Source organism: Aedes aegypti, chromosome 1, assembly GCF_002204515.2.
Source record: "Aedes aegypti strain LVP_AGWG chromosome 1, AaegL5.0 Primary Assembly, whole genome shotgun sequence".
Taxonomy (NCBI): Eukaryota; Metazoa; Arthropoda; class Insecta; order Diptera; family Culicidae; genus Aedes; species Aedes aegypti.
The window spans coordinates 53,053,447-53,125,535 of NC_035107.1; the positions used below are offsets into that span (position 1 = coordinate 53,053,447).

Below are 72,089 nucleotides of genomic sequence, written 5' to 3' on the forward strand. Positions count from 1 at the left end.
TTTAGCGCTACACGCTTAAGTTTAGGCCAAAAACACATGTTTACTCAATTTTCTAATGTTTTCCGATGATTTAAATCCAAAAAACATTTTTTCTATGTTTCTTTAGATTTTGTCACACCCCTTGCCTTAAACTCAAATTTTGGATGTATTTTGTTTTCCGTGTCCCTTCCGAAATGTCAGATAGCAACAACCCCAGTGTTAAAACTAAAAGCCCTGTGGTGTTTTTGTCGACTAAGCGAACGTCAAACATGATTAAAAGTGTCAAGGTTCATTTATGGACCAAATTTTCAAATTAAAGTTTAAACATGATATAACCGTTATTTGAGTGGGAAAAATTGCTAAAGTAGTTCAAGTTACATGCTCTTTCGTGTTATTAAGTAAAAATAAGATTTCATTAATAATTAGGACCCAATTCTACGTCATTTCGTCTGATTGATGTTGATGAGCAGGCTCTGTTCCAATGAGGACGTAATGCCAATGAGAAGAATAGGCTTGTACTGACAGTGCATTTGTCAATGCACCAAAGGTTGTTTGCTTCGTGGCACAGATAGATCGGGTGATATGTAGGTATACCTATCGATGGTACTTATAGCTTTCTCAGAGGTTCGTTGTTCACACAAGGGTTGAAAGATCATCAATTTGCACATCGTAATTGAGTGAGTGCAATGTAGGCAAAAGGGTGATTTCACCGTGTTTGAATTACATCATAGTCGGGAAACGATGCGCCACACTGAGGTTATCATTCATTCAAGTGCACTTTGCGCCTCGAATAGAATGACCTAAATATCATCTAATCATGGAGGTATCGACCTTACAGATTTGGTTTCGGTATTTGAATGATAAGAGGCTCTTATGGTAATTTACCTACTGATTAGATATTGATTAGCTGAATCAATATACAATTTACTTCATTCAAATCTGACAGGTTTAATTTGCGGCAGTGTAAGAGATTATTTGTTGAAATCTGACATTTAAGGCATTTTTGAAGGATCCTCTCCTCACTAGCTGATCTGTCGCTTAAATTATTCCTGTCAGCCTTGTTCTTGAGCAGTTGAATGACTTCCTTAGTTTCGCTTATTACGAATGGGACTTACTGGTTTACGCCGTTCACACCCCTTGGTTAAGGTGAAACAGTTTTGAATCAACTTCTAAGATTGCACTAAAACATCGAAGGCACAAATCTCGCAAAGAAAGCATCCAACAACCGTGCACTTTTTATGTTGGCTTTGTGCACTAGCAGAAAGCTTAAAATAAGAGGATCAGAAACGTTTGCCAACTATTTCTCCAGTTTTGTGCCTTTGAAATCGTGAGTAGGGGCACAAGTCAGCCATTGTGCCGGCCATCTTTGGATTCTGAGATGTTTCACCTTAAAACTCAAATTTTAAGTACATTTCGTTTTCCGTGTCCTTTCAGAAATGTCAGATAGGAACAACCCCAGTGTTAAAACTAAAAGTTCTGTTGCATTTTGATTGCAAAGTGAACGTCAAACACGATCAAAAGTTTCAAGGTTCATATTTGGACACATTTTCCAAATTAAAGTTTAAATGTGTTATAGCCGTTATTTGAGCTGAAAAAAATGTTAAAGTAGTTGCAAGAACATGCTCTTTCGTAATATTAAATAAAAACAAGAATTCATTAAACATTTTAGGATCCAATTGTCTTAAAGCTCATTTCCTGTGCTCCCAGCACCATTCAGGTGTTTGTCAAAGTGCTGCTTCCACCTCACGTTCGTTAATCAAGTTGTTCTTTTTGTCCTAGACAAAAAGATGCGTTTTTTTTTTCAAAGTGAGATCATCAGAGTACGCAACAATCGAGGGATGTTTTTTGATTCTTAAAGAACAAAACCTCTGATCATATTTTGCTTAAGTATATTAACTAGATTAGTACAAACAATATGACAAATTATCTTATATGGCGCAGTAATGTTAGAATAAACAGCAGTTATCATAAATCACCTACAAAAAATAAATAAAAATAACGCCTGTGAGTGCTAAATTCACTTTCGTAAAATTTTTCGCATTTTTTTTATGGGCCACACTGTATAATTTCAGAAGTATTATTGCACATATTGCATTGTGATAAACTCTCGGTGATAAAAATATGCACAACAGAATATTGTCTCACCCAATTTTATATAGATTGAATAGCACCGTAATACCGTGAATCGCAAGTCAGTCCCATCTGTAAAACACAGGCAAACAGACGGTACACTGACAAAGTTTCCATCGGTCACTCATTCAACGATCAGTTCACATTCGCGCACGCATCGTTTTTCTTCGTATTTAACGATTAACACTAATGCCTTCTGCAGGCCTTCTTGCCTAAAACACGATTTCGTGCTAATTGATCACCAGATGGTGATAGTGTGAAACACGCGACGGATTTAAATGGATTTTGTCCTGGAAAATACGCCTGTCGGTCTAGTTGGCATTGAGAAGAAATGAGCTGAGAAGCTTATAAACCCGTTTTCCTTACAGAAAATCTGGAAATTAAAGAAATTTTGAAAATTTTTATTTCCTAATGAAAATTTCACAAATTATTATTTTCTTAGATACCATTCTGACATAAAGATGGCCAAAACTTGGTTTATTTATTTGTCACACGGTGCGGAAATCTGCATTATATTATGACTGATATGCGGTAACTTTTAATTACAAAGTTTGACGAAGAAAAAAAATGGATTTAAATGAGACGAGTCACTCCTGGCTGAAAAGTAAGGTTATGTTTCGAATCTCGGACGCTCTACCTTCTATGGAAACATTTTACACGAAATGTTTCAATATTTACCCGCTAAAATTTCGCAATTTAGTGATCCGTTTTAACCCCACTACCGGCAGCTTCATTTTTTACCGACAAAATATATTCAATTCGTGATAACTTTTTTGTTTCTCGATATTTTTGCACAATTTTTTCACCAGTTCTCAAAAAAGTTTCAGAATCTGTGTCGATATTGATCATTGATCATCAGGATCCGGAGATATCTCGAAATTCCTTGGGGAACCGACCCCTAGCCATAACCCACGTAAACATTTCAGGCTACAGAATTTTTATCGTATTCGGATATTCACGCTTCGAAACAGTAAATTAATGCAAGTATGTTGTGAAAAAATGAAGCAATTTGGTGCAGCCGTTTTTGAGTAACGAGCATTTATGTGTCTGGAACCACGCTGGCCAAATAAAGATCTTGAAAACTTCAAAAAACATCGTATCGTAATATTCAGATAGCTCCAATAATACTTAACCGATAGGAATGATTTTTCAGAGTAGCTCAGCTCAGCTTCATGAAAAAGCCACACATTTAGATTTATTTCAAATATTTCAAGTTGTGGAAGACACCCATCAAAAGTTAAGCTTGATAACGCTGAGGAATGATACATTTTATATGTCCTTTGACTAGCTAAACTTCTCTGAGGCCTTGAGTGTCCGTAATATGAATCAAAACGTTATATGAAATATCAAAACTAATTGTGTTTTCAGTATTTTGATGACGAAATTAAACATTTAGCATTATTGATAAAAATGGAGAGTAAGTCTTAAAGTAGCAGATACCATAATTTATTCAATAGTACACCAAAAGTTTGTTACAGTGGGATTCCGTTTTTGGCAACAAAGTTGAAATTTTCAGTTGCCAAAAACGGAACCGTGCCAAAATCGGAACCCATATTTCAAATTTTATTTTTCAAATATTGGTTTTGAAAGCATCATTACAATGTTAATACATCATTTTTATGGAATCACAAGGCGTTGAGACTTCGAAAAGGTTCACTTCGAAGCATTTTCCCGGAGGGTTATACTATGCTATGAATCTATAGCTCCGTAATATTAAATCCGGCAAACGATTTTCTGGTCGCGTTTTCACGCCTCAACGTCTCCATTTTTTTTTAGAAGCTTAATGCATAATTTTTGTATAAGAGGGCCTTGTAAAACCAATAATCGCATAAGTGACTTTTATTGAAGAACTGGACATTTTCTTAAAACTATGAGAGTAAACGAAAAAAAATGTTTTCTTTTGAAGACGTATTTGCGAATCAGAAGCGCTGGGTATTGCAAAACGGCATAACCTTTTTTTTCTAATTAAATGAACATTTAAAATCAGTTTAACTTTTGGACTTTAGCGTAAAATTTGAAAAATTCGGTGAGTTCAGAATTGTTCCTTCAATTTATGTTTCTAATAAAGTGAAGCATTTTATAATGAATGGTTGACATTATCAAAAGGGCAAACATAAACATGAGAAGATGCATAAATGTCTTGTAATTGTGTAGAATTGAAGGTGAAGATGAATCGAAGCCAAAGTTCACATTTTCAAGAGCACGGATCTGGAGAAGCAAACATCCGTTTGAGCTGAAAACCTAATCGAATGCTTACCACCAGCTAGTGATCAATCGATTAAGTTTTCAGCTTAAACGGATGTTTGGTTCTTCAGATCCGTTCTCTTGAAAATTTGAAGTTTGGCTTCGATTCATCTTCACCTTAATTTTTACTTGAAATAATTTTTAATTCAGCTAGATATATGTTTTACACCTGCCTTATGAAATCAATTGAAATTTACAGGATCCTGTTATTAACCTCAAGAACCTTATAGGAATCTTCAGGTTCTCATAAGAAATCTACAAAAAAAACCGCTTGAGCTCTGAAGCATCTTGCCAAGCATTCGTAGGATCTCGCAGAGTGTTCTCAGGATCTTGCTAAGGATTTTGCTATGAGTTAACATCTTGGAATTCCGCTGCGATGTTGCCGAAAATTCTCAAGTCTCCGATGAAGAAATTTAAAAGTTTATTATTATTAGGCTACCACTAGCACACCTCAAATTCCTCTGGGAACCTTTTCAAAATCCTCAAGCTTTCGCCGAAAATATTAAAAATACTACTAGAAATTCACATTATCCCGCTTAAAATTTACAGGACGCCGTAGAGTTTATTAGGAATCACCAGATTTTGGACATAATCCTCCATAACCAATTATACACTCTAAAGATCCCTCAAGAAGCTCTCAGTGTCCACTTGGAATCTGCAGATATCCTCATGAATTCGTTAAAATTTCTGAAAAGTCCCACAAGAACGAAGAATCCCTTAAGGATTCTCCAGGGTACAGTTAGGAAACTCATAGACTCAGCTCGTGATGATGTTGAGACCCGTATCCTTGATTAACAATCTTGTACAGAATTCTGGATAGTCTCTTAACAAATTTAACGCCTTATAGAGTCTATAGAAAAGAGAGAACGTAGCTTTAAATAGTTGACGCAGAAAGATCAATATACACACCAATACCACAGACAATAAGTAAAAACACTCTCAGTCGTATTTATCGCACGCTTCAATGGTATTATTGAAAATAAATTGTAGTTTGGACTGTATTCGCATTTGTCATATCATTTAATGAAATTTAAAAAAAGTTAAGATATACGACATTTTGCTGTACACATTTGTATCTATTATTGCGGTGTGTTTTTACATACGCAATGTATGTAAATCCATAATAATAAAGACAGCGAGTCAAAATTTATGATTGTAACTCTGTGTGAGTCATAGATTTTTCGTTGCTCTTATGTCGGTGCTGGTGCTTTGTTCGAACAAGCTGTTCCAAATATACAGAACAGTGTTTTTTTTATTGTATCACCTACTGGCAGACTCAAGTGGGCTGGTCACTTAATATGAATGCCTATGAAAAGAGGTTGGTCTTAAGTTGAGATACTGGTGGAGATTATTGGTGTCATGAAACGTTGCCTATGTATGACCAATGACCATTCTGAAGTAAATAAGCGCGTACGCGAGTCCTTAGTAGTTGGTGAGATTTGAGGAAACATCGACGAAAATGGAGATCTGGAATGTAATCGGTGTGGAGTTGACATGCTTTTCAAGTGACTAAAGCAACAGACACGATAATATTTACAAAAATTTACAAATTTGAATGGTATTGAAAAATGTTGCCAAAAACGGATCCATTTTGTTGCCAAAATCGGAGCATGCCAAAAACGGAATCCCGCTGTATTTTGGACTCCATATCTGTCTAGATCTGACTATAGAGAGTGCTTCGTGAGGCCCAAGCGGGACAGTTCGGTTTTGCGTCGTCCGATAGATTTTGCTCACGGTTTCGCGCGTGTTTTCGTCGCTGGAGATTTTTTTTTTCCTGTTTTGGAGCGTCTTGCTGGGAAGTGCTTCGTGAAGCCCAATAGAAGTAATAAACCATAGAAGAGGAGTGTCGCTGGCGTCGCTGTAGGAATATCTTTTGCTGGCGGAGATAGGCGGGGCTATAAATGTCAATGCGAAAATGTAGGCAGTTTGACTCTTATGTACCCAACATGTTTCTGAGCGAGAACAAAGGGAACACCAGCGACATTATTCTTCTATGGTTTATTATTTCTATTTGAAGCCCATGCAGGACAGTTCGGTTTAGCGTCGTCCGATAGATTTTGCTCACGGTTTCGCGCGTGTTTTCGTCGCCGGAGATTTTTTTTCCTGTTTCGTACACGGAGAAATATTTTTACCTAATTTTTGAGTTTACTTTACCCAAAATTAAGTATATCGATTATAGTTTCAACCCAAAATCTCTCGGTTTTCTCTTTCTCCCACATGAATGTTGTCAAAAATAGAGAGAGCTGCATCTACCCAATGGGGGTACTTTGGCCCAATAAGCCAAATTTGGGTAAATGCAACTTTTCTTATGTTTGGGTGGAAAGAACTCAATTTTGCGTTAAATCAACCCAAAATTGAGTATATTTTTCTAATGGAATTAAAGCCAAACTACCTAGTGGGGACCTTGGAAATTTAGCCAAATTTGAGTTATTGGGCTCAACTACGGAATTGCGTTGAAACAACCCAAAATTGAGTTGAATTCCGTCTCCGTGTAGTGTCTTATTGGGTAGTGCTTCGTGAAGCACAAGCAGGACGGTTCGATTTTGTGTCGTCAGATAGGTTTTGCTCACGGTTTCGCGCGTGGTTTCGTCGCCGAAGATTTTTTTCTGTTTTGGAGCGTCTGGCTGGGTAGGTATTTGGGAAAGCACAAGCAAGACGGTTTGTTTTCGGGACGCCAAGAAGTTTTGCTGTCAGTGTCAGTTTTGTGTTCAGTCGAGGATGGATTACCAATTGGTGAGTTCGTTTCATGCTTGTGATAACACATTTTTTCTTGAAAGCGTAACTTTTAAGTAATATTAAAACAAACTTTGTATGGTTCGTCACTATAAGTGTCGGCATTATGCTTTTTTCTTATACAATTTCAATATACATATATTTTTCTCTTTTTGACATTATTAAAAATTATCCTTTGAATTGTTCGACATTGTGAATGTTGACGTATTTTTTAAAACTTCTACCATATCGAGACAAAATGCACAGTAATGATCATATGTAATTTTCAAACAAACTATGTATAGTTCGTCACTACAAGTGTCGGCATTATTCCTGTTTCATATAATTTAAAATATATACATGTCATTTTAAGTTTTCGTCATTATAGATGTTGACGTATTTTTAAACGCTTCTCGAGACCAAAAACTTCTCGAGACAAAAAATACAAAACTAGCTTTAAATATATATAATGTATATTTCCCCTTGTCCATGGATCGCATCATCGACCAGAGGTGACACCCAGATCTTTTCCTCCCTCACTAATAAACACCCTTCCCGTGGTGATTGTGGAGATGCAGAGGTATTCTCGGTCTCTAGAAGCAACAATCATTACACCCTAACATTCCTTCCCCATCCCAACTGACTGTAAGGACTTGGCCGGCGCCGTTATTGATCAATAATATTAGATCTGTTAAAATTTGTTGAGATTGTAGTGTCGCACCCGTAGGTAGAATATACGGGAATCGTCGGTGGTAGTATTTAGAGGTATGTTATGTTGTGCTTAGTGGAAATGAATTGTAGATACCTGGATGAAATAAAAGGAACAGCAGTTGCTAGTTGAGTTATCAGTCAGTAGTTGTCTGCAGAGGAATGGACTAGCTTGTTTTCTTTGTGCTCAATAAGCTATCTTGGAATTGGAATTGTCTTTGTGTACTTCCAATAAAATTGCACTTCGAGAGTAAGCGGAAACTCCCATCCCTTATTCATTTGGATCGTAGTGCAATTCTTACCTACTCCGATTAATCACGGAGTAGCAACCATTGACATGTACAGTCAGTCTTATTTTTTTCTTATGCTATGCTATGCATATCTGTCTAGATCTGACTAGATTATTATTTGAAAAATTCTGCAAAAATTAAAACTTTATGTTTGATCCCATAACACATCTCTTTGTCACGAAAAAGTTTGGTGTGATATAATTTGTGTACCATCCCATAATAAAAAAGAATGTTTTTGTCAATCATCAAAAATGAAGAAAAAAGAACTGTGTGTGTGTGTGTAATCCAACTAACACCCACTGTCCGGCAGTGATATTATGGAAAAAAATCTTCCTGCAATGCTTTTTGGTGCTCTTGCAGGAAGCTTTAGTCCAGGAGTTAGAAGGTGATAGCACTATTGCAGATCCAGTGACCCATTTCAGAATGGCTGGAGAGACACGTCCATTCAGAAGTCACTTTCACTAACAATATGCCCCGCATGTGTGCATTACCGTTATCAAATGGATAATGATAATACAAACACACTTCCAAATCCAAAGAAATGCTCTTTGGAACTGGCACGTATTTAGTTTATTTTGGTAACAATAAAGATCGGAACAATCTCACCAAATTTATCCAAGATGCCTACGTCGCTGTCTACCCAACAATTCGAAGCACTTTCTTCACCTTTCCACCTAGTATACAGACACTCGGTCATCACTAAACCACACGTCCAAACGGTATTATTGTGCAACTATTTCTCGGAAAACAACGAGAAAAACATCAATCTTGTGTATCACGATTGTCTCAGAGCATTAAACACTGTGAAACATGCTTCGGATCCGGGTGGCATAGTACCATCCAAACCACCTACCGCAATCGCAAAACTATAACTTGAAAATCATTCTTACACCAACACAAGACACTACCGATCACTGAAAACTTAACTGATTGACCATCTTCACACGCTGTTATCAAACACAATGCAGCACTTTACTTCTTAAATGTGTGTCGCGTGGCATAGCACCATCAGCCATTTTGCTCTTTTCAAAAAAAAAAAAAAAAAAAAAAAAAAAAAAAAAAAAAAAAAAAAAAAAAAAAAAAAAAAAAAAAAAAAAAAAATGAAGAAAAAAAGAACTGTGATAATATTCTAACATTCAATAAACATTATGTAAAGAGTGAATTAATTATTTCTATTCAACGAAGTCCTTTCAACTGATTTGAATGCTGGATTCATTGCTTGAAAATGTGAAAATTTTACTATTTTTCATATACAACGAATACATACAAGGACATTTCATTTACACCCCCCCCCTTTCCATGGACTTTTTCATACCTCTACAAGCTTTAAGTTGAACACGTGGTAAATGGACAGCCCACTGTTGCGTAAAACTTTCTCAGGCTGTGGTAGAAATATTTTAGGTTTTACCAGTCAGAAGCATGAATTGCGCCTATCGTCATACAATGTTGAGCAGCTGAAGTCAAAGACTTCAGACGTGAAGAGTAACAACTGTTGTATAATCTTTTTAGAGACGCAGGCAAATGAAAAAAAAAAGTTTTGTATTGTCCAAAAGCCTTTTCATTTATAATATAATTTCTCGGACTGAACATTTCTTTGAGTTTCCTGGATAGATGGTATCATAGTGTTTGCAACACAGTATACAACTGCAAGTAATTCTCTATTATTAACTCTTAAGTGCATATTCTGTATCATTATCTCTCCAATGGAACACTTGGAAGTTGAGAATCAGGCCATGTTCCAATGAAGATGTAATACGAATAATACTTGTCAACGAGCAAAAAGCTCCTCACTATAACGTGCAAGAGCTTACATATTCTACGTTCACTCATTCAATCACCAAGAGCTGTTAACCGAACCGGCGCTATCGCTTTGCATTTCCTGCCGCAAACACGACATTTAGCGAAAGCAATGGAATTAACCGTTCTAGAGGAAAATCAACCTCAACACTGAACTTGCTGTTCTTGCGGAGGCAACTCCACCACGGTCACTTTCCACCGTGAATTTGATTATTAATGCAGACGCCGCATAAGATACACGCCATGAGCCATGATCTATATTTTAATATTTCGAAACCCTGTGGCCTTGACGAATGGAGAAGCTTTCTGTATCAGTAAATCCACTTATAGTAACCATAACAGTAAAGCTGTAGTAAACAGTGACGTCCCTCGATGGCGCACCGGATGGATCATCGAAAGCTAAACGTAGCCGCGCTTGATTGACGATCGCAGCAGGCGACACTGGCATTGAACCTATGCCCGGGCAAAACGAAATAACGCTAGAGATACCACCAGGGATTTATAAAAATAGGTACTTGTTAAAGAAAAACTTTACGAAAAGTTCAATAGAGTAAGGTGGGACAAAATCTCGACCTTAGTGGAATAATCAATATTTCCAGAAAAACTATAACAGTTGGAAAGCAACAAATACAACACAAAGGATCTTTGACATATGGACAACAATTTTTCCGAGCAAACTTGTGTCAAAATATTAACTCATTTTTAGTTATAACACTTTAGAAATTGATTGTCTTAAACAAACTTTTGCCCTACCGGCTTTTTGTATACAAGAAGTTTTGTCATCAAAATAGTGATCAAGTCTCTGAAAAGAGACCTGCTATCGGCCCTGAAAACGTGATATATTGTACGGCACCTGGCCTAAGATCAATCCCCCCAGATGATCTGCTTGAAATAATTGATCAGTCGGAAGCGCTTCCTCCACTGTCACAGGTTGACATACGGCGTTCAAAACAATCACCCACCTCGCAACACGTGTGCGCTTGGGCTCGGGAAATTGGCTTCACCGAAAGTGCTAAGGGCAAATCGAATTACATCGATTATTATTAACAATAATAGGTAATTATTAGCAGCCAGGGCGCGCGCGATCGCTTCGCTGAAAACGACACAACGAGCGTTTGTGATTGTGGTGAAGCTTGTGAATGAGTTCGCTAATGGCTGGGCGTAGAAATGCGTGTACGGTGTGGTAAAATTGCGTGGAATTCGGTCTGTAGAGCGGAATGCAAGTACGTTTGTGCGGATTCGTACTGGTAGCCTAGTGCCGCTCAATGGTACTTGGAAATGGTGGTTATGGAGAGGATGCATACATGAACAACCCAGTTATGAGTAGGAAGTAGTGATTAAGGTGACCATAATTGCATAGATAACATCATTTCGAGCATATTATCAGACAAGGATATGGAAGCAATAGATCTTATCTTTATCATGTATTTGTTTATCCCAGCTGACGCTCAATCTCCATTTATTCTGAAGAAGTATCTGGAAAAAACACAAAACTATCCGTAGTTAACAACCTACGGTACCGACGCTCTCGTCGGTATAATTTTGAGCGAGTGATGAAGCCTGGTGTTGCCACAGTATTTCAAACAAACGTTACCGGGAGGGGGTTTGCTTGTCGAAGACTGCTGAAGTGTAATAAAATATGGTCTCAGCACTGCGTCGACCATCTGAATGGCATACAGGGCACAGGCAAGGAGGTTCAAGGAATCGGGAGATATGACTACATCGAAATGTTGTACACTAGCTTACACTTCTATGAGGGAACTTAAGGATCCCAACTAAAAAAGTTTAGCGTAAATGAATAAATATGACACCCACGATGCTATCAAGCTGTGAACAAAAACCGGGATATCAAGGTTCCCAAGTATACAATTTGACAAAAGAAACTTCACGAAAAATGTCTGAATTTTTCTACAATATTCATAGTAACCCTTAAATATCGTTTTGCCGACGTCCTCAGTGAGTTATTAGGAGATTTTTGGTTGATTACAGGTAAGATCTTAGAAATATTTCTTCCATAATCATTGAATTCTTTACAAGATGTTTGAAGGATTCCTTCTGTGATCATTATTGAAATCGTTTTGAGTTTTCCAGCGGTATGGAGAAGATCGCCATGATTTATATGTTTTAAAAATGCCTTATACGTATTGCAAATTATTAGCAGATTAGTGTGAAAACTATCAATGAACTCATTGGAAAAAAACACATGGAGGGTTGTCCATAAGGCGCGGTAAATGGCTGGGCATGGCGTACCATTGGTACCTCGCGTACCTGCAGGAATACAATAGACCCCTTTGTGCGGTCCTTAGCCTCTTGCCTAGCAACTCCTATCCCTACCTCCTCGTGGTACTGGCCGGGGTACGAGTAACTTTGGGGAAGATCGGGTAACCAACCCGCGGTGGGAACTTTGGTCGTATGCTGACAGGGAAGGGAGGGTTTACATTTGCTTTTGCAAACCTGGAGCGTCTGTGCTCCATGTTAGGAGCGGCTCACAACAGCGCAAGTTCCCCATGTCAGGGGCGGCTGATCATCGTCCGAGTGCCAGAGAAGGACTGAAACTGCGCACTATGGCCCTCCGAACATTTAGGGGAAATGGTCCTCCGGAAATCTGGGGGGTTGGTGTCAGGCCCTGCAAGCCAACCGTAAAAACACATCAGCACAGGAACGTCAACGAGAGAATACGGACCGGAACAATCGGCAAAGACCACAGCGACGAAAATGGACTAGCGATTGGAAACTCGGTACGTGGAACTGCAAATCTCTCAACTTCATTGGAAGTACTCGCATACTCTCCGATGTACTGAAGACCCGCGGTTTCGACATCGTAGCGCTGCAGGAGGTGTGCTGGACAGGAGCATTGGTGCGAACGTTTAGAGGTAATCATACCATCTACCAGAGCTGCAGCAACACACGCGAGCTGGGAACAGCTTTCATAGTGACGGGTGATATGCAAAGGCGCGTGATCGGGTGGTGGTCGATCAATGAACGAATGTGCAAGTTAAGAATCAAAGGCCGATTCTTTAACCTCAGCATAATCAACGTGCATAGCCCACACTCCGGAAGCACTGATGATGACTAGGACGCATTTTACGCGCAGCTCGAACGCGAGTACGACCGCTGCCCAAGCCACGACGTCAAGATCATCATAGGAGATTTGAACGCTCAGGTTGGCCAGGAGGAGGAGATCAGACCGACGATTGGAATTTTCAGCGCCCACCGGCTGACGAACGAGAATGGCCTACGACTGAAAGATTTTGCCGCCTCCAAGAATATGGCCATTCGTAGCACCTATTTCCAGCACAGCCTCCCTATCGGTACACCTGGAGATCCCCTCAGCAGATAGAATCGCAAATCGACCACGTTTTGATCGATGGACGGTACTTCTCCGACATAACCGACGTCAGAACCTATCGTGGCGCTAACATTGACTCCGACCACTACCTGGTGATGGTGAAACTGCGCCCAAAACTATCCGTCATCAATGATGTACGGTACCGACGCCCGCCCCGGTACAATCTCGAGCGGCTGAAACAACCGGATGTCGCCAATGCGTACGCGCAGCATCTTGAGGCAGCGTTGCCGGATGAGGGCGAGCTCGATAGGGCCCCTCTTGAGGACTGCTGGAGGACAGTCAAAGCAGCCATTAACGACGCTGCCGAAAGCGTTGTCGGATATGTGGAACGGAGCTCAAGAAATGATTGGTTCGACGAGGAGTGCCAGGAGGTTTTAGAGGAGAAGAATGCAGCGCGGGCTGCGATGCTGCAGCATGGTACGCGGCAAAACGTGGAACGATACAGACTGAAGCGGAAACAGCAAACCCGCCTATTCCGGGACAAAAAGCGCCGCCTGGAAGAGGTGGAATGCCAAGAGATGGAGTTTCTGTACCGTTCTCAAGAATCGCGGAAGTTCTATCAGAAGCTCAACACATCCCGCAAAGGCTTCGTGCCGCGAGCTGAGATGTGCTGCGATAAGAATGGGAGCATCTTGATGGACGGACGCGAGGTGATCGAAAGATGGAAGCAGCACTACGATGAACACCTTAATGGCGCAGAGAACACAGGCACAGAAGGTCAGGACAACGAAGGCGATGACTACGTCAGCACAGCGGACAGCGGAAACCAACCAGCTCCCACGATGGGGGAAGTTAAGGATGCCATTCAACAGCTCAAGAACAACAAGGCCGCTGGCAAGGATGGTATCGGAGCCGAACTCATGAAGATGGGCCCAGACAGGTTGGCCGCTTATCTGCATCGTCTGATAGTCAGAATTTGGGAAACGGAACAGCTACCGGAGGAGTGGAAGCAAGGCGTTATATGCCCTATCTACAAGAAGGGCAACAAACTGGAGTGTGAAAATAATCGTGCAATCACCATCCTAAACACTGCCTACAAAGTGCTATTCCAGATTCTCTTCCGTCGTCTATCACCTATAGCAAACGAGTTCGTGGGAAGTTATCAAGCAGGTTTCATCGACGGCCGCACGACAACGGACCAGATCTTTTCCGTGCGGCAAATCCTCCAGAAATGCCGTGAGTACCAGGTCCCTACGCACCATTTGTTCATCGATTTCAAGGCGGCATACGATAGTATCGACCGCGTAGAGCTATGGAAAATTATGGACGAGAACAGCTTTCCCGGGAAGCTCACAAGATTGATCAGAGCAACGATGGACGGTGTGAACTGCGTGAAGATCTCGGGCGAACACTCCAGTTCGTTCGAGTTCCGGCGGGGACTACGACAGGGCGATGGACTTTCGTGCCTGTTGTTCAATATTGCGCTTGAAGGTGTTATGCGGAGAGCCGGACTTAACAGTCGAGGCACGATTTTAACGAGATCCGGACAGTTTGTTTGCTTCGCGGACGACATGGATATTATTGGGAGAAAATTTGAAACGATGGCAGATTTGTTCACCCGCCTAAAACGCGAAGCAACAAGAGTCGGGCTAATGGTGAATGCGTCGAAAACAAAGTACATGCTGGTTGGCGGAACTGAGTGCGACAGGACCCGCCTAGGAAGCAGTGTTACGATAGACGGAGATACCTTCGAGGTGGTGGACGAGTTCGTCTACCTCGGATCCTTGTTGATGGCTGACAACAATGCTAGTCTGGAAATACGAAGGCGCATCATCAGCGGAAGTCGTGCCTACTATGGGCTCCAGAAGAAACTGCGGTCAAGAAAGATTCACCCCCGCACCAAATGTACTATGTACAAAACGCTCATAAGACCGGTAGTCCTCTATGGGCATGAGGCGTGGACTACGCTCGAGGAGGATTTGCAAGCTCTTGGGGTTTTCGAACGCCGAGTGCTGAGGACGATCTTCGGCGGCGTACAGGAGAACGGCGTGTGGCGGCGAAGGATGAACCACGAGCTCGCTCAACTCTACGGCGAACCCAGTATCGTGAAGGTAGCTAAAGCTGGAAGAATACGCTGGGCAGGGCATGTTGCAAGAATGCCGGACAACAACCCTGTAAAGATGATGTTCGCTACGAATCCGGTCGGAACAAGAAGGCGTGGAGCTCAGCGAGCTAGGTGGATTGACCAGGTGCACCAGGACCTGGAGAGCGTGGGTCACAGTCGAGGATGGAGAGAAGCGGCCATGAACCGAGTGAATTGGCGAATTATTGTTGGCGAGGCTTTATCAAGATAATTGATGTAAAGCCAAATAAGTAAGTAAGTAGGGTTGTCCATAAACCATGTGGTCGTTTTTTTTAACTTTTTAGACATCCCTATCCCCTCATGACTCTGCGTGGTTTATGCCAATACTCCACTCCCTTTGACCATGAATGAAAAAGGAATGATAGTTCCAATGATCTTCACCACATTCCACTCGTTCAATTTATCAGATATCAATTTATTTGATGAACATGAGAATATCGTTTTATCCTTTCATTAATTTATAGTTTAACATTAGAGATTTTTCTGAGGATTTTTCGAATAATTCTTCATGAAATAGGTCCTGAAATACTTCAAGCAAATCTTCCAAAACGTTTTCAGAAATTTATTCAAGATTTACCTAATTGATTCCAAGTTTTGTTATAGCGTTGGTTTCGATTTCCACAAAAAATATTTCGAAACTCTGAGATACTTTCTGAATCATTGGTGACATCTAACAGAAGATTTAAAGAAATTCCCAAGTAACATTTGTGGTTGAATAACAATTTATTCAGCTGAAGTATGCTTGAGAGTGATTTATTCAAATCTAATTCAACAAAAATGTTTGTTGGGTTGTAACTGCGACAAGTAAAAAGTTTTCTAGTATTTCTGAATTATTGGTGGAAGCTTATGACTTCAAAGAGATTATCAAACAAAATGAGACCGCTGCAGGAATGCCAAATCCTATTTTTTTCAGAACTGTTAATTAGTGAAAATTTTAAAGACTATCATAATAATATACATATGCTAGCCAATATGGAAATAGAATAATTGGGTCAAATGGAACAATGTGAACATGCCTGAATTTGTTTTTGTTAATGTCAATCACTTTTAGTAGAATATATGTATCAAGAAAAAATGAATTTGTGTAATATGAGAAATCTATGGATAATTTCTTAATAACACAGCGTAACAAAAATTACACTTTTGCGTGTCTCAAGTAATCTATGACATTTGGTCGAATGATATTTAGTCGCATGACGTTTGGTCGAATGACATTTAGTCGAAAGTGCATTTAGTTGAATGGACATTTCGTCTAATGGACATTTGGTCGAAAATAATTTAATTGCTTTATTATTTTATTTGGTTCAAAGGATTTGTGGTCTAAAATTTAGTCGACAACCCAGTAATTTAATCATTAAGAAGGGGAACCATGTATGGTTGGTACTCTTACTGGAGGTTGCATGTGCTAGGACGACATGATAGAAGGCAAGAAGTCTGCCTTGGTGTACTGATATTTCTTGATCAATCTCCAAGCCTTCAATATGCGACGACCGATATTTTGATATCCCAGTTGATCACACCCCGACTCTGCCATATAATCGATTGACCCCTTGCGTTCTTGACGTTACTTGCTATCATTTTTATCACTCAGGTTTCTTCTGCAAGTCGGATGAATCACAACGAGTTGATCTTAGTGGAAGCAAGTCAACTTTTGTCACCTAAGTCGACTAGTCTCACGTCTCACGATACACAGGATAAACACAATTCTCCTGTATGGTTGTAGGACATTTCCCAGAAAGTCAAACCCCAGAACGACATTCCCCAGAATGACGTTCTCCAGAAACCCATTCCCCAGAATGGGACATTTCCCAGACACCCATTCCCCAGAATGGGACATTCCCCAGAAAACCATTCCCCGGAATAGGACATTCCCCAGAATGGGTTTTATACGTTTGTAAAGTGTGGAAAAAAATTGGTAGTTTAGTTTTTTTTTGTCGTTAAGAAATGTACCTACTGAATTGATTCGAATTCTTAGAAGCTTCGAATTCCGGACACAGACGTCAATTCACCCAAATTATTATTTTGTCAAATTCATTATTATGGATCTCAAGCGAATAAAATCGGAATTGAGTTAAAAAATCTTTTGAACGGCGAGTGTTTGCTTCCTTTTTCTCAGGCAAACCATCTAAGCTGCCGTCCATAAATCACTTGGTCTTCTATGGAAAGGGGGGGGGGGGGGGTGTGGCATACAAATTTCTAAATGTTTGTACGGTCAAAAATTCACGAAAGGGGAAAGAGGTGGTTTTGTGGCTAAGTGGTTCATCGGCAGACCCAACCAAATTCTTAGGAGGAAAATGCTGTTTAAAAATTTTTTTAACTGTGTCTTAATTAATTTCATTATTGTGCTACTGTCGTTTCCCTGAATATCATTTCCCTGAATGCCACCTCGCCGAATGATCCGTTTCCCCGAATAGTGGTGCAGTTCAAACAGGTGCAAGAATAATCTTTAAGGACTGGGTGCTGAACTAGAATGAATGATTAACAATTAAAAGAAGAAGATAATATAGATTTGAACGTCATCCTCGACTAAATATATCTTGCCAAAAATGCCAATGATAGTGAAACTCGAAAGAACCGCCAATCAAGTGAAGAAGGGTGCATATTAGATGACCGGTTCGTTACCACCTCGAAACACAAAAGTTATCAGGGTTCTGAATTTTCGTATCAATGATGCGAAATCTACGATTTTTCGCACGTAAGGAGAATGCTTTTTTCGCTTCCTCGCGTGAACATCTTTTATCGCTCACACTAATTTTCCCTGGAGCTACGATGGTGGATAACCGAAAATCACTCCACTCTGTGGATAATTTGTTTTTCACTCCATCATATTTTCGCTCACCAACTGCTCCGGAGAATTATCACTATGTGGATAAACAAAAACTAGTGCCGGCGACGGGATTCGAACCTAGAACATTGCTAAAAACAACCGCGATGCGTGCACGCTAACCATGCTACCACACCAACTTGACGAAAGCAGTGGTTAATTTGGTGCATAAAAGCAACTGCTGCTCGTGGCGATGGATACAGGAAAAATTCTCCATGGATCGGAGAAAGAGAAAACGAACTTCTCACAGCTGCGGAAATGTGCAATTATCTATTTTCGCTTTGTTTTGTGGACGGATAAAATCGCAAGGCAGCTGATCGCTGAAAATTGCTGTGAGGGATAAATCCATTATCGTGAGAGTGAGTGAGAATTCGGAAGCCTGAAAGTTATACTTGTTTTTTAATTATGAATCGTGGTTTACGGCTAACCAGCCGATTGAAAGTTTAACAACTACCGAAAAGCTAAACATTACATATAATTTGCAATTGGATTAGATGGACAAATTGATGTGAAGATTTGTGAAAAAGTTACACGTCTTCTCAGTGAGAATCGAACTCACGACTCCCCGATCTCTAGTTGGGGCGCGTTACCACTACGCCATGAGAGGACTCATGAACGCAGAAGTTGACCTGAATTCGATTTCAGCTCAATAATAACGTAGTCCTCTTTCGCAAAGTGCACCTCTTTCGGAAACATTAGATGCCCATCCCAGTATCGTGAAGGTAGCTAAAGATCGTGAAGGAGCTAAAGATGGGCATCTAATTCTTCCGAAAGAGGTGCACTTTGCGAAAGAGGACCACGTGATTATTGAGCTGAAATCGAATTCAGGTTAAATTCTGCGTTCATGAGTCCTCTCAAGGCGTAGTGGTTACGCGCCTCAACTAGAGATCGGGAAGTCGTGAGTTCGATTCTCACTGAGAAGACGTGTAACTATTTCGCAAATCTTCACATCAATCCAATTGCAAATTATATGTAATGTTTAGGCGTTCGGGGAAACGACATTTGGGAAACCGAAATTCGCGGAAAAGTAGCTCAATCGTTTTAGCTGTTCCTGCATATGCCATACTGTGTTTTATGATCAAACTTGATCCAAGCTATTGATTTTTTGTTTTCATAGTTATTCTTCCTTCTTTTAAAATTGGCTGTTCTTTCTAATTGTACTTTCGAAGGGAGATTGGTGTAGTGTAATATGTCACAAAGTAAATTAATGGAATTTGATTTTCGGCTTCTATGGCATATTTTCCCTTCTTCGCCAAGCGTGACAAGCCTTACAAAATTTTAAAAGGACTCATACAAAAAACGTGACCAAGGGGGGGGGGGAGGTGGTCTAAAAAGTCGAAATTTAGCGTGACATAATTTGTGTACCATCCCTATGATTATTTTCGATTGAATTAATTTTCAACTTATTATCAATCGAATTCGTCGACTCCGTTATGAAAGCCACATCTCGCGTTGAGTATCATACAGGCGTATCTGCAGTAATCGATTTCTCTACGTCGATTTTGTCTTTGCACGAAATTCAATCGATTTTCGAAACATTTTACGATTCAGTACGATGAAAGATGACGAGTACTTTCTGCTGAGTCAAAAATAGTAGTCGAAAACAGTCGCCCGGCTAAGTAATTAGCTAAAAAGAAAAGCGATGAAGAGAAATCGATCACTGCAGTTACACCCTTATGATATTGAACGCGAGTTTGCCCAAAAAATGTAATTTCGATGGCAGTCACAATCACAATAATAATTCATCATGAGTAAGAAAACATATCCTATTTACAGACTTTTGATGCACTTCATCAAAATCGTTTCCTCAAAACCATGGTCATCAAGATGATCAAATTATTCTATGGCCAACTGTATCAGGTCTGGACTCCACATTCCAAATTCTTATCCACAGTTCCGCTGTAAAACTTGATAGGTAATGAAGATCCCGAGTAGTCACTTTAGAATTTGTCTTTGGATGAAGATCAGCAGTTATAAATAAAGAACGATCACATTTTGAAAGAATAATAAATTCAATAGATTGTGTTTCAACGTTGAGCAATAAATAGACACAATTAGTTCTGAACTTCTGCAAATTTGGGTAAAATAAAACGTCCCATCTTCCAATCCAAAAATGACTGAAGAATACAAAAAATTTCAAGAATAATTTATCCTATATAGACACTAGCACATATACTAACCGCGTTGTAAAGCGTAGGTTATAATTATCATGTAGATAACATAAATATATAACGCATTAATCGTGACAATAGAAGATTGCAACGATTTTTGTCTAAATTGTTATTGACTCCTGATGAAAAGTATGTTTGCCCAGAATAAACTTAAGATCATCCGTTGTGCAAAAAGTCTAGTTCCGTTTTAAATCTGTTGAACCGAAAGATTTTTCGATCAACCATTGCTAAATAATCTTTTGACGAAATGTTCTAGTCATTCGACCAAATGTCCTAAAGCCGCCCACTCTAATGTCGAGTAAGCTACCAAAACTCCATTAAATATGTTTGTAGAGAATTATAAAGACATCTTTCTAGAAGCTGCATGAGAAATCTTGATGTAATACTGTAGACATGCCTCCAAGAATTCCTTCTGTATTTCTGCGTTAATATTTATTTAGAAATTTAGAATTTTTTTGTGGATCATCGGAAATTAATGATAATTGAAACCGGACAATGGGACAAAAGATTTTTTTAAATAATCAATGGTTACCTATTTGTAAATACTAAGCAATTCTGGGAAACTATTTTGACAAAATTAGTATTACCATCAATTGAGGTAAATCACCATGCAAAGTATAATATGAAAACTTATTGGCATTTCTCGGTGAAAACGGGCGATAGCAGCCTAATTATCGTTACACGTTTCGGCCTACTACTCTTTGGTCATTTTCAGGCGTATCGAACGGGCAGGATTATTTTCCCGAAAGGATTAAGGTTTAGCCAGCTCGACACGTCTGAAAATGATCGAAGAGTAGTAGGTCGAAACGCTGAACGATAATGCAGACGCTATCGCCATTTTTCATCAGACAACCCCCCAACATGGGGGGAGATGTTCCCACACACTTAATTCAGAATGCCGAATCTCGGCTAATTTTAACCGAGATCCGCACAGCCGAGAAGTCGGCAAATAAATTACCTGGGATCTCAGCAAACAAAAGCCGAGTATCAGTAAACCGTGCTTCGTTGCTAAGCAGCCGGACAATTTGTTAGCTGAGTCTCGGTTAAAATCGGGAAACCGAGATTCGCACAGCCGAGCTCGTGAAAAAAAATCTAAGTGTGCACGTGCGGCTTTTCGTGGTCATTTACCTAAACCACCCTCCCCGCTCTCAATGACCACATGGTTTATGGACGGCCCGTAAGTTGGACACTTGATTGGTTAATATTAGAATATTATGATTTTTGCAATCATTTTACAATATTATAGTATTGGACAAAACATTTGCAACTTTTTCGATTTTCCATACAAAATGGTCATCTTTAGTAAGTTAGATCTTAGTTAATTATGAACCGATTCGAATGCAATTCTCACAGAACGTCAGACATGATCACAATATATTTTTGAATTATTTTTCCAATCACGAGTTCAAAAGTAATAACAATTTCATTAAAGTGTAATTTTCGTCGAAAAATTTAAAATTATTTATCTGGAAATCTAATAGCCCTACAGAAAAACTGTTCTCAGCAAACTTGTACGTCTTTGTTGAAGATATCATAAAGCTATTCCTTCAATTTGTTTAGTTATGTCAAGTATAAAGAATGGTCAAGAATTTCACTTTAGATAAACCGTTATTGTTTTTAAGCTCGTGGATGAAAAAATCACTCAAAAATGTTGTTAAAATTCAAGTTATTTCTGAAGCACTGTGAAGTATTCATTTAAATCGGTCCATAAATTACTCAGATCGACCATATTGTATGGAAAATCGAAAACGTTGCAGATGTTTTGTCCAATACTGTACTTCTAAGATTTTTGGTTGATTTCTCATTGGATTTCCGACGAGATCCGGTGTAATCTTGTCAAGTTTTGAAAAAATCTTATCTGAATTTTTCAATTTAGATTCTTCATGTCGCCTTGCAAGACCTTTAGCAGATTCCTCTAGATTTTTTTCACTAATATGGGAGCATCCATAAATTACGTCACGAGAATGTAACCAGTTCCAATCCTGCTCTCTTCCATGTCGCATTTTTTGTATGCAGACATCAAAAATAATGTAGAGTAAGGTGGGGCAAAGTTCGAGTGAATCAAAACTAGCTTTTTTGGGTTTCCAATTCAATTCAAAATTAAAAAAATAACAATTTGATACATGTTGTGGTGGTACGAAAGCTTTTCATTGCAAAAATTATAGTAATTGATTGAGCTTTAGAAAAGTTAAGCCTATTTACTATTTTTTTTGATACAAAAATTGTAGTTTAAGATCTAAATTCCATCGCATCGAACAAAATAAAATTAAAGGTTAATAGATTTTTCCAATAAGAACGTTACTAAGCTTATCGTAAAGATATTTTGAAGTATACTAATTTTTGCGAAGATGTTCGAAAATCGTTTTAAGCTCATAGTGGGACGAAAGCTTGAATCAGCAGGGAAAAGTTTGAGTCATCCATCATCTTACGCAGAACGTTGCCAACTGTCAAAAACGCACATTCTTTCCAGCTATTTAGTTCACATCTAATCAGATATCACTGAATCAACAATTTCACGGCACAATGCTCGGTTCTTGGCCGCATTTCTCTATCCTTGGTTCTACCCCACACTCGCCAAATCGTTTGCACTTGGTTTGTCATATCCAGTGAATGAAATTATCATGGAAATGATATGATAGAGGATGTTTTTCAAGCAATCCGAGAAATTGTTGCCACATTTATCAGCGAGAATCAGATTTTGTTAACTGCTATACCGTGCAAGATCGAAATCCGTACACCTGAGAAATTAATGTAAATCCGCCCACTTCATACAAAACGCTTACTATTTGTATGAAGTGTGCGGATTTTGAGCCTATACGAATATTAGTCCCCCACTGTAATTATCGATCATCGGACTAATGACATCTCAGTATTGATCGTGTATTTTTTACTGATTCAACTTTATCGGATCTGAACTCATCGCGGTAATTATCACAAGACAAATAACAAAGTTAGCCGCTGCTGACGGGATTCGAACTCCTGCCATGGAAATGTTAAAACTAAAGAATCCGCTAGTGCGTAGACATGCAATCTTTGAGAGTTTGAAATGTTATAAAAGCTCAAGAATGAAGTACTGAACTCATTTTTGAGATCTGTATGATTTCCAACAAGCTCAATTTATCAATCATAACACCATTGGGGCCCAGATAGCCGTAGTGGTAAACGCGCAGCTATTCAGCAAGACCAAGCTGAGGGTCGTGGGTTCGAATCCCACCGGTCGAGGATCTTTTCGGGTTGGAAATTTTCTCGACTTCCCTGGGCATAGAGTATCATCGTATCTGCCACACGATATACGCATGCAAAAATGGGCAATCGGCATAGAAAGCTCTCAGTTAATAACTGTGGAAGTGCTCATAAGAACACTAAGCTGAGAAGCAGGCTCAGTCCCAGTTGGGATGTGACGCCAGAAAGAAGAAGAACACCATTTAATACTAAAAACCTTCTTATTTCTACGAAAATGTCCTTAATTTAGGTGTATTATGAATATAGCAATATGTGAATTCCAGGTTCAAAACAATTGAATAAAAAACAAATAAGTGTACGTGGTTTTACCTACAGCAAATTCGATTATTTGCAATAATTGGTCATATTCACTAATCACTTGACTGTTTTGCACTGCGACAGATGTCTTTCTTTTAAATATTGCTGGAATTACCTCGCATTTCGCTGAATTGGAAATGTTAGTGAATATAAAAAAGCCCAAACTTATTATGTTAACCGAAACTCATTTGACTTCAGATATTGGAATAGATGAATACAGCATAAGAAATTATAAAATGTTATGTTGCTTCTCTGTATCTAGGCACACAGGTGGTGTGATAATGTATATTCATGAATCGATAAAATATCATGTTGTTGACAATTCAACTTGTGGACTAAATTGGTTCGTTGCCATAGAAGTAGTCAAAGGGCTTAGAGTTGGCGTATACGGCTTGTTATATCGTTCACCAAGTGGCAATGAACAACAGTTTCTAGCACATTTGGAACAAAACTGGCTTGAGAAAGTACTTGATGACAAAGGAATGAATATCAATTGGCAACAAAGCAGCGATAGTAGAAACCTACGCAGTATAATGGAGTTTTTTGATTTAGACCAAAAAGTCAAGAGCACAACTAGATGTACTTTAAGATCACAGACCATTATTGATTTAGTTTTTTGTAACGATGATAGGCTGAAAGTTGTTACGGCACATGACAGTAAAATCTCAGACCATGAAACAATTGAAATTAATTTCGACGGATTTTCACAACCATTAGAGAATTATATCACAATTAAATGTTGGAAGAAGTATTCTAAAAGTGCATTTCTTTCACTGCTGAGAAATAGTATGTCAAGAAACAGTGAAAGGCAATTAGATGAAAAAGCTGATGTGTTGAGTACTGTGTTGAAAGAGAACATAAACAGGCTTGTGTTTGTAAGGAATATAAAATGCAATAGCAGAAAAAAATGGTACACAGCTGAATTAAAAATATTACAAGAAGCAAGAGATGACGCGTACAAGAAAGCTAGTGCTAGTTGGGACGAAGCTGATTGGCAGCGATACAAAGTTTTACGGAATGAATATTCATATTCTATAAGAACAGCAAAAGCAGAATTCACGCAGAAAAAAATTGAACAAAATAGAGGAAATAGCAAACAACTTTGGAGAACATTGAAATCATTGTATAAGAGTAAAGAGAAACCAGCAAGTCGAATAAGCTTTAATGGTGTCGATGTTGATGAAGATCAAGTTATTTGTGAAAAGTTTAACAGTTATTTCGTTGACAGTGTTCAACAAATTAATGAGAGCATAGAAAATGTTTCCGACTGCTTTGGGAACAATGAATGCCAAGGAACACACAGCTGGAACGTTTTTAATAGAGTCTCGTATGACGCATTGAAAAAAGCTATTGCAAAAATTAGTAGTTCATCAGGTATCGATAATGTAAATTTACAAGTTCTTAAGGATTCATTGGAAGTCACCGGAGAGTATCTACCTGGCATAATTAATGATTCTCTTGAGCAGGACAAATTCCCTAGTGGTTGGAAGCAATCAACTGTGGTTCCGATACCAAAAGTATCCGGAACAACAAATTCTGAAGCATATAGGCCAATTAATATGTTGCCAATCTACGGCAAAATCATTCGTGTGAATCAGCTTTAAACTTATTATTGTACAAATGGAAGCGAATGATTGAAGAGAAAAAAACTATTGTTCTGTTTTTAGATCTAAGGCGTGCATTTGAAACGATATCGCGTCCGAAAATGTTAAAGACTTTGAATAAATATGGTATGGGAGGAAATGTTCTCAAATGGTTTGAGTCGTATTTATCTGACCGAACACAAGTGTGTCAATACGGAAATTGTATATCTTCGCCAAAATAGTGCCGCTCGGAGTTCCACAGGGTAGCGTTTTGGGACAGATTCTATTTATTTTATACATAAATGATATGAAGAAAGCCGTTAAGCATTGTGATATTAATTTATTTGCAGGCGATACGGTTATATTTATAGCAGAGAGAGATGAAAAGGTTGCAATTAGAAAAATTAGAGATGATATAAAATCATTAAACAAGTGGTTGAAAGTAAAAAAGCTCAAATTGAACGTCCAGAAAACTAAATCGATGGTTATAAGTAACAAGAAGCAATTGGATTACACAGAACTAAAAATTCATATTGAAGGAGTTGAAGTAGAGAAAGTAGATGTCTTTGAATACCTTGGAGTCATAATTGACCAGAAATTGACATTCAGTGCACATATCGATAGCGTAGTAAAAAAAAGTAGCAAGAAAGTATGGCATGCTAATTCGTTTGAAAAGTCAACTGACGTTTTGGAGCAAAATATTTTTGTATAAAACATTAGTGGCACCACATATTGACTATTGCTCTTCAGTGTTATTCTTAGCAAGTGAAACTCACCTAAAACGATTGCAAAGATTGCAAAATAAATTCATGAGATACATTTTGAACTGCGACAGATATACACCAATTAAAAACATGATAGAGGTGCTACAATGGCTTTCTGTGAAAGAGCGTATTATTTTCAATGTGATGACTGTGATTTTTAAACTGACAAATGATCTCTTGCCGGAGTACTTGACAAATATTATTTTACGAGGACGAAACATTCATAACCATAGAACTAGACGAAGTGATGATTTACGTGTTGTGCCGTTTACAATGACTAGTACTCAAAAATCTATGTATTATAATGGAAAAAGAATTTTTAATGAATTACCAGCTGAAATCAAAAATGCAAGATGCGTCACAGAATTCTAAAAAAAAACTGCGCAACGTGGATTAAATTTAAGTATAGATAAGGAAAATCATAAAATTGTATGTATGAATTACTGTATAGTATTATCAAAAGATAAATAAATGGATTATTATTATTTTATCAGGATTTTAGCTAGATGCTCATTTTACCATCAAACACTTTCGTGCAGAAATCATTTACAAAGTTTGAACTTAATTGTTAATATGGATTTATTTTTCGCACCTTTCAACTATATTACAGTTCTCTGATGTAAAATTTCCATGTTTACCTCATTGAAAACCTCAAGTCCTCCGAGTGTCATATAGGATCAGAAAAAAATTTCAAACGTGGTTTCCTGAAGTACCGTCGGACCGGGCTTCTTTTGATTCCAGGGGCTACTTTGGACACTCACCTTTTGTATTTATTAGCAGCGTACATATTAATCTGAGCAATTTTGTGTCTTCAGCACTTTTATTAACCAATATATTCTCTACCACTAGGCATGATTTTTTCTTGGAATAACATCAACAATAACAGGATAAACAAGAAAACATTTCAAAAAAGCCCGAGTAAATATTCACAAGATATAAAACATTGTTTGAATTTTACCCATGTCTTGGAAACTTATTGGGAGCATCACAAAACTATCGAATCGTCATGTTTCATGAAAATCTTGTGATTTGTTTTGCTTAAATTTGTTGTTTTATTAAAATAATTTATCAAAGGTCTTATTTTTGCGACTTTTATTTTATTATAATGTTTTGGTTTGTGTATTTTACAACTTGAAAAAAAAATTGTAAAAGTGAATAGACATAAAACACATATATTTCAATACGTACCAATGCCAAATTCACAACATAATCTCTAAAAAACTATTTTTCGTCATATTTTACATGAATTTGTAGTACAGAACAATTGCATCCTTCAAATGCCTAAATTAAACTACTCTTAAGCCTGCTCTAAACTGCTAAGAAGCTAAAAGCATATTACAAAAGCAAACTTACTTCTTTACGATCTTGCTAAACTTTACGTTTTTAATGAAAATTACTTACTGGTATTAAATTAGTTACCGGTATTAATGTGATCCTTCAACATATCGTTCATATAACAGTAAGAATAGAAAAAAAGAGTTTTTGTACATAACTCATTTATCATCGCAGTACCTAGTAGTTACGTCGTTCGTTTATGTCAACTTGAAAATCAAGCATTCGTAATTTAAGTTTCATACTGCAAACTGAGAATAGTGAATGGCATGTTTCGTTGAAATTTGTTATATATGTGTAATTGATTCTAGCTTTGCAATTTTCTATATTAAGTTTATCAATGAAAAACGTTCCATAATATCACAGTGGACGACAATTTATTGAATCAGTTTGAAAGTTATAAGGAAAAATCATTTCATTATCAAATTGTGAAAATGTCCAAAGTAGCCCCTTTTTTGTCTTGAAGGACACACTTTTTTCGCTATTCAAGCATTTTTGTTATTTCTTGATGAATTTTCCTCATATTTTGCACATTTGTTACGTACATATACAACTTAAATATAGGCAAAAATTATCAACATCTATCCATAATTCTAAGAGTTACAAATCCTCAAAGTTAAAGAATGTGGAAATAATGTCAAAAGAAGCCCCGTTTGACGGTATTGTTTTTTGGTGATGTTTAATTTAAATTGCCCTACTTATCAACAAGAATACTGTTATTTATGCTCAAAAATGCCCGTGCCTGAAAAACACAATTGCTAATCTTAGATATTTTCTGTAATCAGCAAGGTTTTCATATTAGACGCCGCACAGTGCGTTGAATGCATGGAGATGCGGGACAAAAATCAAAACTGGAAGATCAAGTCATTTGAGCACCTTGGTATGCAAGGGAAAGTTGTTTCTGGTCAAAAGAGCTTTTTTTTCTTCTATCTTTATAACCGAGATTTTAAGCCCTGGGCTAGTTCATCTCGGGACCAACGGCTTTACTTCCCTTCCGAAGGAAGTCGTCACTACTGAAATTTTTAGTGACTATCTCGGGGATAGGATTCGATCCCAGGTCCTCGGCGTGAGAGACATGTGTTCTAACCACTATACCAGGTCCGTCCCCCAAAAAGAGCTAACATTTGCATGAATGACAAATAATATATGCATAATCGCAAAACTGTCCTCAGCGTCAATTTCATTATTTTTCAAGAAAAACCTCGCAATTTGTTCTTTTATTGCTCATAATAATGCAACAAGATATTTACAACTTCGTCTCTTCTCACTCGTAGCGGCAAAAATGACTTATAAGCATTTATGCAAGAAAAAAAGCATTTATTTTTACTTGTCAGTTTTTAATATAAAATTTGAATAAAATTGTGAACACTACACTTAAAATATATTATTTGAAGCATAAACGTGCTCTGGTGTTATGTCTGGTTGAGCCAAGATCACATAGCGTTGCAAAATTTTCGGATTTTTTATCACAAACAACTCATCTGGGGGGCCCAGATAGCCGTAGCGGTAAACGCGCAGCTATTCAGCATGACCATGCTGAGGGTCGTGGGTTCGAATCCCGCTGGTCGAGGATCTTTTCGTAAAGGAAATTTTCCCGATTCCCAGGGCATAGAGTATCTTCGTACCTGCCACACGATATACACATGCAAAAATGGTCAATCGGCATAGAAAGCTCTCAGTTAATAACTGTGGAAGTGCTCATAAGAACACTAATCTGAGAAGCAGGCTTTGTCCCAGTTGGGACGTAATGCCAGAAAGAAGAAGAAGAACTCATTTTTATACTTTTGCTGATTGATGAGTATACCTAAAGATAGTCAAAAATCTCGAAGAGTTGCAGGGAGTTGCAGCAGTATCTTTCAGACCTCTCCGAGGACACTCTAAGAAACATTTCTGTGAGTGATTTAGGGTGGAACTCGGTGGATTTTTTTTTTTTGAATCGATAATAAAAGTTACATGTTAGTATTTCATAAGTATGACTTCATAGCCAACTTATCGCGCCGATTTCTCATATTCAAAGTTAAAATTGGTGTGCTTATCCCATCAAGTATACTTTACCAACCTTTAGTCGTGTTCTCTTATAGATTTAGATTGAATAGATTGGTTTCAGCATTCTCCGTACTGGTTGAAAGGAAAGCTGAAAATATGCTATAAAATTCAATTTTCTGCTACTCCGATTTCTGTCACTTTCGACGCTTGTTGTAGTAGTTTTAGTGCTTTGTATATCTTATCAATACTTGTTGCAATAGTGGATGCTAACTCTAAGCACTTGTGGATACATATTGTTGCCGAATAAAATAACTTGAAATTTGATTTTTGTCTATGGAGCAACGCACTGTGCGCCGTCCACAAATTATTTAACACTCTAGGGAGATAAGGAAAATACTCAAGCGTTACGACTCATACAAAATTTTGATTTTTTTATTCGAGTAGCGTTACGGATGGGGTGGGGGGATCGAAAGTTTCTAATTTTAGCATTACGTAATAAATCAATGCTGCATTACCATCTCTGTTTATTTCACCACCACTTGCCCTTAAAATATGCCTCCTTTTTAAAATGGTTTTTAATTTTTTTATGATGCATTGCCGTAAATATTTGGGATTGCCGAGCACAACTTAGTGTGTACTCACTTAAATTATTTAACAGACCTTAGCAAAACGAGTCGCCGAGATCCCAACAGCTGAGATACGTTTCAATACCGAATGTCGGTACTTATTTTACCAAGATTTCGGCAATAAATTTTTCATACCGAAATCTTAGTGGACGCTACCAAGATTCGGTAAACGTTTGCCAATTATTATCCGAAATATCAGCAGCTGAATTCTAGGTGAATACGTTTAACAAGATGTATTTACAAATTTAAGTGTGTAGATTACCTTGATTTCTAAGAATCGTACATGGAAGTATCCAGAAATCTATAAAAGATCATGTAACAATTTAATAAAAATTTCACCAGAAAAAATAGATTGACGTAGAGATATACCATTCCTCATAATCTGTACAGAAAACATTCAAGAAATTACGTTACACAACTATGGATGTCAACACACAGAGCCATTTAAATAGAACCAAAATAGAAGCACGTGCTTTGTCTCGATTTTACTCTAAAAACTTAGCAAAAAACCCTAAACAAACTCCGATGAAGCCATTCCCTAACGACCGGATAAATGAGCCTTCACCAGAAGTTAAACGCTTCTGCTCATCAACCACGAACCGGACAAAACACAATAACAAACGAACCGCAGCAGTTGCATAGTAGGTCAGTGGCGTGGCTAGAGTTTTCGGGGTCCAGTGTGGACGCATTTTGGGGGCCTCAAAATATAGGTTTGTACCGCCGCGACATCGTAAAACTTACTAATGCAAATGCAAAAATAAATATACCTACTATTACCAAACTCTAACGTACCAATAATGTTTTTGTTCCGAAAACTTCGAAACTTTAAAATATGAACTGATTTTTGTGAAGACCCCTAAAATGTGAACGCCTAAGACAACGGTCCTCCCGAGCCCCACGATTTTGGGAACCCTTGGTGCTCAGGGCCCGGTGCGGTTCGCTTCCACCGCACCTTCCTAGCTTCGCTATCGTAGCAGGTTATAGTTTTACTTTATCAAGGTACCCATTTCACCAGACCAGGCAGGCGGGCGAAACCTTGCAGAAGGCCATGCTCCACGCTTGAATCACAACGCCCGAACATTGTAGTAGCCCAACAAACAGTTTTCCACCCAGCACAACATACACCCACTTTAGTCCATTTCCAACCACCAACCGAAACGGATTGCTTCGATCGGACCAAAATCAAAATCGAGCCAATCAACCCCTCGTCGCGAGCACCTACGGTACGGTTCTACATTTACCGCGTGCTGCTTTGTCAGTATAATTCTCACGCGGAAGTCTCGCTGGAACTAATTGGGCATCTTCATCATTCATCGAGATCCCCGAGATCTTCATCAGTCCATCCATCGCATGCATATTTGACCTGACTGCAGCAGCATCTTCATCATCAGATCGGATTGCCATTTAATAATTTATTGTACATATGATTCTTTGTTGTACCGAGCTCGAATCGGATGTATAATCTCTCATGTTGCGGTAAAGATCGTGCCGAAGAAGAAGAACAAGTCTAAGTGAAGCTGCTGAGCAACGTAGAGTCAAGGATATATCGGTATGACCGTTGGCTGGACTCCACGTGGATGATCGCAGAATCGTAAGGAATTTTCTGTTACTCGATAGTCGCGAGCGAGTGCGATCGGAAGTGTGCATTCTTTCCGGTGAAACAGTTTCGTTGATTGTGATTGCGTTACACGGAACGTCAACTAAGGGGGCGTGTCGGAAAAGGGCAAGATATGATCTTTGGTGCGCGGAGACAAGCATGAAGAAAGCTCTTAAACTGATCGATAGTGTTGGCGAAGGCTTAGTAGAGTGCTGTGCGGTGCCAGGATGGCATCAAATCCCATGATGGTGGAGAAGATCGTGCTGATAGTGGTGATTGTACTGGGTTCCTTGCTTTCGGTGGTTCACAATGATCCGGTGAAAAGGTTTCAGAAAGTAACGAAGATCGATGAAGAAGAATCAACCCAGCATCAGGAGTTGGAATCGAGGGAAGCGTCGACTCCTGTGGTGGACATCACCACAGACGGCGAATTCGGGAATACGACGGAAAATGAAGCGGACAGTGTCGGGATCAGTACAGTGATGGTGAAGTTGAAGCATTTTGGGACTAAAAATTTTACGTTCTTGGAACCTGATCTTATACCGATCAGCGATTTTATGGATCTGGACGAGAATGTGGACTTGGAGTTGCTGTTCAGCGAGCAGATGAATGCGGATCATTCGCAAAGTGGAAGTCCAGTGGAGAATGTTGTGGTATGTGATAGTTAGCTAAATTGAAGCTCGATAATAAATAATGGGTATGAGTATCATGTCACAAAACTTTATGTTAATCTGTCTTAAAAGGTATGCGTTAAAATTTCATCAGTTTCAACTAAAAATGTCTTGCGTAATTCTTGCAAAATCTTTTTAGTGTTTTTTATTAAAACTGTTTCTAACACCCTACAAAATAACTTCGAATTTATTTGGGGATTGTTTTGCGTCGTATTTTTTTAAATTTAAGAGTTTCCAATTTTTGCGGGACTTGAGTTTCCGGGAAATGGGAAATAAAATTGTAATTTACTGAGATCCTGGGAAATTCTCAGAAAAAAATAAGCAAATTTTATCGTAAACTTTTCAGGTGGAATCTAATTCAGTCAACAAAAAAATTTAAACTTCTTTCAATATTTATTAGTAGATTTATGCCATCATTTTTTAAATTTGTCACGTTAGCTCCATTTTAGAAGATAGGCCTGTCAAGCACTTTTTACTTGATTATTAGGCTGATACAAATATTAATTTTCTTTTATGAGACCACTTGGAAGGTACGAAGGGGGGGGGGATAAAAATAAATAAGGAACAAAAAAATAAAAATGAAAAAAAGTTATTTTTTCGAATTTTTATTTTTAACGATAGTTGTTAAGCTTTTTTTCAATCGTCATCTGGATCATTATTTTACCTGGTTTTTACTCTAAAAATTAAAAAAAACCTAACTGATTGTCAAAAAAATGATGAATCTTTATTTTTCTCCCCTTCAAAATTTTCGGATTTTTAAAGGGGGGGGACATAAAAGAAAATTAATATTTGTATCAGCCTTATTTCAATGCAATATAACATCTCGGGGTCCGAAAATCCCGTGAAACAGAAAATTATTTCCCTGGAATAAGTTCGTTGGAACAGACCTTCATGGCAAAGGCCTATGTTGGCCAAAAATATATACAACCTACTCTCTAACTTGGTTTTGAAGGGACCATCGAATTATGGAGGTATCAAGTTATAGAACACGAAACCAGTGCAAATGCGATTCAAGGGACCATTATGATACACTAATTCTCTAACTCGATATCGAGACACGACATATTGAGTAAAGGGCAGTTGGCTGTAGTTCATGGCACGCACGAATTTTAAACTGTATGGGAAAAATAGATTCTTGAAGGATTTGTACCAGTACTTGATCAGAAACAAGGGGCGGAACAGCCTACTGATCTTGAGCTACACCGCGAGTAGCTTTTGAGTAACTCTGAGTAACTCGGTTGACTCGGCTTCAAGTGAACATAGCAACCAAGTGTCGGTTTGTTTGTTTCGCTGTGAAAACTTTTCGCGTAATGCCGTACGGAGTCGAAAATTCTAGTCAGAGTTCTTTTTGTAAGTGGAATATTTGAATGAAATCACCTTCGTTGAGATTAGTTTGGATACAGCTGGACTTTTATCTGAATCATACTGGGGCGTGCTTTAGAAGCTTTATTGAATCAATTAATTGCAATAAATGTCCCCTAAAATGAAACAAACTATGAATCCGTTGCATTTTTTGTGACGACTTCTTAGCATTGATCTCAAAAAAATCATAGAAAAGTACATGTTGTAGGTAAGTTTCTACAAATCAACAGAACTACGGCAAATATACTGATCTGTTTGAAGGAGCCTTCAATCAATTGATTAATACACCACATGACTGTCATTTACTGCTTAAATGTAGTAGAGGTAATATTTAATAACGAACGCCATGTTTTTTAAATCTTTGACACAATTAGACAGCCTTCAGACAGACCGTACTAGATATTATTGAAAAAAGCGCATAATTGCACTTTATTCGAAACGATAATCGATAAGAACTGCTCTTATCAAATCCCAAAGTATTGAACTCCTGTACCAGACGTTTCGGTGCAATTTGAAGCATATCTACAGTAAGAGCATTACAATGTCTATGGTAGGAGACATGCATTGACTGCTTCGTTGCTATTTCTGAGCAATTGTGAGTAACTCAAAGTTGCTCGATGTCGCATAGCCTGCTCAGAGCAATGCTGTCCTCCCCCTAGATCAGAAATTTATCTATGTTGTGCTCCGAGATGCCCTGCCGTCCAAAAGCTACTGTTCAAATATTTATCCTGAACTTTCTTCAACTACCAAAGATTACTCCAAATATACTCCTAGTGTAAGAATTTTGTCCAAGAAATTCATATGCTCTTAAAGATCTCTCCATTGATTTTTTTTCTATAATTCCTTCATATATATGTCCGATTACTGTTTCAGGCGATTCTTCGTGAATTATTCCAATACATTTCTCTAGGATTTTAATGAGGTTCTGTGTGGTATTGATTCGTTGTATTGTAACCCTTTGCTCCCAGTGGCATTATGATAACTCTTAGTGACAACATAGTAGCCAAAGAATGTGAAGATGACACCCAATCGTAAAACAGCCAATCTAGTAGGCATAGCGTAAACCAACACGCCACTCTTCCAGTAACGTCAAAAGTAGCGCGTCGAACTTTAGGTGTTGCTCCCGTTTGCCAACATCAATTCTAAACCCCACATTTGGCGAATCCTGCCAGTCATCTGATAACATTTAGAACATCGAGTGTTTTATTTCGAATCGTTTTTCTGACGCCGCCTTCGTCCCATAGAATAGTTCGACGAATGAAAAGTGAGAAGTGTTTTGAAGAAGACACGAAAAAAGAAGTGAAATAAGTCTGTAAGTGAAATTTTTCGGAGTGCCATGATGTGTTAAGTGAGAATTATTGGTACAGGTAGGACTCGATTATCCGGAGTATCGAATTCTTTTTTCGCTCCGGATAATCGAATCACTAAGAAAAAAAATTGAAATCTTCGATAAAAGAACATAAATATTATCTTTTTTTGTTGTTTTATTTATATGATGCGGTGGCGTAGCCAGAAGTTATTTCTAGGAACAGTATTCATGTTGTATATAGCAATACCAAATTATCTCAGATTCATGCATAAAAATTGAAAAACAAGAACATCAAAAAACATATTCCGGATAATCGAGTCTAAAATTCCGGATAATCGAATCCCGGATAATCGAGTCTCCGGATAATCGAGTCCGACCTGTACAGGGTTTCATTGTCCCATAAAATTATTCACCGGTCCCTTAAGAAACATTCCAATAATATAGCCTGAACTTACTTCAGTTATACATCCGATAAATCCTGCAGAAATACAGGTATACCTCGATTTAAAAGACATTTTGATTTTAAAATTGTTCAAAAAAAAAATGGAATTGTACTTAAAATTGAAGTGATTTTTTTTTGTCTCACATTTTATTTCATATGCTGTTCTAAGATCATTCAAAGATTATCACTGAAGAGCGAAAAAACTCGTTTTTTAAGATGGCAATATTAAACGAATTTCTGAAAGAAACAAATCGCTATTGAAGTGTTGCATTCTAATACAAATTGTGGATGGTTTTCGTCGGTAATTTTATGGACACGTCAAACTCGCGGTTTGGATTAGAGTATGATTAAAAAATATATTATTATTTCAATATTAAACGTGGAGTAGACATAATAACTTTTGTAATTGACTGCATCTGTAGTGATTGTTCTAGGTATTCCCTTATTAATTACTTCCAAAAACTCTCTTGGGATTCTGTCATGAATAACTCCATGGCTTCCTTCAAGAATCGCTTCAAAAGTTATCTGGAAATTGCTGAATGTAGATGTTTGTGCTAGAACAAAAATCTTCTGAAAACTTGTGTATATATTCAAACTGAAAGACGTTGACATCACTAACGCCGCCGCACAGCGTATTGTGACGAACAGTGGTGAATATAAGTATCTTGAAATATTTCATATTCACCACTGATATCGCCATGGGAACTTAGCGATAACATCACCACGATGTTGCTACTTGTGTTGCCATTTAAATAAAATTATCGTTAATTGTCTTACACAGTTGTTCAATCAAATTTAGACGTCTGTTATCTATGACTGTAGTTTCAATTTTTGAGAATCAAGAATCATTTTTTATATTCTTCTGAAGTTATACCAATGTTTTTACATATTATATAACATTGATTTCATTAAAAATAAGCCATGGGATATCCCTAGCAATTACTCTCATATATTTTTCTCAGAATTTCTACAAAAAATAAAACTGAAAATACTTCTTACTTCTCCAGAAAACAGTCGAGGTATTCATCCAGTGCTAATTTCAACTGATTCTACTGGGATTCATACATGAATACTCTTAAAACACCTTCACGAACTCGTCTACGGTATACCTTTAAAGTTTTCTTATAATATTACATCTCGGATACGACATACTACCGCAAGGTATATTCTAAGAAAAAAATAAGCAACTATTTTAGGGCGTTCATGACAGAATTTCTGAAAAAGTTTGCATAAAATTATTTTTATAATTTTTGGAGGAGTTTGTTATGTTGTGCCCTGGGAGGGAGGCACCGATACTACACACGAAATATGACATGATTTTTTTTCAAACTGCAAGAAAACTCCAGCTTGCCAACGACAATCAAGGCAGATTTGATGAAAATCGCTAGTTTTCTTTTGTTGTGTACCTTCCACCTTTTCGGACAAACATTGAAAAAGGGCCAAAGTTTTCTATTCATTTCATTTTCGTTTTCATTAGAAAAATAAAATGCTGCGTATTTAAGTACTTTATATTCAATCAGAATAAAAGGTGCTATCGTGACATTACTTTTGAATAGGCATACATACTGCTTATCAATCGATTTTTTGTCACATTTGATGAAATGCCAAAAAATGTTTTGGTCAATTACGCGCTTTTTCCAAGTTTGTCCATTGTTTGAGATCCGGGCTCACAGTGACAGTTCGTGACAGCAGAATCTCGGCTCACTATGACGTACAGAAATTTCGTATCGGTTTCTCCCTCCCAGGTTGTGCGTATAGAAATTCCATGAAGAGCTCCTGAGGAAATCACTGTTAGTGTTTGAAGGTGTTACTAGAGAATTTTTTTTATTTTAATATTTAGATGAATCTCTGAACGGAAAATTCAGTGATCTGGGAGAAATTCTTGGCGTCTTGGAGTAGAGAGATGATAAAAAATATCTTCAAAGGATTTTCATGAAGTAGATTTGGATGAAATTGAAAGTAAATGAGAAAAAACTTGAATTGATTGCTGCTAAACAATTGGCACTCAAAATTATCTTTGGACAATTTCTGAGCATAATTCCTGGAAGAATTTGTAACCGTTCGGTTCCAATGCGTACTTGCTGGCTCCACCACAAGCGATTAACCATTATTTCCCCCCTTAATGAGACCCTGGAAATCATAAAAAACCTTGGAGCTTACCCACTCACTGGATGACAGTAACACGAGTGAGTGAGTGTTCCGCTTTCACGTCATACCATTCCAATTAGGATGCGTATAATTCGAGCAGTTTGAGGCTAGGCAAAACAAACCACAGCCCTGTTGATTTAATAACTGCCCAGAGATGGTGTTGGTATGCAACAGGATGGGCAAACATGTATTGGAAAATGCTTAATTTTATGTAAAACGGCATTTCATATAAAAGGAGGCTGGAATGCGGCGATCTTTCTCTTTATTATCAGTGATCCTTGAACGGAGTAGAAGTAGCGCGCGTGTGTAAAAAGTGAATATTGAGGTTAGATTTGTATAAAACCTAATTGTTGGTGAACGTTTTTAATATCTAATGTTGTCTCTTTTCTAATAATAGGATCAGTTAAACGTTAAAAATTGTGCCAATAGCTTGTTAGTAATAGTACGGAAAGTAATTCGTTAAAATGTGTTAGTATGGTTAGTAGTGATTATCTAAAACTACATCCTAAATGTTAAAATGTGTTGATCTTATAGCTAAAGTTATCAATACGATGAACATACAACAGTACAATGAACGAACACGACGTTTAACCAAACGTTAAACAAGAAAAAGGTATGCTACTATCAGTGATACGAGAAGTGCTAGTTAGAGGTTAGGTTCAGTGACGTCATAGGGTACTAATCTGTGATGACCAGGTCCTCTCCTGGGACCTTTTTCTTTTATGTCATTTCCTGAGTTTCCTGCAGTGTAGTGTCGTAGATGTGCCATCTAGAAGGCCGTGCGAGTCGTCCTTGCTCCAGAATCGATCTGTGTGACCATCGCTTCGTTTTGGAGGTAGATGCCGCGCCGCCATTGCTTTTGGCCACGAGGTTGCGCAATGTAAAGCATCACCCTTCCGTCGGCCATCTTCCGACCCTCGCCAGAAAAGCTCAATCCAGCAAACATACCATTCGACCAGCAGTCCCAAGGTCGAGGTCCGTTACGTTCATCGAACAACATCCACAAGTTCAGGCCAGCAACCACCGGTGAAGATCTATACCACAAAAAGCATGCAAGTACCCATATTGTGACGTCACTATCAATAAGGTTAATAAATTGTAAAATTGAATAGCCTCAGGTGTAGCGCATTCTTAGAAAGAGCAGCCTGGAGTTAAGATCTGTTCACCTATTTATCCTTGAATCGTCTTCCGGGTTCGCAAAGGAACCGTCAAGCCTCGCCTTTCGTGGATTACTGCAACAGAGACCCCCCCCTTTTACTTCCATAGTTCTGTTTGCCTTTCCATCGTCTTTTCAAACTTCTTTGGACAGTTTTCCAAACACTGCTCCTGCTCAAATATACCATGAGAACGGCATGTGTATCAGGGTGATTGAAATGTCCTAGACGACCCTGTAGATTTTCCCATCCCATGAGCCTCCGAGTTACAAATTCAGAATGAAACAACTGCAGCAACTTATGGAGATATTCATCGACTTATCATTAGTGGAACACTTAGATTAATACTACATACAAAACTTAAAATCCTTGATAAATTCTTGGAATAGTTCATGGCGAAAACTACGAAATGAATCAACCAATGAATAAAAGTCTCGTTTATGATTATGAATATAATAATAACAATATTATGGAGAAAGTTTTGCCAGTTATGCTTTATTTCTTTGTGTTTTGAAGTAATCGCTTTGATGAAATATTTTGAGTATTTTTGGAACTAATTTTCAAGTGACTAAGTGTCAAGTACTTGAAGGAATGAAAGAATCTCAACCGGAATCATAAGTTTCTGTTGGATTCCTTGCAGGAATAAATAACGTAAAACGAAATAAAAATTATTAGCGAACTAACGATTTATCTATAGAATATGTTATAGGTGCTTCTCTTTTTTATATTCATCAGCTAACAAAAACTAAAGTTTTTATAAAAACTGAGTTGAGTGGGTAGGGTAATCATTATATTTTGGACCCCCTGGGCCATTTTCCTGCAAATTTCCCAGATTAAATCGAAAGACCAACTCAATTCGCATGCAATTTGGAAAGATTGGACTATTCCACACTTGTATCAACCGTTTGTACATAGGAAATTTATGTTATCTGAAATTTATTTAATTTAATCGGTTCATCCATGCAACCTTTACAACACGTTACACACAGAAATTGAAGCCGTTAGAAGTTTTTCAAATGTAACCAAAAACTTTTTTCACATTTCTGAATGAAAAACGTAGATTTTTTTTCGGTTTTCCATTGTCAATCGATTGATAAATCTATGGGCAAGCATATTATACAACCAGTGTCGTGGACTTTGTCGCCAAACGATAAAAAATGCCGGGGGTCCAAAATATATACTTTGAGGGTCCAAAATGTATTGGTGAGTCCAAAATAATGAAAAACAGTGCTTTTCAATTCAATTATTCTCGACGCTTTTTGAATCCTAAATGACCGCATGGGCATTTTAATCTCGTAGAGGAAGACTTTTTCTACATTTTGGCATGTTCTTTGACTTGGTTACGCTGTGCAATAAATTAATTGAGACAACAAACTGATATCACTTCCTTAAGGGGCCCAAAATACGACCTTTAGGGTTTCATCTTTTCGCAACAGCAATTTTCTTGAGTGTGAATGACACTACCAAAGATTATTGTCTCACATAAGTTCTGCAAATGATAAAATCAAAGGAAATGGCATCGTTAAAAACGTTTAAGTTTTCAAAATTTCCGTAAGTATTTTCAATTCAGCAAAATTGAAGTACTACTATGAAGAATTTAAAATTTCCTTAGGAAATTGCCTACCTTTAGGCGTATTCTGCGGTTCAAGTTGTTTTTAATTATCAAATAGTTCAAAAAGTAAATAACTTGTAATAGTGTGGTTTCAGGGGCGATGATTTTAGTTAATAATGACAGTTTGCATGTTACCCCATATCATCTTTTGAGGGTTAAACTTACGGTACACTAAATACGGTATATAGTCACATACGATGAGTGCCAGAACTTGTATTAAACATGTAAAACTTGCACAATTTGCATTTGAAATTTTAATAAATATCTAGAAAAAACTGATAAATGTTACTCCGGATAACGCTACTTCGAAACCCTCATTGCCAGATGCCAGGAGAAACTCTGGAGTAATCTCATGTGAAAAGCTTGTGAAATTTATTTTAGAGAATTCCACGAAGAACTGTATGAAATCCTTATGAAAGCCAATAGTCGCTATCTTTCCAAGTTGCCAGGATCCTGAGATATACGTAAAACAAAAGTCTCATGTTCACTAGCGCCGCCTGGTGGAAAAACCTCAATTCTCTTGACTACAATAATAAAAGCCATTGAGCTACCGCACAGCTTCGTCGAAGACCCCATCTTTCTAAGTGGTCAGAATCCTGAGATATACGCAAAACAAAAAAAAACATGCTCACTAGCGCTGCGTGGTGGAAAAACCTTGTATCTCTAGACAAGAATTGAACAACTTCGCTCAAGGCGTTATTTTTCTAGTCGGTCAAGATCCTGAGCTATTCACAAAACAAAAATTCTATGCTCACTTGCGCCACCTAGTGGCAAAATCTCTAAGCTCTTGGCTAACATAATGATAGCGCTACTGAACAACTTTGCTGAAGACGCCATTATTCTAAATGGTCATAATCCTGAGCTATCCGCAAAACAAAAATTATATGCTCACTTGCGCCGCATGGTAGCAAAATCTCGAATCTCTTGGCTAGAATAATGATAGTACTTGAGCTACTGAATAACTTTGCGAAGACGCCATCTTTCTAAGAGGTCAGAATCCTGAGCTATCCGCAAAACAAAAATTCTATGCTCACTAGCGTCGCCTGGTGGCAAAATCTTGAATCTCTTGGTTAGAATAATGATAGTCCTTGAGCTAATGAGCAACTTTGCCGAAGACGCCATCTTTCTAAGTGGCCAGGATCCTGAGATATTCGCAAAACAGAAGTTTCATCCTCACTAGCGCCGCCTGGTAGCAAAATCTCGAATCTCATAGCTTTTATAATGATAGCCCTTGAGCTAATGAACAACTTTGCCGGAGGCGCCATCTTTCTAAGTGGCAAGGATCCTAAGATAACTGAAAAACAAATGTTTCATGCTCACTAGTGCCGCATGGTGGCAAAATTTTGAATCTCATAGCTTTTATAATGATAGTTTTATATAGACAGTTTTAAATTCATTAATTCATTCAATAATCGAATGTTTCAACAATTCTTAATCAAAAGTTGCAATCAGTTCAATTGACCCGATATTTAGCCTAGAAATAGAGTCAAGCCGCGTTTTGGAATGTCCACTGTAAATGCCTTTCAAGTGTAACATATCTTACAAAAAGAAACCAAAGATCATGTAAATCTGGATCGAAAAGTGTATACATTACATGTAAAATGTTCATAAAACCGGGGGTCTTCTAAATCAAGGGTCTTCTGAACCAAGCCAAAACCAAATCTTAGAGAGAATTCTCCATTAATTTCATTGAGAGTTTTTGTAGCGATTTTTCCAGGGATTCCCCCAAACGTTCCTTCAGATGTTGTTCTAAGATAATTCCTTGAATTCATCCATGGGATTTCTTGAGGAACTTTTCCAAAGATTCTTGTTATTTCCTTGAAGTTTTAACCAAGAACCACTCCATTGAGTCCTCCAGGGATCACTGCATCCGTTCCTTTTGTTTTTCTTCTTATTATTGACAGTAACGTGGACAAAGCCGGCTAGTCAGCGTAGTGTTCTTATGAGCACTTCCACAGTTATTAACTGAGAGCTTTCTTTGCCAAAGTTGCCATTTTCGCAATCGTATATCGTGTGGCAGGTACGGTAATACTTTATGGCCAGGGAAGTCAAGGGAATTTCCATTACGAAAAGATCCTGGACCGACCAGGAATCGAACCTAGCATGGCTTTGCTTTGTAGCCGCGGACTCTAACCACTCGGCTAAGGAAGGCCCCATTTTTTTCCTCATCGACCTTCACTATTCTCGAACTGATAGGTGAAATCTAGCGTCTGTAAAAACAAGAACAGCACTCATTCTGAAACCAACTACTATGTCTTTATTTTGTCTTTGCTATATAGTTTCTTTGGCATTCCGAGATAAAACAGTTGATAAACTCATGGTAAAAATAAATGTCTTGTTTTTGTCCATTGAGCTCGTCTTCTCCTTGGCTAGCGGTTATTCATAATAGTGGTTGGTACACAGATCCCAGGATGACTAATTTAAAACTCTGTTTCATTCTAAGCGTTTGTTTACACAATAAAAGGCAACTACCTATGAGCGAAAAACATTATCTATATAAATAAAAATGGAATGGTGTTTGTATGTCACGAAATGGCTGGAGAACGGATTATCGGATTTCAAAAATTCTTCCGTAGTTATGTTCCTGAAGTGCTCCGACGTGTTTGTGTGTATAAAATGCTCAGGATATTCACCATGATAGTCGAAACAGTGAGAGTGGACGGGATTGTCATTTAGTATGAGACGTGCCATGACGTTTTTTAACAGCCTACTTGATGGCAAGACGAAGTTTGCCGGGACCACTAGTATCTAATAAAAAACTGTTTTCTTATTATTCTCGTCACTTTTTGTAGCTATACGAGGCTAGTTTACATCTAGTTTTTATCATTACATAATTCGACTAAACAACTCGATCTGAATGCACAGAGATTAAAAGTATAAAAAATGCGAAAAATATGGTGTTATCGAAATATTAGTTAGTAATACTTGAACTTTTAGCGTTTTTAATAGTATTGCTGTTTGCATTTGAGATGCAAATGTTGAGTAAACGTCCTTTAAATGCAGTAACATAAAACAATCATTTTTCGAAGAAAACTTCAATATTTATGCATTCTGTTTCAAAGAATTACAATTTATATTTTTAAAACAAGTACTGACATCCTAGCCCTCGATTGCACTTGATAGATTGCCAAAAGATTTATACTGAATGGATATATTATTTTTCATATAGTCGAAAGTCGGTTTTCTGTTTTGGGGTAACTTTGATAATGGAGTATAAATTGAACAAAATTGAATGGTTTCCGGAACATTTATAGCGCGCTGTATACCTCTAGGCGTTTAACGCTATATGGAAATTTCTGTTAGCATTTTTTCACCTCAAGACGCAAGAATGTATCGCTGCCAAGCAGTCTGTAGCGAAAAAATGCTAACAAACTTGCATCTTGTCACTTTTATTCACAGAAGAGAGGATCGATGAAGAGAAATCGATCATGCGACTTACGCCCTTATTCTAGCACACGCTTGAATTATTTGATACAAATGGGTGTAATGAGTAATTGTAATGATAAAATTTCCCATCAAAATTTCTCAACAGTAGTACCACGATTATGAACACCTCATGACCATAAATATTAGTCAATAATGGTGCAACACCATTACAGGATTATTAGTATTCTCAAATGCCATCAAAATTCAAGTAAGATAGAAATCGTCAGTTACCAACTTCCAAATACAGCGGTGGGAGTTAATTAATATCGTGATCATCGCACCATATGAGGAAGTAACTAACCCGACAAATAAAAACGCTTTAATTTTCCGTTGAACGACTTTAAGCAAACATTTTGAAACACTAATTATTTAGAACACTTCCAAATTAATTCTCCGTGTCAGAGTTGATGGGCCGGCCATTCGATTGCGGAACCGGCAATGACCTGTGCGAAAAACGTGAAACTTTAATGGATACAATTAATAATATATCACAGCAACCATCGCTTTACCGCCTACTGTGATCTGATAGTCATTTCAGTCATTTTTTTATCAATTTTAGGTCCAAATCGAAGACTACGACGACGAAGGAAACTCCCAAAGCTATTTTCTGCACTCTTCACCATATTCCGAAAGTAAGTAGGCACCAAGTGCAAATTACGGCACCAGGCACCAGCCAGGATCACGCTTGACCGATTCCGGACAAATGCACACACCGGTATTGAATCAGGAGTGAGAGCGCCTTGCACCGTCACGTAACCCATGTAACATACGTTTGTAAAAGGCGTGAAGAAACAAAAAAAAGGGCGCGGAATTGTATTTCTGCACCGTTGTTCCTAAAGGGCGGAGGTGTCTAGGTGGCGAAATACAAACCGCCACTGTCACTATAATTGTACTGATGCACCCACATAATATGTGCACACACAATGCGCAATGGTTCGAATCGATAGTTTAGCGGGAAAACAAGTTTTTTCTCTCTGCTCTTTGATTTTAGACATAAAATATCTTCTAAGAAGTTGTTGGTAATTGAGTTTTGCCCATCCTTAGAAAAAAAAGTGCATGAGCATGATTGAGCACACGCAGTTGTTACTCCATTATTGCAAGAACAGCTGTACTTACGTAGGGAACCAAGTGACCAAAGACTAAGCTTACCAGATGGTATCTTTTGGGAGGACATGTTCTCCTTTTTGATCATGTGTCCTCCCGTCCTCCTGTTGGCTGAAAATGTCCTCCTTTTTCAAATTCTTGAAATATTCAATTTCACATTGATTAGATTTCAGATTATTTATTTCATAGACTAAATAATAAGTCTTGAATAAGGATGAAGCATTTTTTTACTTTTATACCCAATGGTAAGTTTGACGAAATCTCAACACTTCCTTTCTGCATGTTTGTGAATTTTCAATTTGAAAATAATATGAGATATATGGTGGATGTACATTTTATACGAGCCTAGAATCGAATATGAAACAGTAAAGAAATCAAAATCTTTCATAGATTATGCTTGATTAGTAGGATACCACTTTTCTTACAAGTATATTTTAATTACCTTGTATGGGGATTGAATTAAAATAAAATTATCAACCAAACTAATACTCTTTATGTTATCTCCCTCGCAAAGAGGCTAAAGGATCACGCTGCTCTAGAGTATGCCACCGAACTCTGACCATGTTGAATAGTATTATCAAGCCTGCTCTTCACCGCTTTTGCGGACTGATCTGCCATTAAGATTTTTCGATGCAGAAACACGTGTTTTTGCTTCCATGAAACTTTTTTGGAATTATTTCGTTTCTCTAACAAATGATTCAATTTATCAATTCATTTTCACAAACATTGTCCTCTTTTAAATTCTGTTTTTGTTCGGGTATGGTAAATTTTCGTAACGTCCTCCTTTTTTAAAACCAATATAGCAAAATGTCCTCCTCTCTGAAATATTCTTCTGGTAAGCCTACCAAAGACGGACTTGAAATGACGATACTCAGGATCAATACCATCTCCAGAGTAGCTCCAGAGGAGCATGGAAAAGATTCAACGGATCAAAAACTAATGTTTTCTAAAAGTTTGCTGAAGAACGCATTTACAAATTTCTTGAAACAAAAAAGTTTTATTTAAAATTAAAGCCTTCAATAAGTTCCACCCTATACAACATTTGTCAAATTAAATTACATACATTTTTCTGAAGACATCATAGGTCTGATACCGTGGTGAATCAAAATCCGGACAATACCAATATCCAGACACTTTGTTATTATTCTTTAATTAAATGGCCAATTATAAAATAATTTGTTGAAATATAATGATAACTTTTACTTACAACATTAAGGATCATTTCACAATCATTCGTAATCTAGTTACCATTGCCTGATAATCAATAAAAATAAAAAAGTTGCTCCTGACGGACGTAGTTTCTCCGCAGTGTGACTCATTTCAGAACGAGCGGCTACGAATACGCCACAACGTTCAGTTGTCAACAATTTTCTTAAATTGCAATATTCAGAAAGTGTTTTGAATAGAATAGTGAAACCAATACAAGTTTAGGTATTCTGAAGCACTATCGTCGTAAATAGTGACTTAAATACGTGCTAAACTGATTTAAAGAGACTGTCTGGGTTTACGAGCAAGTGGCTTTAAATCCGGACATCATTTCAAAGCACTATGTTTTAAACTTGTGAGTGAATATTTGAGAAGAAAATCTAAGTAAAAACTGGAGAACGTTATACTTGAAGTGTTGTGAGTGATTAGACGGTAGTTTTATGCTAAGAAAAACTGTGTGAGTACATTATTGTGAAGTACAATCAACAAGTGCCAAATCGTATTTGTTTCGATTCAGGTGAGGAAATTAAACCACCAATTTGCAAATGTTTCATTTTTATAAGTATCATAAAGCAAATGCCTGCATCAACGGTTCATAAATGTGACACACGATTTAATTTAAGCAGACTTTTGATAGATTTCATTCTAATATTTTGTTTCATAATAGCGCTGTCCGGATTTTGATTCAATAGCGTCCGGGAATATAGACAAGAAATGTTACAAGTGTCCGGATTTAAAGAAAAGACAAGCTTGATTGTTTCGATGATTGACTTATTTGTACCATAAAATTTAATTTAAAATTTATTTCTCTCGTCAAATTTAAATATAAAACTGTGAGTTGCCAAATTGAATTTTGGTCTAATTTGCAAACAACTTGTTTAAAAGAGAGATTGAACATTTGCCTCTTCTTAAGCGTCCGGGTATTGATGCAGCACGGTACCAACGAGAACAGGGATAAAACTTTATTCCTGCTGAATTGTCGTTTCAAACCATAATGCAATATATCTATATCACGCTTGTAAATAAAAACCGCTTCATTTTCCGTTTTCTCCTTGGTGGATGATGGCAACTTTCCGGGTCATTTCTGGACACCTCTAAGGCCCCTCCAATGAAACCTCCCTCAGCTCAACATCGACCGTCTCCTCGCGGGTTTCAGGCTTCTTCCGGGACGTGCTCCAACGGCTTGGAGTGTACAAGTACATCTTGGACTACCAGGCAGATGGCCAGTCTGAGAAACCGAACCAATTGGGACCGAAGGTGCCTCATCGATTCCATCCGCATTTCATCAACACCCCAAAGGGAATCCGTAATCTTCCGAATCATTTCGTTGACCAGGTCTCCCCATCGTTGACGTCGACGACCCCGGTTGGAATTGGAGCGAGCAGCTCGACGAAACGGCCGCCGAAGCCGCACAAGACCCACGGCGGAGGACTGTTTAACCAGTTCAAGCAACGCATCAAGGCTATCTATCCGGGAACGGTTTGGTGTGGAGATGGCAACCAGGCCAAGAGTGAGAACGACATCGGGTTCTTCTACATGACGGATGCTTGCTGCCGGGCACATGATCTGTGCCCGGCGGCGATCGCAGCCGGAGAGCAGTTCAATCGACTTAAGAATAACGGTTACTTCACCAGGTGGGTGGGAGTTTGTTTTAAATTTCATCCAACAAACATACTTTTCACGTGATGAAAAACGCTAAAATCTGCATAGCTTCTATGTTCCTTTATAGATTTCAGAACTCTTCTAGTTTAAGGTCCGTAAATTGTGGAAACATGGGACAAGTAGTTCCATGGATATTCTGGATCGTCTGAAGATTGGCCATATCATAAATTTAACCTTCAAAGCCCCGGGTCAAACCTTGCGTAGACTGGTGCTCAGAAACTAATAAGTTTGAGGCGAAGTAGGTTGTCATTGAAATTTGTGCGCGTCGTTGATGATTGTTGCTAATTCATCTCACGGAATCAAAGAAAATCAGTTGGTGTTGCACTGACACATCTGAAAAAGTATCAGCATACAGCGTAAAGTGATACTTTTTCAAGCCAATATAAACTATCGAATCTGAGTTTTATCACTTTGAAACTGCAAGCAGCAAAGCCATCATTTGACATGTTGGACATGTTTTTCAACCGGAAATAAGTGTTTCGTAGTCATATATTTTATAACTTTAGCAACGAAACCAATATTAAACTATAGGTTTTCGCCATTTTCAGTAACAGATCAATGCAAAAATACACATTTGGCCAAGTAACAAATGTGAATTTGACCCAAAGCAACGATGCGACTAGGGTAAGTGTTCCCTTAGTTGTGGGTGTTCCTATAGTTGCAGTAATGCCGTTTTCACTGATTTTATTATATTAGATTTATTATATTAGGGGCCCAGATAGCCGTAGCGGTAAACGCGCAGCTATTCAGCAAGATCAAGCTGAGGGTCGTGGGTTCGAATCCCACCGGTCGAGGTTCTTTTCGGGTTGAAAATTTTCTCGACTTCCCAGGGCATTGAGTATCTTCGTACCTGCCACACGATATACACATGCAAAAATGGTTAATTGGCATGGAAAGCTCTCAGTTAATAACTGTGGAAGTGCTCATAAGAACACTAAGCTGAGAAGCAGGCTTTGTCTCAGTTGGGACGTAACGCCAGAAAGAAGAAGAAGATTATATTAGCCACAGAACCGACACTGCCAATCGACGTCTTGGCTTATTTATACACGGAATAGTTGAAAAGAGCGTTCAAATTACTTTAAAACTGATGAAATACCACTAAAATAGCTAAAACTGTTCTTGCGTGTACCAATAGTTGCGGTAAAGTGTTCCTATAATGGAGGATCCCATAAGAAAACCAGGGATACCGCAACTATAGGAACACAAATTAGACATCTACCGCAACAAAAGAAACAGTGTACCAATAGTGGAAGTATTATTTTTCACTGACATGCCTTGGATTACTGCGATGAAATATTTTTTCTCATTAAGTCAATGGTCGTTACTTCCCGTTACAACATTAACATGTACATTAAATGCCCTTCTTGAATTTAGGCGGTTAAATGAACTTCAATAGTGCTTAGTACCTCCACTATTGGTACATCTACCCTACTTGAACGTCATGAAATCATCTCAGAAACCCAATGCAATACATCAGCTCTCAATATTGCCAATTTTAACATATATCCAACGGAAGTGACCGTACCTTCCGGTGAACCAGGAGACAAACACGTATGAAGCTCAAAACTAATCTAAACATGGCTAAAACCAATAGGGTAGGTGTACCAGTTATGGCCATAGTGGTTCCCTATTTCGCCATACGTGTTAACTTGAATTTCTTCACATTTTGAAAAGTTTTGTGTGTTTTAGCAGTAAGATAAAGGATGTATCTAAATGTTAAAACATTCAAAAATATAAAAAATGTGAATGTTACCGAAATTTCACATATGTCCAAATAGGGGACCACTATGGCCATAACTGGTACACCTACCCTAGTTGAGTATTGGTAGAATTGACTAGGAAACACTTATTTTCGGTTGAAAAACATGCCCAGACATGAATTTCCGGTTTGAAAACCACACTAGCAGGAAATCTAACTCTTTCCATCGATCATAGTTAAAACAGCATTTGATTGAACTTATTTGTTTCGAAACACCAGTCCATTGAAAATAAAAGGTCGGTCCCTAGGCTTAGAGGGTTAACGCATATCTCAAAGAATGATTTTCTGAACAATTTGATATTGCTTTCAAAATTTCTGCTGGAGCTCTAACAGAAATGCAAATTTTTGAGGAATTTCTTAAGCGATTTTTACGGATTCCATCGGAATCCTACGGAATTCTTTCAGAGATTCCTCCGAATATGCCTCCTGGAGCATTTCCAGGAATTCCTCTTTAAGTATGTATTTATTTAAAAATAATTTCTGGTGTTTTCAAGATTCATTTTTTAGTTTTTCAAGTATTTCTACAGAAATTCCTTTACTCATTCCCTGAGGTATTTTTGAGGATTTTCATCGGATTTTATTTAGGCGATTCCCTCAAGATTTTTTTCAGAGTTTCCTAAAATAGTGTAACGACAAACTTCCCGGTAGATCCACTAGAAATTTGTGCAAGAAATCGACAAAGTTCATGATCATGAACTTCATCCAAAAAATCTCTTCAATAATACATTCGAAAAGTTTTTAAGGGATTTTCCCACCGCTTTCTTCACAGATATTTCTATAGAGATTTTTTTCTCCCTGAATTGTAAAAAACATGAATTCAAAAGTCCAATCACTATTTGAGGACGGTTCTCTTCAATCATACAGCTCGAAAAATGGCATTCGATAAGACCGCTTCACATATTGGCTTAATTTTGCAAATAGTTGACATCAAAAATGTTTGAAACTTATTCCTTATGAATATGATATATTATGATGTTGAACCATGCAGAAATGCTCATTTGGTTTATCTTGATTGCATAGAGACATGCCTTCAAAAGTTTGTACGGATAATATGCGAACACCCTGTTTACTTTCATGACCTCATGTTTTTGTCTTTCTTTAGAAACCAATCTAGTAATTATTTATTAAATATTCTCAGGCTAAAAAATCTGAAGAGATTCTAATATAAACTTGGATAAAACGCCAGAGATTTCTCCATAAATTTCCGGAATTGTCTGCAGGTTCTCCATAAATTCCTAGGAATTTCTATAGGCACTTATTGAACAATCATTTAAAAAAAACTCCTTCAGGGATTCCAGAACTTTGCTAAGAAATTTCAAAAGTTTTCCATTGATTTCCTTTGAAATTTTCCAATGTTTGCATAAAATTATTGCTTCAAATATAGGAAATCGTGACAGTCCTAGGTAGTCTAACTCATCGCATCGATCGTAGTTAAAGCCACATTTGATTTAAAACTTATTTGTTTCGTAGAATCAGCCGAAAGGTCTGTCCGGGGCTTAGAGGGTTAACGGATATCTCAAATTTCTGATGAACTAGAAAGTTATAAACAATGTAGCTGAAAAAAAAATATTTTAGAAAATGAATGATCTTTGTATTATATTATAGTATTACTTTCACAACTTCTGCTGATATTCTGGACTGCGCCACCAAATTTTCACAAATTTCTCTAGCCAATCAGAATTTTACGGAATTTTTTAAGAGATTCTTCAGTAGATGCCTCCTGGAGAATTTCCAAGATTTCTTCTATTGGTATGAATTCATCTAAAAATAATTTCAGAGATTTCACAAGGTTTTTTTTTAGAGATTCATTTTTTTAGTTCTTCAAGTATTCCTGCAGAAATTCCTTAGGTATTCTTTGAGAATTTTTATCCGTTTTTTTTCGATGATTTCTTGAGGGTTCCCTACAGTATTGTACCAAAAAATCAGTAGATCCACCAAGAATTTGAGTTAGTCATAGTTGAAATACATAAAGTTCATGTAAGAATATCTCTTCATATTTATCTTCAACAGGTTTTTTTTAGGAATTTTTACAGTGATTTCTTTATTTTATTGCTTCACAGATATTTCTAATAATTCCTTCGAGCATTTCCATCAAGCAATTCCATCAAGGATTTTGGATAGATTCCACAATGAACTCTTAGTGAAACTCCATCTAGGGCCCATCCATAAATAACGAAGCATTTCAGAGGGGAAAACGACTTTGCGGCGAACCATTTATTAGGTAGAGTAAAGTGGGGCAAAAGTTCGAGTGGGGTAAGAGTTTCTTTTTAAGATTTCTAGCTCAATTCAAAACAAAACTTATAAATGTCATGGTGGTTCAAATGCTAGTCAAGTAAGAGACTTTCACTCCAAATATCATAAAAATCGATTGAGATTTGGAAAAGTTATGGCTATTTGTTGTTTTTTGACGTGAATATTGTAATTTTTGGTCAAACTTTCGTTGCATGGAACCAATTGAAGATAAAACCTTTTTCAATATTTTATGTAAGAGCGTTTCTAGGCCTATCATAAGGTTGCTTTGAGGTGTATTAGTTTTTACATAAATGCTTGGAAACAATTTTTGGCCCATAGTGGGGCAGAAGTTCGACCCATGTATAAACTCACGGAAAAATTTGCAAATTGCCTAAAATCCACATATTATCTTCAAATTTAGCAAAATTTATCTGATTGTGCGAAAACTGTCACCAATATTTTACATTTCCTCTTAGTTTTGCGAAAAACTGCTATTTTTAAGTATAATACAATTAACCCGGTTTAGGGCAATTTTTTGATGAAAATTTAGTGTGCATTTTTAGGCAAACTTAAGTTTACGGCTGGTGTAAAGTATGCCTGTCATAAAAGAATCGATATTTTGTGTTTTAGCCAGCGAACTTTTGCCCCACACTAGATTCGAACTCTTGCCCCACCGGTGGGGCAAAAGTTCGTTTAAGACAATCAATTTTGAAACTGTTATAACTAAAAATGTGTAAATATTTTGACACAAGTTTGTTCAGCAAAATTATAGCCAATATGTTGAAAGTTCACTGTATGGTATTTGTTTTGTTTCAACTGCTATTGTTTCCCTGGAAACTTTGATTATACCACTAAGGTCGAACTTTTGCCCCACCCTACTCTATGGGAAAATAGACTACGGTGTCGAAAATTGGCCGGAAAATGCTACGTCATTTATAGACGGCCCCTAGAAGCTAGGATTCAGTAAAGATTTTGTCGGGATTCCTGCAGCAACTTTCTACGATATTATTTCATGAATTTCTCCACGTATATCTTCAGATAGATACAGGGGATAGGCAAAATGATTGAGCTAGGCAAAATTTTGCCTAAATTCAAATGCTTATAACTTTATGAAAAATTGATGAAATTGAATGCATCCGAAAGCAGTCGACGGCCTACTTCTCCCAGGGCACCTGGTACCTACTGCTAATCTAATGTAGTGATGTCCTTTGTAGATCAATTCTATGTTGCGTTGTATGATCTTCCAAATACATCCGTATCGACGAAGGTTCAAGCGTTGACCATTTCGTTGAAAAGTAGAACTTTCTTGAGGAAGTTTAGAAGAGTTCTTCCACATACTGCATCGTTCTGAAGAGCATGACTGATAGATATGATATCATGCTGCATCTTTTTTTTTCCTTCTAAGCAATGGGGGGATAATCTGCTCAACAGACGCCGTGTGGGGTTAGGGACCATTTACTACATGCAAGCAGTAAACAGGACTACACCCCCGACCCACTAAACCATTTCCATTGCCGCCAAACCCTTCGTCTCTCCGGGACCACCAAGAAGGCATTGCTTCGGAGAGGGGCTATTGCACATCGCATCCTCCAGGTTAGCTGCGTAGCCATGCAGCAACGAACATCGATGACACGCTTAGGGGGGTCCACCAAGGTAGCATGCTGGCGCTTTGCCAGCTTCCCAGGTGGTCCTCACCTCCCGTTGTCCGCTGAAAGCGGGCAGGGTCGACCACTACGCCCGCGCCCAGCTGCACCGCAGGTATCAAGAACTGATACTGCGGGCTTCGCAATTTGACCTACTGAAGGCTCAGGCCCTATCAGCTAGCACCAGCTGGGATTGCTGACGAAGGGGCCTCCACCTGCCCCGAACAACCAGAGGCTCGTATCCACCCAGTAGGCCGGCGCCACGACAGCAGCGCTACCAGGATGTTCTCCCCGCGGCCACTTCGCTGTAAGGGTCGATTTCGACCGTAGGGCACCGGTATGACCTACGTAGCCGACTGCGAACCCTTGGACCACCTGTTGATTAGCGTCTGCACTAGTCACTCCTCGAGTCCACACGCCACCTCCTTTGGAGTTCCGAGACAATGTGGGTGATAGCCGATGAAACGGCATTCCAGCCAAACTCGTCTGCACACATCCTCTGGACCAAATTGTCCGGAGTCGTGTCCCGACCGCATGTGGCAAACATGCGATCACGCATTGTGCGGAAACGCGGGCACACGAACAAAACGTGTTCCGCCGTTTCCTCTAAACCTGCACAAACTGGACATTCGGGAGAACCCGCATGACCGAAACGGTGTAGATACTGTCTAAAGCATCCATGGCCTGAAAGGACCTGTGTTAGGTGGAATGTTAGTTCTTCATGGCGCCTATTGACCCAGATATCCAACCTCGGAATCAACCTGTGAGTCCACACTCCCTTGGTGGAACTGTCCCACGCGCGCTGCCATTTGACCATGGAGGCCAGTCTGGCAGTCCTGCGTATGCCTCTTGTGCCGCGCATTTCGAAGCACTCTATGTCTTCCATGATCAGAATACCAATAGGCATCATACCGGTGATGACACAGAGTGCATCGTGTGACACGGTACGGTACGCGCTCGCAACCCTCAGGCACATTAGCCTATAAGTACTCTCTAGCTTGCTACGGTAGCTATTGGTACTCAAAGCCGTGCCCCAAGCCGGGCCACCATACCTCAGTATGGACGAGGCGACACTGGCCAGAAGCTTACGCTTGCTGGCGTACACCGCAGAGCTATTGGACATCATCCGGGACAGTGCCACAATAGCTTTGGAGGCTCTTTTGCAGGCATAATCGACATGGCTACCGAAGGTAAGCTTGTCGTCGATCATCACCCCCAAGTGTTTGACGGAGCGCTTCGAAGTGATTGTGCAGTCGCCTACACTGATCACCGCTTGCTGCACCGACTTTCGGTTGTTGACAACAACAGCCTCAGTTTTGTGATGAGCCAATTCCAGTTTCCTGGAGCTCATCCACTCCTCCACAATTGCAATCGAGTGGGCTGCAGTCAATTCCACTTCTTCGATCGATTCACCGTAGACCTCCAGCGTAATATCGTCGGCAAAGCCAACGATGACCACACCCGCCGGGAATTTTAATCTCAACACCTCGTCGTACATGACATTCCATAACACCGGACCCAGGATGGAACCTTGCGGGACTCCTGAGGTTATGTGAAAGCACTTCCGACCCACCTCTGTGTCATAGACTAATATCCGATTCTGGAAGTAACTTCCGAGAATCTTGTACAGGTACTCGGGTATCCCCAGACGCAGGAGCGCATCAGCAATAGCCGCCCAACTGGCACTATTAAATGCATTCCTTACATCCAGAGTCACTACTGCGCAGTAGCGAATACCCCTCCGCTTACGCTGGAGTGCTATCTCAGCGGTTTTCTTAACCGTCAGAATAGCGTCTACAGTGGACCTCCCTTTCCGGAAGCCGAACTGGTTGCCTGAGAGACCATTTACACCCTCGGTGTACCTCGACAGTCTGTTGAGGATGATCTTCTCGAGCACTTTCCCCACCGTGTCAATCAAGCATATTGGTCTATACGCCGACGGGTCACCGGGTGGTTTCCCCGCCTTTGGCAATAGTACCAGGCTCTGCCTCTTCCACGCATCTGGAAATACTCCCTCGTCCAGGCATATCTGCATAGCAGATCTGAACATACCGGGAGCCTCCAAGATTGCGACTTTGAGGGCCAGGTTTGGATCATGCTGCATCTGAAAGTATCTAAGTGTAGAACAGTCGCTGATAAAATGTTGTACTGTGTTTGGCGTATTGCACGTTTCATAGGTTTTCCGAAAATTTCGACTGTCTCCCATGGCCTGTTCGAAGGCGAGATAATAAATAAGTTCTTTTCTTTCCAGTTTGGTAGGTCATTCCAAGGTACAACCTGGATAGCCTAAATGGAAGGATGTTTGTTAGTGCTAGATTTTAATGCCTATAGGGCACTGGCAGCGTCGATATATCTTTATGAATTCTATTTAGATATTATCTTAGAAAACAATGCAGTTGATTGAATATCTCCAGACAAATCTAAGAAAAAAAATGCGGCAATTCATACAAAAGCCTGAAAAATCCTGCAGGCATTTATCCGGTATTTACAAGGATTTTCTGCTTTACCTTCTCCATGCACTTATTAAAGAACCATTTCAAGAATGTTTCTCCGGGGATTCATAAATTACTTGGATTCTTTTAGGAATCTGAAATCATCGGAAAATTCTTCGGAGAGTGTTACAAGAATTTCTTTGTTTTAAGAAACTTTTAATATATTGTTCCTATATAGAATTTAAAGGATTTCTTCTGGATTTGTGTTCTTGAAAATTTGAGGGATGGCATTGATTTATTCTCACTTTAGGATATTATCGACATTATGGTTGACGATAAAACACAATTTTAGGCTAAATTGGAGATATCACACAACAAAAACATTCCTAGTTGTCTGAATTGAAAACAATAATTTAAAAAAATATAATGAAATTTGATATTTTGATGTTTTTGAATATTTGTAGGAAACCCAAACACAGGTCCATTTGGATGCGAATTGTCACAATTCCAGGCCAAAATAAATCAGTTTGCTTAATCAAAAAAGCACATCTTCTTCAGGTTAGAATCATTTGGTTTAAGATTAAAACAAAATGAATTGAAGTGCAGGAAAAATAGGGTGGATTTGCGCATGTCATAATTTCCAAATTTTCAATGGAGTTGGGATCAGAAACAGGTGCTTTGCGCAACAATTTTATTTCAAAAAGTGCTCCGCAAGTCATAAAGCTTGAAAATTCTGCTCTAAGTGTTTCTCTCAAAATATTTCTCCAAGATTTTTTTTTTGAAGAAATACTTTCGGTAATGCTACTTTTGATTTCTCAACAGATTCTTCCAAGAGTCACTCTAGTTATTCCCCTAGAGATTTATTCTAGCAATATTTTCATGTATATATGAAGGAATTACTCTATGCATTCTTTATGCTCATCTAGAAGGATCTTTCTAAAAAGTTCTCATGTGTTTCTGTAACGATTTCCGCTAAACAATTCACTATTAATAGTCCTTAAAAATACTAACAATAATGCACACAACAGTTTTCCCGAGAATTCTTCTGGATTTTTTAAAGACATTCCACTGAAGATTTTTACACAAGTTTCCTCAAGAAAGTATTTTAGAGATTTATCCATACATACCTGCTGAAATTGATCATTTTTTTCTTGAATTTGTTCAGGAGCTTCAACCATTATTTTATTGAAACATTCCTGCAAGGATATTTCCTGGAGTTCTTCCAGGAATACCTGCATTTTTTTTATAGATTCTCCCGTCATTTAGAATTTCTCCAAATATTCCTGCAACTTGCCATAATTTTCGAATGATCTTTTGAATAGTGTTCTGCGAATTTTTCAGCTTTTTCGGTGGCCATTCAAAGGTTATTATGGGAATTACTATGGAGACATTTTGAAATATGTTCAAAACGCGTCAATACTGTAGTGTAAGTACAAACTTATCATCTCATCATAGTAAACACTCATTTTTCAAACCCTTTTGAAGGATATTGCTGAAAACCCAATCCTTTTTGAGCCAATTTTATTAGAGATTTTCGCAAAGAAATTAATAGCAATTAAATTTATGAATATCTCTTCTCCCATCCATCGGAATTAATTGCTCTCTCTAGCAACTTTATTAGGGTATGAAGAATGAGTTTTCATCATGAGATGAATAGTTTGTACTTACATTCCAGTACTAACGTATTGGGAACATTTTTCATTGTCTTTGGGCCACCTTTAAATCACCACTGAGAAAGCTGAAAAGCCCTGATAAGGATTTTAAAAAAGATATGGAAGACTGGATTTTCAATCTTTTTTGAATTTTTAACCGCCCTAGTAGTCACTTGCGGGGCAAGTAAAAAGTAAGGAGACGTTTTTCAAAAACTTTTTCTGTATTTTCTTCTTCAATTTTACATACAAATAAATTTCAACATACTGCTTATATTTGGTGGGAGTCAAGTTAAAAAATATACACGACCTCATTTGTTTCAATTTAAAGTCTCTAGAATTTGATGAATCCCAACTATACGTAATCCATTACCCACTCGCCCCACGGTACCTTATACGATGTCTGGTTTGCTGGGTATACGTTAAACTGATTGAAGTTGCCAATAGAACCCAACATTACTCCAGAATCATAAATTCTTTGGACCATAAACTAAAGATAAGAAAATTTTAAAATTTTAAACAAAAAAATATCAACAAACTCATGTGAAAAGTATGTTGACTGAATGAACATTCATGAAATACAAAGTTATAATTTTCATATTCTTTTTTCGCAGATCTCATTGTGACTGTGACAAGCAGTTCTACAACTGCCTCAAGAACGCCAACACGTTAGTGTCCAATCAGATCGGATATACCTACTTCAACCTGCTCAAGCCCCAATGCTTCCGCCATGAACACCCGAAAGTAGCCTGCTCGAAAAAGTATCTGGAATCAATCGCTCAAAGGTTCTCGTAACAATGGCATTTTCTTTTCTTTCAGAATCAAGGGCAAATGCATAACGTATGTGGTGGACGAGAACCAGGACAAAGTTTGGCAGTGGTTCGACAACCTGATCTACTAATAACGCTAAAAGCTTAACATTTCCTTAACAGGGTGTAAATTATCGTACAACTATGTCTGAGACATAGTCTTATTTATTATAATTAATCATGGATTCTTAACAGAGAGAGTCCGTCCTTTATTACAATGTTCCAGTAGACTGGGTCAAGAAAGCGAAAAGTGTGCAATTGTGATACAAAAACGAAACAAAGCAAGTGTTGCCAAATAAACCGTAATTTAAGCTGAAGAGCCATTTATTTTTACGCCCAATTAGGGAGATAGTTGGGCGTTTAGTATTGCGCAGGATAAGCCCTATATAGCAGAATCACCCGCGTTTCCACGTGCCCATGTTGACGACCAGTTATTAGATTATCGGTAATTACGGCGGCGTCGGTGGTTGCTTACAGAAACGAAGCGGCAGTCTCAAGTTGAACCATGGGTTTGCATGTTTGGGTGCAAAACAAAGTGCTATTCCATCACTTTCATTATCATTACCATGGACGGAGAACCACACGATTGGCACGCTCAAATGTGCGCTCTCTGCGGGGTTGGAAGAAAGGTTACATAAAGCCGTACGGCTGATACGAAAGCTGAAGTTGATGGGCGATTATGGAAATGAGACGGTTAGAATAGGATAGTTTCTAACATAATGGAAACATGGATAATCAATTATAAACTGTTCAACAAAGTAACATACACTTCAAACAAAGGTGTAATATGCCTTTGGCACTGCGCATCACTTGGATATTGGTTGAGTTTTGATTTCTCAAAAGCTTCATCTTGATGAGGTCAGCTCCAATAACATCCTTACCTGTAGGCTTTTGGATGGCAGCTTTAATCTCTATCGAAGCGAGGGTTGGTTGGTTTCCATCGTGCGCAGTACTAACGTAGACTACAATGAAAACATCCTGGATAAAGTCATGGAAAAGTTCCGTCGCAGAATTTTCCACTGTAGAATGTTTCCTGTAGAAATATCTCTGTAGGGCTCTCTGAAAGATGTTTTAGATTCTTCAGGAATGAAACCAGGATTCCTCCGATAGTTCGTGAAAAATTTTCATCAGAAATTATTCTATGGATTTTTACATAAAATTCTGTATGGGTCCAAGGGATCCACTCCTTCAAATATTCCAGAATAATATCTTTAGCAATTTCTATGAATTGCTCAAGTAATAACTGTTTCTTTTGAAATTTTGTGGATCCAGCTTTCTATCTAGAGATTACTTCGAAACTTCTTTAAAAAACCTACTTAAAGCTAATCAAAAGTTTGTTCATAATCTCTGTCAAGAATGACTTCAGGGATTACTCCATAAATGCTTCCAGCAATTCAACATAACAGTATTGAAATTATATTAGGTCTCGATCAGGCATTGCAGAATTCGCTCTCATTTGAGTATGAAGCACGATCAAAGCAAGCAAAGAAAAACATCCCATCTGTTGCGGTCCACGATCGTCATTGTATCGCAAGGTGTAACAAGTCTGATAAAGGGAAGCAGCGAGCGAGAGCCCCAAAGAGAGACCGATGATAAAATCCATTTTTCTCGCTTGTTTACCGTTGGGGATAGGTGTTTTTCTTTACTGGCACGATGAACAATCCACGAACTTCCGATAGCAGTAGTGTCCCCCACGCTTGGAGCATGTTTAGATGGGTTTTATCATGCACTACTATCCCCCCAATCTGATCAAAGTTGTAGCAGTATACGATAAACAGTCTCTCATAATGTGCAGCATGTTATGATAGTTACAGAGAGCGATACGTGAGAGATTCTCTCAATTTTCTCAGGATTCAATCCCTGGTCTCGATATATTCGTCCCGGTTTGGAAATTTGGTACTTTCCCAAAATTACATTTTAAATTCTTCTAAAAGGTCTCTAAAAAAATTTCAAATTTTACTCCAAAGCTAGCACCTGATATTTGTCCAGGGAATTCACTAAAATGCCTTCGAAATGCTTCTCAGAATGTCTTAACGAATTCATTAACAGATTGTTCTGAAAATATACTAGAGAAAATCCTCAATCTTACCCTAAAGAAAACACTTAAATTTTCCAAAAATGTTATTAGATTTTACCAAGATTTTTCTCTTCTTACTTATTCAGCAAGCTTTTTTTTTTTTGAGGCACTCTGTGCTCGTGGCCACCTACTGTGCCGGAATCATTTGATCTGTAGCTTCTTCTTTACCGATACAGATCTATTTTCAACTTATCTATATTTACATCTTACTTTCACTCTCTCCTACTCTTTTTCTCTCACCGAGCAGGTAGGAGAGAGCTCTGCTGTTAGTGAGGCTAGCTGCCTGCGAAGAGGGTCAGTTTGTCTCAGTCACCATCTGATACTGACGGAGGATGGATGTGCTCCCCAAAGCACGGTCCTCCGTGAGGCGTCTTCTGGTAGCTGGACGGGTTTTTTTTTGTGGAGGGGCTGGGAATCGAACCCACGACCTTCCGCTTATGAAGCGAAAGCGTAACCTCAAGGCTACAGACCCCCCTATTCAGCATGCTTGTCAAAAATTTAAATAAAATACAGTATCGTGTATGGACCGTGATAGTTATATTCAGTTTGTGTTTATCGGCATATCGGTCGTTTAGCTCGAAGCAGTGTTGTGAAAAACTCAATTTCTCACAACTCACGCTTGAGATTTTTCATGCGTGAGTTGTCAATCATGCAACTCAGCAGTCAAAAAATCATGGATGAGTTGGCTCACCTTTTTAACTCATTGTCTCGTATTTCCACAGTTGACTCACACACGGCAATAATTTCTTGTTAGTCTGGTAAAATTATGTTAATCCTTTCTAACGTAAACAACAACATTCGGGTTTCACGAGTTTTTGCCGGGTTTTGCGACTGAATCATTTTTTACGGTTTGAGTTGATTGAGTTGATTTTGCATCAAAATCTCAAGCGTGAGATTTGCGAAGCAAATTTCTAATGAGTTTGCTCTTACGGGAGAGCGTATTGATTGAGATTTTGAGTGTGAGTCTATCAACACTGGCTCGAAGTGAAAAGGAACATGCAGAAGAAAGCAATGAAAACTAGATGGAATAGCTCCTGAAGGAAGGGTTATCTGAAAGCATTCCGGTAGGGGTGGTGGGTTTAAAGTGGTCTTGCAAGGTAAACTGAAGAATTCTTGAATCAACCATTTGACTATTAATTTATCATATTATTTTTCATGACATGACAATGTTATCCCTTCATTTCAGGAAACTAAACTTACTGAATCAAACGAAGAAATAATTGAGAGTTGACAAAAAACTATCAGAAATTCGAATCGATTTCTGCGTCGGAATGCCTAGACCAGTGCTTCCCAAACTTTTTCAACTTTCGCCCCCTTGAGACCGACATTTATCTAGAATCGCCCCCCTTATTTGAGATTTCAATATTTTTTTTGACGTAGTTGGAGGATGATTTGTTAATTTCAAAAATTACTGCAATAATTTTCAGAAATTGTGTATAATGATTGTTTGACGTTTCTTTTATTCATTCAATTCAAAAAAATTGAACAAATATATGAAAATCCAGAATGTATTCCAACTCATATATCAATGCTACAAGGGTATTTTTTCAAACTACAAGTTTTCCACCATACGTATGTTCTCCAAGCATTTTCATTCTTACAATACCGTCATGGTTAGCATGTAAATGTTCAATTACAGCTGACTTCAGACTGATCGGGTGTTGAAGTACAAGACGTCTTCATCAATTCCAAGACGCGAATTGATTTGGAAATGGGGTTTTTAAAGCGGGGTCCAACGCCTTGGGCCAACCCTGTAAGACGTAGTCACGAACCTTAACCAAAGTAGGATCGGACTTCTGATGTTCTCGTCAAGCATGGGAAAATTCACTCACTCGCCCGAACGCTACCGATAAAATGTCTGCAAAGTATCTGCTGCCACTGAATGTTCAGTGACTGCCGAACGCTACTAGGGTGAGCGCAATCCCGACGAATCGCAAACGATTGAGATCAAGATTTATTGAAGTGAAGGTTCAGCGATCTAAGCAGTCAGTGGGTTCGAAGTGTGGTCAGCTGCAGGGGAAGTGGAAGTGACAGCTGGCGGGTTTGTGTACTCTGTTCTTCAATCTACCGTTTCTATGGAATTATTAGGAGTTGTTCACTGCTAGTAACAGCAAGTTGAGTGAAAATTTTCTCGCGCGTCCATGAGCCTTCTTACGGCGCGTTAAACTTCAACCAAAACAAAGTCGCCAGCGGTCACTAATTGTTTCAAAATGGCGGAATGGAGAATCTGGCAAATTGGATTACCTCCCTTCTAGATACCTTGATTGAGATAAACTAAAAATGAAAAGATATACGGAGCGGAGAGAACACCTATCCGCTCTCAAATGGGAGACACGAAAGAACGCGTTCGCCATTCAATCACTGAATGCTTCCTGCGAAATGTACCGATTTTGCGTTCACTGAATCATTTCGCCTTATGTATTCCCAGTCAGTGAACGCTCTTCAGCTCTCAAACACGAATGCCATGCGGAATCGGAATGTAAAGAATCATTCGCTACAGCAATCGGATGCCTTCGGCACAAGGAGTCGGTAGCGACTCATTCTGTTGCCGTTTTTGTCTAACTTGTCGCTCGGCAAACAAGAAGAAAGCGGGTTGGAGAAACGGCAATCTCGCTCTTGACCGCTTGTGGAAGTGAGCGAGAGAAACGTAATATTCGAGTGAATGTTTCTCATGCTTGGTTCTCGTACTAGTTCAAGATTGACAATGTTCGGACAAGTAGATACATTTTTGAGGCCAAGGCTTATATGCTCCACATTTGTGGGCTCGTTCAATGGAAGACGCGAAAGAGCATCAGCATGATTCATGAACTTTCCTGATCGATGTTCTATCGAGTAATCATAATTAACCTTTACATTACCGGCCTCCTACAAGGCATTTTCAAACAGCTGCCATTTCGTCAATTTCCATTCGGTTTTTTTTAAACTATCGTCAGTTTACTTTAAAAAGGTTTCAGTTATTTGTCATAAATGGACAATTCTGTATTCGGAACCATGCCGGAGATATTCCGGGTTGTACTGGGGTCACGAAAGTGCCAAATTCGGGAAATGTGATTATTTTTTTTATTTATTTCAGCTACAACACTAAAGTTTTTATGTAAAACGTGACATAATGGTCGATTGTCATCATTTCAACATAATTTGAATAAGTGGACCGTTCCGGAACATCGTAGCCGGTTCCGCCAGGGCCAGTTTGGGGACATTTCCGTTTCATGTCCAAAACATACCGTGCGCGTCTCAATCTTCATGAATTCGGGAGAACATTTCAATAAAGGAAGAACAAACTAAATTTCAATAGATTTGGCCACTCCAGAGCGCCTGACACAGGTTCCGCCAGGACCTCTTTGAGGACATTTCCGTTTTTTGTCGGAAACATACCGTGCGACGTATCAATCTTCGTGAATTTGAGAGAACATGTCAATAAAAAAAGAAAAAACCCCGGTAAAAACAGATGTGGCCACTCCAGATCTCCTGGCACAGGTTTCACGAGGGCCTCTTTGGGGACATTTCCGTTTTATGTCCAAAACATACCGCAATCTTCTTCAATTCAGAAGAACATGTCAATAAAGGAAAAATAAACTACATATCCTTAGATGTGGCCACTTCACAGCACCTGACACAGGCTGCGCCAGGGCCTTTTTGAGGACATTTCCGTTTTTTGTCGGAAACATACCGTGCGACGTATCAACCTTAATGAATTCGAGAACTTGTCAATAAAAGAAGAAAATCCCTATAAAAACGGATGTGGCCACTCCAGATCTCCTGGTACAGGTTCCACGAGGGCCTCTTTGGGGACATTTCCCTTTTATGTCCAATACATACTGTGCGACGTCTCAATCTTCTTGAATTCTGGAGAACATGTCAACAAAGGAAGAATAAACTAAATATCCATAGATGTGGCCACTCCACAGCACCGGTTGTAGGACAAAAGGTCGAAGGACAGAAGGTCGAATGACAAAAGGTCGAAGGACAAAAGGTCGAATGGACAAAAGGTCGAAGGGACAAAAGGTCGAATGGACAAAAGGTCGAATGGACAAAAGGTCGAATGGACAAAAGGTCGAATGAAAAAAAAGGTCGAATGGACAAAAGGTCGAATGGACAAAAGGTCGAATGGAAAAAAAGGTCAAATTGACAAAAGGTCAAATGGACAAAAGGTCTAATGAACAAAAGGTCGAATGGACAAAAGGTCGAATAGACGTAAGGTCTAAATTGTACCGTTGAAAGGATTATCGTACACTCAGTTGCTAACATTTTAATCACAAGTTCCTCCCTTCTCATCCGAAGTTTTTCCTTCTTTTAAATGATAGCTGTTCTTCAGAACTATCGTTTGAAGCAATAATTTGTATTAATGCTATTGTTTTCCAAACAAAACATTCATTTTCTGAATATCGGTTGTTATTATTTTGATACTTCAAAGCATAAATTAATTATTATTAGCTTTTTATTTCATACATTTTCAATAGAGATTTGTCCTTCTTTTAAACATTGGCCGTTCTTTTGGAGTTATACATTATAGTGATATTATACTGTTGTAGACACTTGTATCGACGATTATTCCTTCTTTTATACATCGGCTGTTCTTCATGGATTTCACTTTCACATCTTGCCTGTATTTATTTTTGAATTGAAATGTTGCCTTCTTATAAATATCGGCTGTTCTTTCTGCTTTACAGTGTTTATGAGCATTTCAATTGCATTTCTAACACAGGATTTTCCTTCTTTTGAAGTTTTGCTGTTTTAGGGCTATGCATTACAGTTTAATCTGACTGTTGGTTTCGACTGATTTAAATTAGCATCAGGGAAAAATAATCATCATTTTTCTGGAATTAGGTCCCAACTAGGGTAGAGTCTGCTTCTCAGCTTCTCTAGCGTTTACTGAGAGCTTTTCTGATAATTCGATCATTTTTGCATTTGTGCATCGTGCTTTTTATAAGAAGACGATCTGCAACCCGAACCGTTAGAAGATAATTCAAGGAATGCAGGTGTGATGTCGCACCACCGACGATCTGAAATCTACCCATGCTCTGAATAGAGTTTTACAGAAAACACATACATTACTCTTGGACTCAGACTCATTTCTCTTCTGAACCACCTGATGGGTTTACTACGAGGAGAGGCTATTTCATATAGCACTTTAACATATGCAGCAGAAAAAGCCTAGGCAAACTGCTTCTCCTAGCCGCCTTGAACATCGTTACAGGGAACCAGCCTCGGCAAAGCGAACTCTCTGCTCTGCAGTCGACTCATGGCGGCACACATGGTGCTATAATTCCAGTATAATATGAATGACAGCCGCAATTACTGCATTCGCTGGCATCCCAACACATTGCACATCGAGTGGCATGCACCTCGATGCACTTAGAGTTACATAATAGGGCGATATTCAAAACTGAAAAGGCAATAGATGGCTCTTTTTCAGTGGTAGTAAAAACGAAATCCTGAAGCAAAGAAAGCTCTACGGAAGATGAACTAAACACAAAAAGTTATGTATTCACTTCACACTTGATTTCTAATCACTACTTTTTTGATCCAGTTTCCAAATTGCAAGTAATTTACGTTTTTCATTATTTTCCATACGTTTTGACAGTTCTCCGACTACCATTCTTCCATGCGCTTGTGTTGAAAGTTTGAGAAATTTGAGAATCCAGCGTAGCGCGATCAGTGGGAGGAATACAAACAACAGTGTCGTCGCTCGGCGGCCGGTGAAAGAAACTGAATGTTCGAAAGGTTGTTGCCTGTACTTTTTGCCGCTGGCGCCAACTGTTAGCGATAAAGAACGAAATAAACAGTCGTTACCCTATTACCAGGAGAACATAAATGAACTAACGAGTCTCCAACCAAACCGCCTTTCAACGCATCGGAATCGTAGTGTGCTGCGCTAGCCGGAGGTTAACGAAAATTCTGAAAGCGCGCGCTAGGGGAGATTTAACACATGCGCTGCTCAGTGCTACGCTCGCCATCGGTATCCAAGTAGTAAAACAACTGCTCAGTAACGAAGAGTCTCTACAGCCATTTTTACCTTATTATGCAGGTGTCTAGATGGTCTACATGATACGGTCGAAGACGCGCGATCCGGAAGCTACAATTTCGATTCTCGTTTTAAAATTTTGTCTTCACATCAATTACTGTGCTGTTTTTGAACAACGCATGTGACGAAGCGCATGAGACGCATTGAGAAATTACCCTAAAAAAAGCGAGGAACACCAAAAAGAATCTCAAAATCTACAGTGCACAGGTGAGCATGGAAGGAATGTGGCTCTTGCTCATAAGGCTACAGCACATACACAGTAACTCTGGATGCACAACGACCTGAAAAGTCTAACAAAATTTCACCCCGAAAAGATCGTTGACCAGCTGAAATTGAACCTCCCTCAGTATGGTCTCTCTGAAAATATGCGCGTATTCGTCACGTCTATTTGAGCTGTAGCGCTTGTGATAACTTGCTTTTTTATCTAAAGAGTATAGCCTTTTGTTCTTCCTAAATTGTTGTCCATTCGACCTTTTTTGTCATTCGACTTTTTGTCCATTCGACCTTTTTTGTCATTCGACCTTTTGTCCATTCGACCTTTTGTCCATTCGACCTTTTGTCCCTTCGACCTTTTGTCCATTCGACCTTCTGTCATTCGACCTTTTGTCATTCGACCTTTTGTCCTTCGACCTTCTGTCATAGATTCCACAGCACCTGACACAGGGCCTCTTGGATGACATTTCCGATTTTCGTCGGAAACATACCGTGCGACGTATCAATCTTCGTGAAATTGAGAGAACTTGACAATAATAGGAGAAAAAGCTCGGTACGAACAGATGTGGTCACTCCAGATCTCCAGGCACAGGTTCCACGATGGTTTCTTGGGGAACATTTCCATTTCATATCCAAAACCATACTGTGCAACACCTCAAACTTAATGAATTTCAAATAACTTGTCAATAAATGAAAAATAACACGGTAATAAAAGATTTGGCCACTCCAGAGCTTCTGGCACAGGTTCCATAAGGGCTTCTTTGGAGATATTTTTGCTTTTGCCTCAATCTTTGTGAATTGTAAAAAAAAACATGTCAATAAAAGAAGAATCAACTTTTTGACATGTGATGTGGCCTCTCCATAGCTCCAAGCTCAAGTTCCACCTTGGAGATGTTTCTGTTTTTTACCCATAATAAACCGTGTTACGTGTCAATCTTTGTGAATTCGAAAAAACATGTCAATTAATGAAGTATGAACTATGTATCAACTAATTAGGTCACTCCTAAGCATCTGGTACTGGTTCCGCGTCAGTGTTGCCACATTTATATCTGTATCGAAGGCTCAAAAATCTTTTTTATCTGTACCGGTGATTTTGAAAATCTGTACCACATACAACATAAATTGTTGAAAGAAACTCTTGAAATCTTTATTAATTTGGAAATTTAACAAAGTTTTAATTGAAATAATATCACCTTTCAAATAATACATATTAAATTCTATGATATTAGAATCTTTCAATAATAGTTTTATGTAAATTATTTTCGAATTTCAATCATTTTTTGGATTTTGTTTTACAAAACTCGTCAATTCAAAAAATCTGTACCAATCTGTACTTTTCGGTGAAAATCTGTAATCTGTACCAAAAACTATCAGAAAATCTGTACCTTTCCAGATAAATCTGTACTTGTGGCAACACTGGGTTCCGCCAAGGCCTTTTAGGGGACATTTCAGTTTCATGTCCAAAACCTATTGTGCAACGTTTCAATCTTCATGAATTCGACAGAACAACATGTCAATTAATGAAGAATAGACCCTGTGTTTCCACTCCTGAGCATCACGTACAGGTTCCATAAAGGCCTATTTTATGACATTACCGTTATTTGAAGGAAAAAATACGTCAATAAATGAAGAATTACCTCACTATCAACAGATCTGGCTACTCTAGAGCAGAAGGAATAGGTTTCACCGAAAACCTTTTTTAAAAATACAGTCAAACCTCCATGAGTCGATATCTCAAGGGACCATCGACTCATGGCAATATCGAGTCGTGGAAACAAATGACTTGGAAAGCCGTTTGAGGGAACCATCAAAGTAACCATGAAATTTTGTTTTCAATATGATTCCATTAGTCGATATCGAGTCATGGAATATCGACTAATGGAGGTATCACTGTACTCCGTAATTTGAACAAAACATATTTTCCACGATTTTTGGAAAATGTGTTATGTAGATTTTCATGAATACGCCAGGAATGCACTGTGCAACTAGTTAAAACTCAGCAGAAAGCTGAAAAGAAAACTAACAATGAATCCACCAGAACTTTGTTTCGAACATCATCAGAAATCTAACAAGAATCCTAAAAAGGTTTTGGCTAGAATGTTACCAAGAAACTATTGTAAACTTCGAAGAAAATTTTCTAGTAATTACTCAGGGTTCTCAATAAATTTGTTGATACAAAACTTAAAAGGAATTCGCTTTGGAACTCCTCATGAATACACAATAAAAACAGTCTTATGATTTATTAAATCCCTTTGACTTACTAACCTTTGGCATATTTACTGCTAATAATTGTTTTAACAGTATAGAAAAGAACAACCTGTTGCCCGTTTAAAGAAGAGTAAATTCGACCAAACGTCGGTTCAGTCAATCGTACCGCCTATTCATGAATGGAGGAAATCCACGTGCAACAGAATAAAAATTTTACTTAGAATATGTTAAGGATTTCACCAGAAATTAAGCAATAATCTAGCCCGCAATTATCTAATTTAGAACCCATTCGAGATTTCATCTAAGGGCAAAGGGTTTTTACCAAGGGTTTTCCTACAGATTAGTGTTCGGTCCATAGATTGTGAGCAATAGAAAATGCAATAGAAATCAGACGTGTCCGGTTCGCGCAGTGCGAAGAAAAAGTGGTGTAATCCATTCAGTTTGGTCCATCGATTGTATTGCTTGCTCCAGCTGGAGCGAGCGATGGGACCGGAAACACCCACTAACGCAATGTAATTTCCAAGACAATTGTGGAGATGCAGGGGTATGTTCAGCCTTTGAACTCTCGATTCGTGCTTTTTGAGAATGGTTCGCTAATCCCAAGCCCCATTCATTAAATCTCTGTGCATCTTCGACTGCTCCGATCAATCACGGAGTGCAACTACGAAGCGGTCATCTATGCTTGAGCTCATGCTTATTATCCGCAAAGGTTTTACTTACAAATTCTTCATCCATTTTTTTCTTTTTTTTTTTTTTTTGAAGCTTGAAACTCAATAAGCCAGTTCATTCCCCCCAATTCAAATTGTATTGCTCTGGAGTGGCCAAATCTTCGTTTATTTACAAGTTCCCTCGAATTCATGAAGATTGAGACGTCGCACGGTATGTTCCGACAAGAAACGGAAATGTCCTGACGCAACCTGTGTCAGGCGCTCTGGAGTGGCCACATCTATATTTAGGATATTTAGGATATTTAGTTTATTCTTCCTTTATTGACATGTTCTCCCGAATTGAAGAAGATTGAGACGACGCTCGGTATGTATTGGACATAAAACGGAAAGGTCCCCTATGAGGCCCTCGTGGAACCTGTTCCAAGATATCTGGAGTGGCCACATCTGTTTGTACCGGGGTTTTTCTTCTTTTATTGACATGTCCTCCCGAATTCATGAAGATTGAGACGTCGCACGGTATGTTTTGGACATGAAACGGAAATGTCCCCAAACTGGCCCTGGCGGAACCGGCTACCATGTTCCGGAACGGTTCACTTGTTCGAATTATGTTGAAATCATGACAATAGACCATTATCTTATATTTTACATGAAAAATGCAGTGTTGTAACTGCAATAAATAAAAAAATAATCACATTTTCTAAATTTGGCAACCTCGTGACCCCAGTACAATCCGGAATATCTCCGGCATGGTTCTGAATCCAGCATTCTCCCTTTATGACAAACAACTAAAACCTTTTTAAAGTAAACTGACGGTGGATTCAAAAAAATCGAATGGGAATTGACGAAATGGCAGCTGTTTGAAAATGCCTTGTCGGAGGCCGGTAACGTAAAGGTTAATGTGTTTCTTTACATATTTTCTCATACATGAAAACCAAAAATTCTTATTTACTTCAACTATTGTTTTTTCTATTCCTTTATGTCCACAGTTATCATGGTACGTCCTCACAATATTAGGGCCCATTCACAAATTTCATAACGCTGAAGGTGAGGTGTGCGTGTCCTCAAGATGTTTCAGTTCATGCAAAATTCAAAAAAAAATCATACAAAATGCGTTACGAGAGGGTGAGTTAATGTCAAAAAGGACCATTTTTGGCGTTACGAAATTTGTGAATTAGCCCTTTTCAACCATATTTTTAGGAACAACTAATAGATTCTTGCTATTACCTCTCCTAAATAAAAAAAACCATCTTATAATAAAATGTTTGGAAAAGAAGTAATTTCTAATATTTGTTTTAAATTTTTTAATTTAGAATCTTGTTTTTAAGCTTAAATAATATTGCGTTCTATTTGAGATTCATCAAGTACAGTGACCCATGATAGTGTGACCACTCTTATTCCAATCGTGTTTTCTCTAATTTTCTCCAGATATTGATTATTATTACCTTTCTTAGTCATATGAATCCGACTTAACGCATCGACGAGTTTCATTTCTTCCTTTTTTTCCGTATTCTAATTCAAAATTATAGTTTTCTTAAACTAAGGCCCATCGTTTTATTTTTGAATTCATTTCCTTTTTCTTCAAAGTTTGAATGAATGCATTACAATCAGTGAAAATTTTGAAGCTTTTTCCAGCTAAACATACATGAAATCTTTTAATAGCATGAATCTCTGCAATGGTGTGCTAATTCAAAGCTGTGGAGTTTTGACTCAAACTCATCCGTTTTTTTTTGCTAAAAAAAAACTTACCGGATGGAATTTATTATCAGACTGCTTTTCTAGTAACTAGCGTCACAGTGAAGCTCAGTATCAGCATAAGGATCAAAAAAGCAAGAATTGGAGTTGCAAGCAATTTGTCTTTCAAAAAATTGAATGCCGCAATTTGTCCTTTTTCAAAACGAAATGCTAAGTCTTTTTGAAGTAAACTATATAATGGTCTGTTAATAACAGCAAAATTTTGGAAAAACTTTCTGAAATAACTCATCTAAACAAGAAACCTATGAACTTGTTTACTATTTTGAGGGATTGATTTTTTTACTGTTTCTATGCGAGAGTTATTAGGTTTCCTATCTTAATTATTGTTTGTATAACCAAGATAGTATTTTTCATTGCACAAAAAAGTACACTACTACAAATTAGGTTCTAATATATTTTGACTTAAAATTACAAAAACCTGTTGTAATACTTCAAAATGTTCTTTACTAGACTTGGTTGCAATGTGACATGCTAATCTAAGTATACACATAATTCTTTCTTTAATGAGCTTTTGAAAATAAAACGTTGAAATACAGCAGTAGCATTGCATAAACCGAAAGGTACTCGTAGAGATTCCAATTGATCATTAGGTGTTACAAAACATCTACTACAGATACCTACCTAACTCGACCTCCGATCCCTTCAATATCGAGTTATAGAGAGTTGACTCTATATTGTAGAATCATTTTTCCATAGTGGGTGATAGTTTGGTACAGAATGGTTTTATTTGACAATCATGGTCCTGACTTTCTAATCCCTTCGCCTACTATAACGAAATTAAAAATAAACTAACTACAAGCTTACTACATTT

The 72,089-nt window shown here is 38.2% G+C and overlaps 1 protein-coding gene across 3 annotated transcripts; it reads left to right on the top strand.

Moving 5' to 3' along the window:
• Positions 1-31,241: 31,241 nt before the first annotated feature.
• On the top strand, positions 31,242-58,652 carry LOC5568409. Of its 3 annotated transcripts, XM_021850494.1 has the most exons (6): positions 31,242-32,368; positions 44,399-44,471; positions 47,249-47,406; positions 47,485-47,783; positions 58,141-58,287; positions 58,346-58,652. In XM_021850494.1, the coding sequence occupies exons 1-6, from the start codon at positions 31,943-31,945 to the stop codon at positions 58,425-58,427; spliced, it is 1,185 nt and encodes a 394-aa protein (XP_021706186.1). In that variant the 5' UTR covers positions 31,242-31,942; the 3' UTR covers positions 58,428-58,652. The 3 variants fall into 3 exon arrangements, with proteins under 3 accessions (XP_021706186.1, XP_021706095.1, XP_021706146.1); XM_021850403.1 differs by having other exon boundaries at positions 31,243-32,368; positions 47,249-47,783; XM_021850454.1 differs by having other exon boundaries at positions 31,243-32,368; positions 47,306-47,783.
• Positions 58,653-72,089: the final 13,437 nt, after the last annotated feature.

Excerpts from the sequence above, each read along its gene's own strand:
- LOC5568409 (XM_021850403.1), top strand. The coding sequence starts at position 31,943 with ATGGCATCAAATCCCATGATGGTGGAGAAGATCGTGCTGATAGTGGTG. Across the intron at positions 44,472-47,248 it reads CTCTTCACCATATTCCGAAA|GCCCCTCCAATGAAACCTCC; the intron begins GTAAGTAGGCAC and ends GACACCTCTAAG. Across the intron at positions 47,784-58,140 it reads AATAACGGTTACTTCACCAG|ATCTCATTGTGACTGTGACA; the intron begins GTGGGTGGGAGT and ends CTTTTTTCGCAG.